At 41.2% G+C, this 67,859-nt stretch overlaps 3 protein-coding genes and 1 non-coding gene across 5 annotated transcripts; 3 read left to right on the forward strand and 1 right to left on the reverse strand.

The window, feature by feature from the left end:
* The first annotated feature begins 9,520 nt into the window (after positions 1 to 9,520).
* Positions 9,521 to 27,231, forward strand: saraf (store-operated calcium entry-associated regulatory factor). The gene is made up of 6 exons (XM_060916770.1): positions 9,521 to 9,791; positions 17,184 to 17,362; positions 21,073 to 21,508; positions 21,735 to 21,966; positions 23,660 to 23,766; positions 26,312 to 27,231. Exons 1-6 carry the CDS (start codon positions 9,731 to 9,733, stop codon positions 26,335 to 26,337), a joined length of 1,041 nt encoding a protein of 346 aa, XP_060772753.1. The 5' UTR covers positions 9,521 to 9,730; the 3' UTR covers positions 26,338 to 27,231.
* A 2,195-nt stretch (positions 27,232 to 29,426) lies between these two features.
* Positions 29,427 to 29,500, reverse strand: trnai-aau (transfer RNA isoleucine (anticodon AAU)). Its single transcript has one exon. It is a non-coding gene; the product is annotated as a tRNA-Ile (tRNA).
* A 402-nt stretch (positions 29,501 to 29,902) lies between these two features.
* On the forward strand, positions 29,903 to 40,463 carry xpa (xeroderma pigmentosum, complementation group A). The gene is made up of 7 exons (XM_060916773.1): positions 29,903 to 30,134; positions 30,412 to 30,588; positions 32,577 to 32,687; positions 35,880 to 35,985; positions 36,319 to 36,484; positions 39,136 to 39,253; positions 40,039 to 40,463. Exons 2-7 carry the CDS (start codon positions 30,432 to 30,434, stop codon positions 40,191 to 40,193), a joined length of 813 nt encoding a protein of 270 aa, XP_060772756.1. The 5' UTR covers positions 29,903 to 30,134; positions 30,412 to 30,431; the 3' UTR covers positions 40,194 to 40,463.
* Positions 40,464 to 54,049: 13,586 nt separating this feature from the next.
* On the forward strand, positions 54,050 to 60,243 carry LOC132883316 (uncharacterized protein C4orf54-like). Of its 2 annotated transcripts, none has more exons than XM_060916772.1 (2): positions 54,050 to 57,648; positions 60,080 to 60,243. In XM_060916772.1, the coding sequence occupies exon 1, from the start codon at positions 54,133 to 54,135 to the stop codon at positions 57,634 to 57,636; it is 3,504 nt and encodes a 1,167-aa protein (XP_060772755.1). In that variant the 5' UTR covers positions 54,050 to 54,132; the 3' UTR covers positions 57,637 to 57,648; positions 60,080 to 60,243. The 2 variants fall into 2 exon arrangements, with proteins under 2 accessions (XP_060772755.1, XP_060772754.1); XM_060916771.1 differs by having other exon boundaries at positions 54,050 to 57,644.
* Positions 60,244 to 67,859: the final 7,616 nt, after the last annotated feature.

Raw genomic sequence — 67,859 nt, forward strand, 5'->3', positions numbered from 1 at the left:
GTCGCTCCGAAGCGTGTCAAAGCTGCCATAATTCCCTGAAGGTTGGCCGGGTAGACAGTTGAAGCAGCCTCTGCTGAGTCGGTCATGACGGAGTCTTTCTGTTAGGGTTTTGCTGGGATTCAAACCTGGTTCGTTGGTGTGATAATCCAGCAAACCCCCACTAGGCCACCAGGGGGATGACTCAAATGCAGAGGCGTGAGGCGGAAGTAGAAAAAGAATCAAAAGGTTTATTTAAACTATATACACTATATACAGGGCAAAACAAAAGACAAAAAAAAACCCAAAGAGTATTATCCAAAAGAAAAGCAAAGTGCAAAAATTCAAAAGCTAAGAAGATCAAAAAACACAGTACAAAGGAAACTGGAGATAAACATAACAGCACAAAGACTCCGTGACAAGAGGACTGAACTCAGGGGTATAAATAGACAAACTAATTAAGGACACAGGTGAAGATAATTAGGCAATTAACACAAACACAAAACACAGGAACAGTGGCGGCCTCTAGAGGCCAAAATAAACACGACATGAAAAGGAAATAACAGCGGCCTCTAGAGGCCAAAACAGTCCTAGTCCTAACAAGCTGGAGCCTACCCCAGCTTACTATGGGTGAGAGGCGAGGTACACCCTGGATAAGTCACCAGGTTATCACAGGGCTGACACAGAGACTAACAACCATTCATACTCACAGTCAATTTAGGGTCACCAGTTAACCTAACCTGCATGTCTTTGGACTGTGGGGGAAACCGGAGCACCCGGAGGAAATTCACGCAGACACGGGGAGAACATGCAAACTCCACACAGAAAGACCCTCGCTGGCCGCTGGGCTTGAACCCAGGACCTTTTTGCTGTGAGGCGACAGTGCTAATCACTACACCACCCTGCCGCTGTAAAAAAATATCTTTTATATAAATACAATGTCAGTGCTTACATAAATAAGGAAGTAATTCTCATGTTTGTAAACAAATGAACTGATAATGTTTAACCTGTCAGAAAATCTTTTTGCTCCACTTTCTACCCACTTTCTAAATATTTTTGTAGATCATATTTTGTTAATCATTCGTTGTTGTTTGTATTATATTAATTTCTAATTTTGTAGTTTACCAATAAATATCAACAGGCTATTGACATTGTAACCACATGAAACTCCAGGTCAAAGGTCAATTTTTTTAATTGAGATTTTAAATTTACATCTAAAAATATTAAATGTCTACTGATATTGTAATATGTGGTAGATATTTACAACAAACTGCAAATTTTTTTTATATATATTCAGAATGGAATAGAAAAATCTGAATATTTCAAGCATGTAAAAACAAATGAGACAAAAATATTATACTTGGTAATTTATTTATTGAGGAAAATGATCCAATATTACATATCTGTGAGTGGCAAAAGTATGTGAACCTCTAGGATTAGCAGTTAATTTGAAGGTGAAATTAGAGTCAGGTGTTTTCAATCAATGGGATGACAATCAGGTGTGAGTGGGCACCCTGTTTTATTTAAAGAACAGGGATCTATCAAAGTCTGATCTTCACAACACATGTTTGTGGAAGTGTATCATGGCACGAACAAAGGAGATTTCTGAGGACCTCAGAAAAAGCGTTGTTGATGCTCATTAGGCTGGAAAAGGTTACAAAACCATCTCTAAAGAGTTTGGACTCCACCAATCCACAGTCAGACAGATTGTGTACAAATGGAGGAAATTCAAGACCATTGTGACCCTCGCCAGGAGTGGTCGACCAACAAAGATCACTCCAAGAGCAAGGCGTGTAATAGTCAGCGAGGTCACAAAGGACCCCAGAGTAACGTCTAAGCAATTGAAGGCCTCTCTCACATTGGTTAATGTTCATGAGTCCACCATCAGCAGAACACTGAACAACAATGGAAAATGTTTTGTGGACAGATGAGACCAAAATAGAACGTTTTGGTTTCAATGAGAAGCGTTATGTTTGGAGAAAGGAAAACACTGCTTTCCAGCATAAGAACCTCATCCCATCTGTGAAACATGGTGGTGGTAGTATCATGGTTTGGGACTGTTTTGCTGCATCTGGGCCAGGACAGCTTGCCATCATTGATGGAGCAATGAATTCTGAATTATACCAGTTAATTCTAAAGGAAAATGTCAGGACATATGTCCATGAACTGAATCTCAAGAGAAGGTGGGTCATGCAGCAAGACAACGACCCTAAACACACAAGTCATTCTACCAAAGAATGATTAAAGAAGAATAAAGTTCATGTTTTGGAATGGCCAAGTCAAAGTTCTGACCTTAATCCAATCGAAATGTTGTGGAAGGACCTGAAGCGAGCAGTTCATGAGAGGAAACCCACCAACATCCTGTTCTGCACGGAGGAATGGGCTAAAATTCCTCCAAGCCGGTGTGCAGGACTGATCAACAATTACTGGAAACGTTTAGTTGCAGTCATTGGTGGCTGGTGAAAAAAAATTCTTGGTGGGCCTGGTGTGCCAGTAGATTTCCCTGCCTAGTCCAGTATAAGCATTCAAATGAACAGTCGGAAAATGACAACAATTCCACAATAATAATTTAATTTCCTTCTCAAAATCAGCAGTTTCACAGATAAAGTAAATGAACAATTTACAGCTATATTAGGCTCCATTTATGCTTTGGAAAGGAACGGTATCAAATACAATACAATACTCAAGTTCTTGAGAGAAGTTTACAGCAAGGGTATGATTTCAGCTGAATCTATACAAATCAACAGTGTGTGTGTGTGTGTGTGTGTGTGTGTGTGTGTGTGAGTGGGGGGGTTTCTTAGGTGAGTGTGGGACTGAGTGTTTGAAAAGAAAGAAAGAGAGAGAGCGAGAGAGAGAGGTGTGTGTGTGTGTGTGTGTGTGTGTGTGTGTGTGTGTGTGTGATTCTAAGGTGAGTGGAAGATTTCTGTGTGAGAGAGTGACTATGAAATGAGGTGTGTGTATGTGTGTGTTCTGAGCTAGGTGTATTTCTCTGAAACAAGGGGGGGGGGGGAAGTGAAACACAGTGTTGACACTCTTGTTGTGAATACAAACTATGACAAGAAAGATGTGTGATTATTGTTCAGTATGAACCAAAAGTCTAGTTTTGAACATCACCTCTTACCAGAGAGAGAGAGAGAGAGAGAGAGATACATTTTCTGTAGCAGGGGCGAAATTTCCAGCGCCCCAAAACCATTAATTTCGGCGATGCTGACTGGCCAAATATTTATTATTTTTCCCTAGCAAGCATACACGATTGGCTATTTCGCTGCACTTCAGCGCCCAAGAAGAGAAATGGTCCGAGTCTGTTGGTGGAAATTCACTGTTGAATGAGAGTCAGTTGGTGGAAATGTTGTTTCAATAATTCAAATTGCATGTAGTCACACACTATTAAGTAAAACTGACATTGATAATAAAATCTCTCATCTCATCTCATTATCTTTAGCCGCTTTATCCTGTTCTACAGGGTCGCAGGCAAACTGGAGCCTATCCCAGCTGACTACGGGTGAAAGGCAGGGTACACCCTGGACAAGTCGCCAGATCATCGCAGGGCTGACACATAGACACAGACAACCATTCACACTCACATTCACACCTACGCTCAATTTAGAGTCACCAGTTAACCTAACCTGCATGTCTTTGGACTGTGGGGGAAACCGGAGCACCCGGAGGAAACCCACGCGGAGAACATGCAAACTCCGCACAGAAAGGCCCTCACCGGCCACGGGGCTCGAACCCAGGACCTTCTTGCTGTGAGGCGACAGCGCTAACCACTACACCACCGTGCCGCCTTGATAATAAAATATATAATATATACACTATATTGCGGCGGCACGGTGGTGTAGTGGTTAGCGCTGTCGCCTCACAGCAAGAAGGTCCTGGGTTCGAGCCCCGGGGCCGGCGAGGGCCTTTCTGTGTGGAGTTTGCATGTTCTCCCCGTGTCCGCGTGGGTTTCCTCCGGGTGCTCCGGTTTCCCCCACAGTCCAAAGACATGCAGGTTAGGTTAACTGGTGACTCTAAATTGACCGTAGGTGTGAATGTGAGTGTGAATGGTTGTCTGTGTCTATGTGTCAGCCCTGTGATGACCTGGCGACTTGTCCAGGGTGTACCCCGCCTTTCGCCTGTAGTCAGCTGGGATAGGCTCCAGCTTGCCTGCGACCCTGTAGAAGGATAAAGCGGCTAGAGATAATGAGACATGAGACACTATATTGCCAAAAGTATTTGCTCACCTGCCTTGACTCACATATGAGCTTAAGTGACATCCCATTCCTAATCCATAGGGTTCAATAAGACGTCGGTCCACCCTTTGCAGCTAGAACAGCTTCAACTCTTCTGGGAAGGCTGTCCACAAGGTTTAGGAGTGTGTTTATGGGAATTTTTGACCATTCTTCCAGAAGCGCATTTGTGAGGTCACACACTGATGTTGGACGAGAAGGCCTGGCTCTCAGTCTCCGCTCTAATTCATCCCAAAGGTGTTCTATCGGGTTGAGGTCAGGACTCTGTGCAGGCCAGTCAAGTTCATCCACACCAGACTCTGTCATCCATGTCTTTATGGACCTTGCTTTGTGCACTGGTACACAGTCATGTTGGAAGAGAAAGGGGCCAGCTCCAAACTGTAAAAACAGTCTGCTTGCCTAGGTGCTTGATTTTATACACCTGTGGCCATGGAAGTGATTGGAACACCTGTCTTTGGACTGTGGGGGAAACCAGAGCACCCGGAGGAAACCCATGCGGACACGGGGAGAACATGCAAACTCCACACAGAAAAGCCCTCGCCGGCCACAGGGCTCGAACCCGGGCCTTCTTGCTGTGAAGCGACAGCACTAACCACTACACCACCGTGCCGCCCACTATCTATTATAACAGGATAAATTAAATATTTGCAAAATTCATGGGTCTGGGTAAATAAATGTCATTTTTCTGAAAACAATCAAAATGGATTTATAGCATTTTGGCAGCACGGTGGTGTAGTGGTTAGCGCTGTCGCCTCACAGCAAGAAGGTCCAGGTTCGAGCATGTTCTCCCCGTGTCCGCGTGGGTTTCCTCCGGGTGCTCCGGTTTCCCCCACAGTCCAAAGACATGCAGGTTAGGTTAACTGGTGACTCTAAATTGAGCGTAGGTGTGAATGTGAGTGTGAATGGTTGTCTGTGTCTATGTGTCAGCCCTGTGATAACCTGGTGACTTGTCCAGGGTGTACCCCGCCTTTTGCCCGTAGTCAGCTGGGATAGGCTCCAGCTTGCCTGCAACCCTGTAGAACAGGATGAAGCGGCTAGAGATGATGAGATGAGATAAAATTATATTTTCCCCCTCCACATCTGGGAGGGCTGCGCCCGAGCGCCCCCTATGGGCCAGCCACCACTGGTTGTAGTTATTGCTGCACAAGCAAGGGGGTCACACCAGATACTGACAGCAAATATTGGATCGTTTTCCTCAATAAATAAATGACCAAGTGTAATATTTTTGTCCCATTTGTTTAACTGGGCTCTCTTTATCTACTTTTAGGACTTGTGATGATGTTTTAGGTCATATTTATGCAGAAATATAGAAAACTCTAAAGCAGGGGTTTTCAAAGTGTGGGAGAGTCAGCCCCACCCCCTCAGAGTGCAAATAAACAACAGCGCCCCCCCCCTTACAATTTTTGTTGTTGCTGCTATACTTAATGTTCCATTCTTATTTTAAAAAATGTTTGTTGTACACATTTTTATTTTTTTCTTTTACACATTTTAAACATCTGTGCTTTTTAAAAAACATCTTTTTTTACACACATTTTAAACATCTGTGCTTTTTAAACCATCTTTTTTTTACACATTTTAAACATCTGTGCTTTTTAAAAACATTTTTAGACACATTTTAAACATCTGTGCTTTTTAAAACATTTTTTACACATTTTAAAACATCTGTGCTTTTTTTAAAAAACATCGTTTTACATATTTTAAACATCTTTTTTTACACATTTTAAACATCTGTGCTTTTTAAAAACATCTTTTTTACACACATTTTAAACATCTGTGCTTTTTAAACCATCTTTTTTTTTACACATTTTAAACATCTGTGCTTTTTAAAAACATCTTTTTTACACACATTTTAAACATCTGTGCTTTTTAAACCATCTTTTTTTTTACACATTTTAAACATCTGTGCTTTTTAAAAACATATTTTTACACACATTTTAAACATCTGTGCTTTTTAAAAACATTTTTTACACATTTTAAAACATCTGTGCTTTTTTTAAAAAACATCGTTTTACATATTTTAAACATCTTTTTTTACACATTTTAAACATCTGTGCTTTTTAAAAACATCTTTTTTACACACATTTTAAACATCTTTTTTTTTTTACACATTTTAAACATCTGTGCTTTTTAAAAACATATTTTTACACACATTTTAAACATCTGTGCTTTTTAAAAACATATTTTTACACACATTTTAAACATCTGTGCTTTTTAAAACATCTTTTTTTACACATTTTAAACATCTGTGCTTTTTAAAACATCTTTTTTTTACACATTTTAAACATCTGTGCTTTTTAAAACATCTTTTTTTACACATTTTAAACATCTGTGCTTTTTAAAACATCTTTTTTTACACATTTTAAACATCTGTGCTTTTTAAAACATCTTTTTTTACACATTTTAAACATCTGTGCTTTTTAAAACATCTTTTTTTTACACATTTTAAACATCTGTGCTTTTTAAAACATCTTTTTTTACACATTTTAAACATCTGTGCTTTTTAAAACATCTTTTTTTTTACACATTTTAAACATCTGTGCTTTTTAAAAACATATTTTTACACACATTTTAAACATCTGTGCTTTTTAAAAACATATTTTTACACACATTTTAAACATCTGTGCTTTTTAAAACATCTTTTTTTTACACATTTTAAACATCTGTGCTTTTTAAAACATCTTTTTTACACATTTTAAAACATCTGTGCTTTTTAAAACATCTTTTTTTACACATTTTAAACATCTGTGCTTTTTAAAAACATATTTTTACACACATTTTAAACATCTGTGCTTTTTAAAAACATCTTTTTTTACACATTTTAAACATCTGTGCTTTTTAAAACATCTTTTTTTTACACATTTTAAACATCTGTGCTTTTTAAAACATCTTTTTTACACATTTTAAACATCTGTGCTTTTTAAAACATCTTTTTTTTACACATTTTAAACATCTGTGCTTTTTAAAACATCTTTTTTTTACACATTTTAAACATCTGTGCTTTTTAAAACATCTTTTTTTACACATTTTAAACATCTGTGCTTTTTAAAACATCTTTTTTTACACATTTTAAACATCTGTGCTTTTTAAAACATCTTTTTTTTACACATTTTAAACATCTGTGCTTTTTAAAACATCTTTTTTTACACATTTTAAACATCTGTGCTTTTTAAAACATCTTTTTTTACACATTTTAAACATCTGTGCTTTTTAAAACATCTTTTTTTTACACATTTTAAACATCTGTGCTTTTTAAAACATCTTTTTTTACACATTTTAAACATCTGTGCTTTTTAAAACATCTTTTTTTACACATTTTAAACATCTGTGCTTTTTAAAACATTTTTTTACACATTTTAAAACATCTGTGCTTTTTTTTAAAAAAAACATCATTTTACACATTTTAAACATCTTTTTTACACACATTTTAAACATCTGTGCTTTTTAAAACATCTTTTTTTTACACATTTTAAACATCTGTGCTTTTTAAAACATTTTTTTACACATTTTAAAACATCTGTGCTTTTTTTTAAAAAAAACATCATTTTACACATTTTAAACATCTTTTTTACACACATTTTAAACATCTGTGCTTTTTAAAACATCTTTTTTTACACATTTTAAACATCTGTGCTTTTTAAAACATCTTTTTTTTACACATTTTAAACATCTGTGCTTTTTAAAACATTTTTTTACACATTTTAAAACATCTGTGCTTTTTTTTTTAAAAAAAACATCGTTTTACACATTTTAAACATCTTTTTTACACACATTTTAAACATCTGTGCTTTTTAAAAACATTTTTACACACATTTTAAACATCTGTGCTTTTTAAAAACATTTTTTACACATTTTAAAACATCTGTGCTTTTTTTAAAAAACATCGTTTTACATATTTTAAACATCTTTTTTTACACATTTTAAACATCTGTGCTTTTTAAACCATCTTTTTTTTTTTTACACATTTTAAACATCTGTGCTTTTTAAAAACATTTTTACACATTTTAAACATCTGTGCTTTTTAAAAACATTTTTAGACACATTTTAAACATCTGTGCTTTTTAAAACATCTTTTTTTACACATTTTAAACATCTGTGCTTTTTAAAACATCTTTTTTTACACATTTTAAACATCTGTGCTTTTTAAAACATCTTTTTTTACACATTTTAAACATCTGTGCTTTTTAAAACATTTTTTTACACATTTTAAAACATCTGTGCTTTTTTTTAAAAAAACATCGTTTTACACATTTTAAACATCTTTTTTACACACATTTTAAACATCTGTGCTTTTTAAAACATCTTTTTTTTACACATTTTAAACATCTGTGCTTTTTAAAACATCTTTTTTTACACATTTTAAACATCTGTGCTTTTTAAAACATCTTTTTTTACACATTTTAAACATCTGTGCTTTTTAAAACATCTTTTTTTACACATTTTAAACATCTGTGCTTTTTAAAACATTTTTTACACATTTTAAAACATCTGTGCTTTTTTTAAAAAAAACATCGTTTTACACATTTTAAACATCTTTTTTACACACATTTTAAACATCTGTGCTTTTTAAAACATCTTTTTTTTTTACACATTTTAAACATCTGTGCTTTTTAAAACATCTTTTTTTACACATTTTAAACATCTGTGCTTTTTAAAACATCTTTTTATTTTACACATTTTAAACATCTGTGCTTTTTAAAACATCTTTTTTTTTACACATTTTAAACATCTGTGCTTTTTAAAACATCTTTTTTTTTTACACATTTTAAACATCTGTGCTTTTTAAAACATCTTTTTTTTACACATTTTAAACATCTGTGCTTTTTAAAACATCTTTTTTTACACATTTTAAACATCTGTGCTTTTTAAAACATTTTGTACACATTTTAAAACATCTGTGCTTTTTTTTTTTAAAACATCTTGTTTTACACATTTTAAACATCCCATAGCATCGTTAGCTAGCACCTCTTGGCAGACAACACACTGTGGCAGTGGAGCATCTTCAGATCCAGTCCATGAAAATCCAAACTTTAAATAATCGTGCTCATACGTCCTTCTTTTTTTGCTTGGCCCAGACTCTGTCTCCTCACTCACTGGAGCTTTAGGTATTAAAAATCGATCCATTTTGTCTCTGGCAAAGGCGAGCTGAAGTTCGCTAAATGTCCGCAATACTAACTTATTCTGGTTTACTTTTCCTCACGTTGCGCCCTCCCTGAAGAACTCTGGCGCCCCCTAGGGGAGGCGCGCCCCACACTTTGAAAAGCCCTGGACTAAAGGCTTCACAAACTTTCAACCGCCATTTTGAACCAACAATAATAACACTTCCCGGAAGCGGAAGTAGCGCGAATGTGTCCGGTTTGTTTTCACTAACGGGTGAGAGACACGTCGTGTTTTAAATCGATTTTATATCGGCGGATTTATTTCAGGAGCGGACAGAGAGAGTGCTTGAGTTTCAGCTATCTGGAATAGTTTGAGTTGGGCGGTTTGTTTTGTTAGCTTTGTGTGTTAGCCTGTGGGCTGTAAACATGGCGCTGGCGGCTCTGTTCCTGCTCATGGCGTCTCCTCTCATCTCCTGCTGGAACGACGGTAAACTCATCTGAAATATTAATGATGAGATGTAGAAGTACAGCCGAACCGTGTGGTCATGTTTGCATCATTTTTGTGTGTGTATTCATGAGTGAGTTGCTGTGCTGTGGTGAGATTAGATTAGATTAGATTAGAGGATGGAGTGAGGGCATGGAATCAATTTTGTGCCAAAATGTTCATACAATACTTTTGAAATATCAAACAAAAATGACAAATCAAAAGAAGAAAAGTCAATTTTTTTAGACTGGCAAACAAATTATTCGTGTAATCGTGCAAAATATCAGTCTATTACTCTTCAGAAACCTTTTATTTTTGTTCCGCGTCTTTCTCAGTTTTGTTTGACGTAATTTTTGGTTGCGATTCCAGCTTTCTCGTTTGCGCTCCCTGACTTTTTGCTTGCAGTTTTGGTTACAAACTTCATGTGTGGGCGGGCTGTGCAGGAATGCATTCCCATTGGCTAACTTGTGTTTGACTGACAGCTACGCTCAGCCATTCCTAGGGTGATCATTTCCATAACACCAAAAAGGAGGACGTTATTTGGACGGGGGGTCTGGGGGCCCTCCCCCGGAACATCTTGTATTTCTATTAGATGCAATTTCCTGCATTCTAATCAATTTTAGGGTGAATAATGGCAAATCCCATCTGATTCATAGCCCTCAAATTTTTATGTAAACCATAATGGCAAGATTGAGAATGGATTATTTTTATGCAAGTCACTCAAGTTTGGTGAAATCAACATGGCAGTTTTGTAGGGTTAAAGATTATGATTGTGGGGAAAAAAGAGTAAGGTCAAAGCATTCATAGTATTTATTATAATTCATGTATTAGCTCTTAATTGGGTAGAACACACAGTATTTGTATTTATTTAAAGCATTGTGGAGTAACAAACCACTGAAATTAAACTTAAGGTGCTGAGTACCAAAAAGCACAACATTTGTAGATTCTCAAAGAACAAATAGGCAACATAACCAGCAACATTATAAAACGTTTTAAAACAGTATATCATGCTTCAGTCTTTCAGTGTCTTCAGAATTCGTAGGCGTGTGAGTGAGTGAGTGAGAGAGAGAACAGTCAGACTCTTTGAAGTAGCCTGTGCCTTTGACATGTTCATGGAGGAATTTTACTCGGATTCTGGCGGACTGTTTGACGAGTGACCGATCCATTGACGGTAAACAAGGATGGAGTGGACTTCAGTGGCGACTATGATATTGAATTTACACTTTGTTGAATTAATTCAATATCATAGTCACCGGCGGCATGGTGGTGTAGTGGTTAGCGCTGTCGCCTCACAGCAAGAAGGTCCTGGGTTCGAGCCCCGGGGCCGGCGAGGGCCTTTCTGTGTGGAGTTTGCATGTTCTCCCCGTGTCCGCGTGGGTTTCCTCCGGGTGCTCCGGTTTCCCCCACAGTCCAAAGACATGCAGGTTAGGTTAACTGGTGACTCTAAATTGACCGTAGGTGTGAATGTGAGTGTGAATGGTTGTCTGTGTCTATGTGTCAGCCCTGTGATGACCTGGCGACTTGTCCAGGGTGTACCCCGCCTTTCGCCCGTAGTCAGCTGGGATAGGCTCCAGCTTGCCTGCGACCCTGTAGAAGGATAAAGCGGCTAGAGATAATGAGATGAGATGAGATCATAGTCGCCACTGAAGTCCACTCGATCCTTGTTTACCGTCAATGGATCGGTCACTCGTCAAACAGTCCGCCAGAATCCGAGTAGGGAATGGCCGCAACAGCCTCCGGGGGAATCGCTGAGCGTAGCTGTCAGTCAAACACAAGTTAGCCAATGGGAATGCGTTCCTGGACAGCCCACCCACACGTGAAGTTTGTGCCAAAACTGCAAGCAAAAAGTCAGGGAGCGCAAACGAGAGCTGGAATCGCAACCAAAATAAATTACGCCAAACAAAACCGAGAAAGACGCGGAACAAAAATAAAAGGTTTCTGAAGAGTAATAGACTAATATTTTGCACGATTACACGAATAATTTGTTTGCCAGTCTAAAAAAATTGACTTTTTTTTCTTTTTGTGTATTTTGATTTGTCGTTTTTGTTTGATATTTCAAAAGTATTGTATGAACATTTTGGCACAAAATTGATTCCATATTAGGGTTGCCACCGTTTAGAAATGAAAATAAGGGACGCCCACCACGGCTCCTTGGGGCCATGACCACCACGGGCACAACTCCCATGGGGTGGGGTGCCCACAGCCAGGGCCGCGTTAACCCTTGCCGAGGCCCTGGGCAGACACCCCCCCCGAGGCCCCACCCCCGCCTGTTGTCAACTGCGCTCAGCAAATTCAGCCCCTCAGACGTGCCTGTCTAACTAGACACAGAAACTTAAATAATGACAGTGGCACAATTAGAAATACTATTGAACGATAAAACTTTAATTCCATCAACACCTATTTAATCGAGAAAAAGCAATGGTGAAATAGGCAATTGCATGGTGAAAAAAATCCATCAGACATCACGGTTAACAAGTCTGGTTAACTAAAGTTTAGCCTCATGAAGCCTTGGAATGAGTGAGTCAATGAACAACATGTCAAGAACATAACCTAGGCCTACAACAGTTTCTTTAGTATTCAGAACAAGAACATTCATTTGGTATATAACCGTTTGTTTTCATTTTGGAATCCAGGCGACTTTTAACTTGTGAAAACAAAGAGCAATAAGAGAGAAAAATATCTTGCTTCTCAGAAATAAATTTCAAAATGTTAGGCTATGTGAAATATTTCATCCTTTCACACACGTAATGTCCCAAACAGCAGTGGTACACAGCTTTGCACATTCAGTTTGACAGCCATGGGTCAACTTACAAGGGCACTTTCCTACTTTTCTGGAAAGCGGTCATTAATTAAATCCTTGAACTCAAGCTGGCGTAGCGTGTGAAGACATGGTGGACAGTGATCATATTGACAGTGACGGGTGATTTATGCGACGGGACAAGGTGGGCTTCCTTACGGGTGGCGAAATGCATCAAAAATGTTATCAGTATGATAAATTTCTGAAAATATCATTTCATATTTTCCGATCTCGCTACCTCCGAGGCCCCGGGCAGCTGCCCATGAAGTAGGGTATTAGGCAGAAAAAGAAATTTACCAGTCAAAAATAATATTTTATATAATCCTGATAAGCGCCGCAGGTGCGAAGACGAGCGCCGCAGGCGCGAAGTCCCTCTAGGGGGGTCTGGGGGCATGCCCCCCCAGAAAATTTTTGAAATTTAGACTTCATTTCCTGCATTCTAGGACATTTTCAGGGTGAAATGGCGTGTAATTTTTGATCAGAAATATTGCATATTTTTACTTTGTATTTTTTTCAGTTTCACTCCTGAATGTATCAGATGTATGTATGGTGTTTGATTTGGTAACAAAAGTGAAAAGAAAATAAACAACAATGAATTGTATATAATCTTTTGATCTAGTTACAGTATTTAATAAAAAAAAAAAACCCAACAGTATTCTATTTTACCATACCCCAATGAAACCCCCTTGTTAATCAATGTATCACACATACCTTTTCTGTCTTTTTGTGGAAAAACGAATCAGTTTTTGTCACATTCAATTTGGGGCGTTTGTTGGGATTCATCTTGATCCAGAAGAGTGAGTCAGCAAAAAAAAATGCGGTTCTCCCGCCAAGAAAGAGGAAACTACAACGCAGGGTGTTTGGCAATTTTCGACCAATCAGAATTCGCGATTTATTCAGTCCGCATGTTACAAGATTCAGTGCGGGCCAAAATGGCGGAAACGATGAAATATTCTGATTTTTCATTTCAAGTTTTCAGTATTTTTCGTATTAAACTGTGTTTCTTACGATTTGTAAATGATGGCGGAACCACACACGGACTGGCCATCAGGAGTAGCGGGAGTTTTCCCAGTGGGCCGGTGGTTCAGGCCCTGTCCACACGGCAACGGATTCGGGTGACTCCGATACAATTGCTTATCGTTTAGGCCTGGCGTCCACACGGCACCGGCGTTTTGGGTGCCCAAAACGCAATCTTTTTGAGAACGGGTCCCAGAGTGGAAAGATCTGGCAACGTTGCCGTTGTGAAGTCGTCTGGACGAGTAAAACGGATTTGTTTACGATGACGTCACAACCACATGACTGTGAGTGCTTCACGCTGGGTAGAAGTGTAACGAATATCACCAGGAAAAAGCCTTACAGAGCACTAGTGAGAGTGAAACACGAGCTTGGATATTATTATTATTATTATTATTATTATTATTATTATGTTCAGTGTTAGTTCACAGTAGTAATGCAAGAAGCAGAATAGTGACAGTAATAGTGAAGCAAAAACATGCAATTGTACAAACACTGCAGCTCTACAGCAAAATATTCATTTATAAAATGGTCTGATTCTTAACACCAGTAGTGCCAATGATCTCATTGCGATGCGATGCGAGTTGTCAAGAAATCCTATAACTTGGTTCATGAAACGCGCTTACAAAATATTTTCACTGTGAATATTTATTGTGTAATGCCTGGTGCAAAGTGAGAGAGAGAGAATAGCCCTTAGGGCAGAGTCAATCCCGCCAGCAAAAATAAGGGGGAAAAAGGAGCGATCTCACCTCTTCAGATGATGGTTTAAGTCCTACAATACATTCCTCAAAAAAGGGCGTAGAAAAGCAAATTAATCCATCAACGTGTATCATTCAATTTATTCCGGACAATTAAAGACGCCGCCTTCCGCGTACGTCATCCTCGTCGCCATTTTGGAAAGGTCAAAGCGGTGAATAAAGATTAGCTGCGTTTAACTGTACCAACAGGTTTACCGTCCAAAGGAGATCACATGGGATTACCTTTCACAGGTGAGAAACAGCAAATTAATCCATCAACGTGTAGTATTCAATTTATTCCGGACAATTAAAGACGCCGCCTTCCGCGTACGTCATCCTCGCCGCCATATTGGAAAGGTCAAAGCGGAGAATAAAGATTAGCTGCGTTTAACTGTACCAACAGGTTTACCGTCCAAACGAGATCACATGGGATTACCTTTCACAGGTGAGACTGGAAAAATACTTTTCATTGTATTTGGTCATTATAATGTAATTTTACGAACAGATTTTCCTGACTTTGTGGCTAATATGAAGTCTCGCGCATAATAGTTTATGCGCATGCGTCCTTACTTCTATTCCCATACGAAAAAGAACAGTGAAGAACTTATAAGAGTTTACCACTGTCTTAGTAGTAAATCCTTATAAATATAAGGATAAATCCTTATAAGGATTTATAAATAAATATATATGCCATGTATGATTTACTCCTGAAAGTGGCCCATTTTGCATTTTCCTCATACAAATTTTTTATGAAAATCTAGTATGTATGAAGTGAACATTGTGCATGGTTTTTACAGATAATGTGTATGATGAATTACACCGTCTTTGTATGCTTCATGTAATGTTTGTAGTTTTAAATTATATTTTACAGTTTAAAATGTATATGCCTTTTATATGTAAATCCACATATGTTTGTGTTGGATTTACATATAAAAGGCATATACATTTTAAACTGTAAAATATAATTTAAAACTACAAACATTACATGAAGCATACAAAGACGGTGTAATTCATCATACACATTATCTGTAAAAACCATGCACAATGTTCACTTCATACATACTAGATTTTCATAAAAAATTTGTATGAGGAAAATGCAAAATGGGCCACTTTCAGGAGTAAATCATACATGGCATATATATTTATTTATATTTATAAGGATTTACTACTAAGACAGTGGTAAACTCTTATAAGTTCTTTACTGTTCTTTTTCGTATGGGTTGTTCTGGTGTGTCCGAAGGGACCGTCTTACAGCGCCCCTAGAGGTGTGGCATGTGTATTGCATCGTTTTCAGCAAGCGTTGCGTTGCCATATGGACCTGATTTCTACTGATCGTTGCCCATTTGGAGGCGATATTTTTTTTAAATAACATCACGTTGCCGTTGTCGTGTGGATGTGGCCTCAGTGTGGGCCAGCGGAGAAAAAAAAAAAACAGTTGCGCGCTGGCCTTTAATATGATAAGCAATGTTAACAGTTTCTTTAACAAACTGTTAACATTGCTTATCATATTAAAGGCCAGCGCGCAACTGTAATAAGCAATGTTAACAGTTTGTTAAAGAAACTGTTAACATTGCTTATCATATTAAAGGCCAGCGCGCAACTGTTTTTTTTTTTTTCTCCGCTGGCCCACACTGAACCACCGGCCCACTGGGAAAACTCCCGCTACTCCCGATGGCCAGTCCGTGTGTGGGCGGAACATAACTGGATTTATCGGATGACATGTGGGAGTATTCATGTGCGAAAATTTTCGGCATTATCGTCCGTTTCAGTATCCGTCTGTGTGTATACTTGCCCGTTGAAATCGGCAATTGCCCGTCAAATTTACGGGTGGACGGGTCTCTGCCTAATACCTTACCATGAAGCCCATTAGGATAACGCGTCCTTGCCCGGAGCAGTGGTATGTTTTATTTTGTAGGTGTTTTTAGTAAAGGGGTGATCAAGAAAGCAATTACTCATACTTAAAGCTTGAAATGCTTTATTGCCAATGCTGTAAAAAATGTATAATGTACAAGTGGGCAACAATGAACCTTTAAAATCTAATCTAAATATATTGAGAACTTATCACTGTAAATGTAAGTGCATAACTGTTCTTGGTGTAGGAACTCTTTGTGAACCTTGGGGACATTTTTACTTAGAGAGGAAAAAAGAGAACAAAAAACAAACATGTACCGTATGTCTGCTTATTCAAGAATGCAGAAAACAAGAAAGTGCAAAATATTACTCCTTCCCTCAACAGTCCTGAGTTCATGCAGCCAAGGACATGCCTCTTCCCACTCACGTCTGTATTTTTGTAAGCATTTATGCTTTTGAGGACATGGTGGAGTCCCGGGTGCAGCAGACATTTTTAAAAGGCCGGGTTTTTTGAGCAGCGCCGGTGTGTTGTCTGTTGCAGCCGTGACAGCGCCACATGCAGTGCCGCAGGCAGCCAGGCACAGACGCACAGAGCGGGACACAGAGTGGAGGGGTTTGTGTCCTGGGTAGATCCCGCAACGGAGTATTTCCTGTTTTATTTTGTTCATTATTGTTAGATTTAGTGTTGATATGTGTGAGACAGACATGTGTATTGGACATTTATGAAAATACGGAACAAATCGCGTCCCGTATCGGTTCAATACGGGACACAAGATTTAATTGCCAAATAAAGAACGATTCCGTATTTTACGGGACGGGTGGCAACCCTAGATGGAGTAGTGTGTAAAATAAAACTGATGCATTTCATGACTGTTTAAGTTTAAAATGTATGACAGGTTAAATGTTTGAATCAAAACCAGACTGATTTTAGTGTCACACTAACACTTTGGATACCCAAATTTATTTATTTATTTATTTCTGTCTGTCTGTGTAAAGGAGCCGTGTTACTCCATGATGTCCAGGTCCTGACTCTATACAAGGGTCGATACACGACGGCTCGCCGCTCCAGTCCTGTTCCTCAGCTCCAGTGTGTGGGAGGGTCAGCAGGCTGCTCCTCCTTCGTCCCTGAAGTGGTCCAGTGTCAGAATAAAGGCTGGGACGGTGTGGACGTCCAGGTGCGTGTCTGCGCTCGATGCAACAGGAAGAATGGTTCACCTGAACGCTGACCGCGCCAGTCCTGAGCCATGTCTCAAATCATATACCTCACATCCTTGCAGCAGTCAGGGCCGTAGCCAGCATTTTAAAACCACCGAGGTCCGTGATGTGCACGCAAAGCGCGCGATGAAAAATTTGACATATTTAAATGAGAGGGGTGAATTGCACATGACACGAGATCTCATCTCGTATCATCTCCAGCCGCTTTATCCTGTTCTACAGGGTCGCAGGCAAGCTGGAGCCTATCCCAGCTGACTACGGGTGAAAGGCGGGGTACACCCTGGACAAGTCGCCAGGTCATCACAGGGCTGACACATAGACACAGACAACCATTCACACTCACATTCACACCTACGGTCAATTTAGAGTCACCAGTTAACCTAACCTGCATGTCTTTGGACTGTGGGGGAAACCGGAGCACCCGGAGGAAACCCACGCGGACACGGGGAGAACATGCAAACTCCACACAGAAAGGCCCTCGCCGGCCCCGGGGCTCGAACCCGGACCTTCTTGCTGTGAGGCGACAGCGCTAACCACTACACCACCATGCCGCCTCCTTTAGATGAATTCATCTCATCTCATTATCTCTAGCCGCTTTATCCTGTTCTACAGGGTCGCAGGCAAGCTGGAGCCTATCCCAGCTGACTACGGGATAGTCTATGGACAAGTCGCCAGGTCATCACAGGGCTGACACATAGACACAGACAACCATTCACACTCATGTTTAGGGTTGCAAAATTCCCGGGAATTTTCAGAGTGGAAAATTTCCATGGAAATTTTGGGAATTAACGGGAATTTGGGGGAACTTTCGGGAATTTTCAAAACCAACTTTACTTAAAAAGTGATACAAAAAAATAAGGTCCTTTATTCAGATTCGGATATTTCTCTGGGTCTCTGTTCTGTTCAAAAGAACATACAAGCAAAAACTAATTAAACAACTGAGAAAATGAATAACCACCAAATGTTTTACAAAAACAATACGGGTTTCCCTGGTACATGTATAATGAATTAAACAATAACCTTAGACTTTGAGAACTTCTCTTCAAAAGCAACTTTAACTCTACTTATGATTTTGAAGACTGCTTCCTGTAACTTTTTTGTTTACTAATTATACTTCAACAACTTGAATTCCTTTTTCATTTTGCAACTGGTTTGTAAACCATATCCTGTCAAGTAATTTGCTTGCAAATTATCGGATTAGAAGTAACGATTAGGGTTAATAACAATGATTGTTTTAATAGCATTGTTATTAAACAATGACATTAAACAGCCTCGCTCCAGATTCAAATAAAAAAGTGTCACTAATATATTTTACAAGCAGCAAAACTTATTTCAAGACTACTAGTAATTAGAAATGTTAAATTTTACATTTTTTAAATATTCCTTGTTATTTTATGACGTGATACCTTTGTGATTAAATCTGTAGATAAATCTTCAAGTTTTGTAAAATTTTGTAATAAAAATGGTCAAAATTGAGTTTTTGCAAGATTTTTAGAAATCACGACTTGTCATGCAATGAGTTAGATTTCCAGTCAATTCTTACCAAAGGGTACTGTTATTATATTAAATGTTATATTTAGCATCTTGGAATTTCCCACAAAATGTAAGAGTGGCAAGATGCTTTATTTGAAGAAAAATCTGTAATTGAGATTGAGAATAGTAATTTTTCACTGAAAAATCTGAATATAATACTAATATTGAAAAACTAAAAGCCTTTTATTAATTGGCCTTTAGCAATATGTCCTATTCTTAATTAGCACAAAACAGTACATAATTGAAAGAAAGGCTTAACATGGGTTTTCATTTGTTTTTCTGGGTGATGAAATGTTTTAAAATGTTTAAAACTTAATAAATGCCAAAACTGAAAATTCCCGGGCCCTTCAAAATTCCTGGAAACTTTCCACCCCTTTGCAACCCTACTCACATTCACACCTACGGTCAATTTAGAGCCACCAGTTAACCTAACCTGCATGTCTTTGGACTGTGGGGGAAACCGGAGCACCCGGAGGAAACCCACGCGGACACAGGGAGAACATGCAAACTCCGCACAGAAAGGCCCTCGCCGGCCACGGGGCTCGAACCCGGACCTTCTTGCTGTGAGGTGACAGCGCTAACCACTACACCACCGTGCCGCCACACAAGAGATCTATTCCTGAAATTACTTTTAATGGTGTTTGAACTGAATATCATCAGTTTTGAAAAAAAAAAAAATCATGTATGTGGCAAGAGTAAGAATAATTTAAGCTTGTTTAATGGTTTGATCTGGCCCAAGCAATGAGGATAAAAGATACCCTAACCATGTAGCCTATGGAACTAAGATACATTAACAGGGTTTTTTCTAGGAAAATTTAGTATGAGGGCGCTCACCATGGCGAAGGAGCGAAGCGGGGGGGAGATGGTGCCGGTTGTCCCCCCCGCCTTGCAAAGCCTTTGAAAAATGCTCCAATGGGACATTCTGAGGCTATCTGAGAGGGAAATTGTAACAAATTGTCTGTCAACATTGAAAAAGAAAGAAGTAATCTTCTGCCCCGGACGGTCTTTGGCTTTCTTCCGCTTCGTGCCGTGGGATGACATCTTTAAATGCCCAAGTGTCAACAAAAACAACTCGCGAACTACTTCTGTCAAAAGCTCCCGCGCCGCTGGGTGAAAGGTCATTCAGTCTCGAGAAATCTCGCTCTGCAAGTCAGCTGACCTTGTGTGTAACCCATGTCAAATCTCACGAGAGCAGCCGCGACAAGTAAACAACTAAACAACATGGCGCCTCAGTCTGGAAAACGCCGATTTGGATTGCTTGTGCACCGTCTGGCGGTGTATCTACTATGATTGGAATATTTTTGGAGCGATTATAACGTATTTGATGATCAGATACATTGTCACGTAGTGTTGCTGGGATGTTTTCACAGAGTCGGTAAGGGGGCGCACGCCGAGAGTAAGAGGGCGCAGCGCCCCTGTTCCCCCGTTTAGACGAAAGCCTGCATTAACAATCTGGCATCTGTTACACCTACACAAAAAAAAAAATTCTGGGGGGAAAAAAAAAAATCAGTATACACCACCATGTTTGAATAAAGAGTAGGGGTAACAGCTTCATGAAAATGCGCTGATTGTTACCATGAAAAAAACCGTGTCTACTGCACTGTGTTCACTCCCCTGAGTCGCGCACTCATTTGTTTCTGTGTTCTTGGTCTCAGAGCCGCACGCACGAAACAGACACAACGTTTAACATAATTAACAATGCACTTTTTACAGAGAAGTTTTAATGTTATTCTTTTTTTTTTTTTTTTATCCAGTTGAATATTTAGTGTACAAATGTATTTTCAGCTCTTAAAAATAACCGAGGTCCGGACCTCGGTGGCCTCATAGCTGGCTACGGCGATGGTAGTAGTGAACGGGCCATGTCACATCAACGCATTGTTCATTTGTTTTCCTGTAACAGCATGCCTTGTTGTGTTTAATTTGGTTTTTCTTTCTTTAGATCTTATTTAACAGATGGTTACCTGTTTGTCTGGAACCAAAAAAAAAAAAGCTAAATGTAGCATCCCGGAAGGTTTTGTTTAAAACCTTTACAGTTTTGCAGGAAAATGAGTCAAGTTTTTATGAAACTGTCTCTGACCTTTCTCTCTCTCTCTGTGTGTGTGTGTGTGTGTGTGTGTGTGTGTGTGTGTGTGTGTAGTGGGAGTGTAAGGCTGATATGGATAACTGGTACCGTTTTGGAAAGGTGGAGGTGTCCTGTGAAGGCTACAACAGCCCTGATGACCCGTATATATTGAGGGGCTCATGTGGTCTTGAGTACACGTTGGAGCTCACAGCTGAGGGCCGGCAGAACCGGGGCTCATCCCGATTCTCTGACTTCACCTCCGGGTTCTTCCAGGGAAAGCAGCAGCACGGAAGCAGCCAGCATTTCCCGAGCGACCTTTTGGCCGAGGGTTCAGGCAGCATGGTGGTCATCGCGTTCTTCCTGCTGCTCGCCTTCGCTGTTTATAAGATGTTCCTTTGTGACTCTAGTCGTGGTTCCCGTGGAGATGGGTACAGAGGAAACCAAGGTCCTGATGGAAACGGCTACAGTAACATGGGTCCACCTCCTCCTGGGTTTAGGTCTGAATACACAGGTATGGACTGGGAACTGATCCAATTACCAAATGCAATTCCAACTTCAACCAATCAGATTTCAGCCCCACCCACAGTGCCACAGTAACCAATCACTGTAGTCTCCACCCACTGTCCCTGTAACGAATCAGACTGTAGTCCCTGCCCACAGTGTCTCTGGAACTAATTATATTACAGTCCTGCCCACTATACGGTTCCATTATAATGAAGATCATATCTGTGTTTCAGATTCTCCGCCGGGATACGGCTTTGCAGATTCATACAGCGGACCTCACACCAACAACTGTGGGGGAGATGGACTGGGAGGCGGACTCGGTGGACTGGGAGGCGGACTCGGTGGACTGGGAGGCGGACTTGGTGGACTGGGAGGCGGACTAGGGGGCAGAAACAGAGGCGGAGGTGGATTCTGGTCTGGAATGGGAACAGGAGGATTGCTGGGATATCTGTTCGGCTCTCATACGTTAGTGCAGCGCACTGATATGCTTATTATATACTGTACACTACTTGGGGCTAACTAGAATGAGTGCACTGTGTAGGGCTGATGGACTTCTGGTCCTTTTCTATTTCAGTGAGAACATCTGGAGTAGTGATAAGATTGTGGTGTGTTTATCATAAACATGGTTTTTCTAATAATCCAGGGATGAGAATTTTCCGCCGATTGGCCGATTTCCGACTCTTTCAGACCAAAATGATCGTTTTTGAGATCGATGTAAATCCGTTGAGAAATTTTTTTTTTTTTTTTTGGGGGGGGGGGTTATGATTAGCGATCTGTGGTCACCTTATAACGCAGACATCCCAAGTCTCCCGGAAGTTCTGGGAGTCTCCTGCATATTGATAGAAGCGAGCAAGAGCGTGCGCGCGTAACATTAAGGTCTGCATCACGCATCTTAGAATGTGCGCGCACGAGGGGGTGCGCGAGGGAGACTGTGTGCAGTGTTGCCAGATACTGCTGACGTTTTCCAGCCCAAAATATGTTCAAAACCCGCCAAAATGCACTTAAAACCACCCAATCTGGCAACACTGCCTGTGTGCCTGTTCTTGTAGCACATGCCAGGCAAAGAGCATCTTGATTGGGTTACTCAGCAAAATAAGCCAATCAGCTTTCAGTGTGGGCGGGCTTTTATCTCTTTTCTCGAGGACCAGAGTTTTCAGTTGTATTGAGTCAGTGCAGCCTACAGGATCGGCATGGCAGAGAGAGAGCGCGCGCCCCAAAAATATATATCGATTACATGTCATATATAAGTGTGTATCTTTTATAAATGGGGTTGGGGAGAATCATAGTATCATATCTATATTTCTGATAACATTTTAGGTATGATACCGTGTATAACTCTCCTACTTATTGCTCATTTCATGGGGGGGAATTGCTGGCGTGCGCTGCGCGGGAGCATCTGCCCAAATTTTTTTAGGCCGAGATGAACTTATAGTTTTTGATTTAAAAAAAAATTTCCAATTTGTAATGCCCATTGTACATGCCTGTTCTTTAATTCAAAATCACCATCTCAATCTTCAGATTGACCATATGGTATCTGTATTACATTACACAACATCCTGTCCAGATAAAACCTCATTAGTCCACACAGCAGTTGAAAGGGAAGTGATGAGTGATGTTGAATGTTGCCTGCTTAATATGCAAGACCTCCTGCTACCATGATAAGATCAGAAAAAAGCTTCAGAGAATTATATGACAGAACTTTTTTCTGGTTTGCACTTCATTGTAAAGGATTAGAGTATTCAAAGACATGAATAGCAAAAATGCAGAAATATAATACTGTAGAGCTCGTTTATATTAAAAGGTGCATTTATTTATTTTTTTTTAAATCATCAAATGTGAATTGATTTAAAAACAAGTCTCTTGTACCATATTAATCATTTTCACCTGGTAGTCCACCAAGAAGGGGAATTTATTTCCAAATACATTGCAAATTTTTGCTGATAAAATTAATGGTTTTGGGGTTAAAAAAAAAAAACAAGCCAAAAATCATTAGCCCCATGGGCCCCGCCCCGGTTTTTTCAGACTTTTAAAATATTTTTCATTCTCATCCCTGAATAGTCACAGTTCTAATGGAGAGATAAGGAGTGTCATGTACACACAAACTGTATTAAACACTGCTGTTTCTCTCTCTCTCTCTCCCTGTGTACGGTGGTGTTAGTGGTAGGCGTGGTCCTCCTGTGAGCCCTTATGGATCGCCACATTACAACACCAACAACCACACCAGCACCAACACCAACACCAGCTCAGGGACTCGCACTGCTTCAGGTAAACTCCACATCACCTGTTAACTGGACTCCTTCATGATGATTTATTGACATGTTTCAGCTGTTAATTATTAATAATGAGCAAATTAGTGATGTCAACTGCAGCAAAGCTGAAAAGCCATTACTGAGGTGAGGGTGGAGGAAAGTAGCCTGGGCCCGCCCATCCTAAGCGTGACGCAACACAAGGGCCTGTTGCGAGCTTAGTCTGGCCAGGCAAGCTATCTCCAGCTCTTCCAAGCTCCGGAAAAATCGGGAGCCAATCAACTTTGAGCATCTCCAACGGCCCTGGGTAGAGGCGTGTTCAAGGCACTGACGTAGTAGAACTGCGACCGGAAGCCATAGATTGTTTACAGAATCTATGCCGGAAGCGCTTCATTCACGCTTCCGCATCTACAGTGGTGCTTGAAAGTTTGTTAACCCTTTAGAATTTTCTATATTTCTGCATAAATATGACCTAAAACATCATCAGATTTTCACACAAGTCCTAAAAGGAGATAAAGAGAACCCAGTTAAACAAATGAGACAAAAATATTATACTTGGTCATTTATTTATTGAGGAAAATGATCCAATATTACATATCTGTGAGTGGCAAAAGTATGTGAACCTCTAGGATTAGCAGTTAATTTGAAGGTGAAATTAGAATCAGGTGTTTTCAATTAATGGGATGAAAATCAGGTGTGAGTGGGCACCCTGTTTTATTTAAAGAACTGGGAGCTATCAAAGTCTGATCTTCACAACACATGTTTGTGGAAGTGTATCATAGCACAAACAAAGGAGATTTCTGAGGACCTCAGAAAAAGCGTTGTTGATGCTCATCAGGCTGGAAAAGGTTACAAAACCATCTCTAAAGAGTTTGGACTCCACCAATCCACAGTCAGACAGATTGTGTACAAATGGAGGAAATTCAAGACCATTGTTACCCTCCCCAGGAGTGGTCGACCAACAAAGATCACTCCAAGAGCAAGGCGTGTAATAGTCGGCAAGGTCACAAAGGACCTCAGGATAACTTTTAAGCAACTGAAGGCCTCTCTCACATTGGCTAATGTTCATGAGTCCACCATCAGGAGAACACTGAACAACAATAGTGTGCATAGCAGAGCTGCAAGGAGAAAACCACTGCTCTCCAAAAAGATCATTGCTGCTCGTCTGCAGTTTGCGAAAGATCACGTGGACAAGCCAGAAGGCTATTGGAAAAATGTTTTGTGGATGGATGAGACCAAAATAGAACTTTTCGGTTTAAATGAGAAGCATTATGTTTGAAGAAAGGAAAACACTGCATTCCAGCATAAGAACCTTATCCCATCTGTGAAACGTGGTAGTAGTAGTATCAAGGTTTGGGTCTGTTTTGCTGCATCTGGGCCAGGACGGCTTGCCATCATTGATGGAACAATGAATTCTGACTTATATCGGTGAATTCTAAAGGAAAATGTCAGGACATCTGTCCATGAACTGAATCTGAAGAGAAGGTGGGTCATGCAGTAAGACAACAACCCTAAGCACACAAGTCGTTCTACCAAAGAATGGTTAAAGAAGAATAAAGTTAATGTGTTGGAATGGCCAAGTCAAAGTCCTGACCTTAATCCAATCGAAATGTTGTGGAAGGACCTGAAGCGAGCAGTTCATGTGAGGAAACCCACCAACATCCCAGAGTTGAAGCTGTTCTGTACGGAGGAATGGGCTAAAATTCCTCCAAGCCAGTGTGCAGGACTGATCAACAGTTACTGGAAATGTTTAGTTGCAGTTATTGCTGCACAAGGGGGTCACACCAGATATTGAAAGCCAAGGTTCACATACTTTTGCCACTCACAGATATGTAATATTGGATCATTTTCCTCAATAAATAAATGAGCAAGTATAATATTTTTGTCTCATTTGTTTAACTGGGTTCTCTTTATCTACTTTTAGGACTTGTGTGAAAATCTGATGATGTTTTAGGTCATATTTATGCAGAAATATGGAAAATTCTAAAGGGTTCACAAACTTTCAAGCACCACTGTATTACGCATAGATGCTGTATTGAAAGCATTCAACAGGAAGTTCTCATTGAAAACGGAGCAAAGAGCAGCCCTGGAGGTATTTATTGAAAGGAAGGACGTTTTCGCCTTGCTCCCGACTGGCTTCAGTAAGAGTTTAATCTACCAGTTAGCCCCGCTGGTAGCCAAATCAGTGGGGCTCAGCGAGAATCCTATCGTCGCGTCACATACATCAGAGGAAAGAGTGATGCGATTGGTTTAAGCTTCGTCACAGCCTTTTCTGGCTTCAACCAGTAGCAAACTGAGGCATTTCAGGGAGGCGGGTCAACCACGGGCTCTGGGAAACGGTTGGGCTTAATATCTTGGCCAGACCAAATGCTCGCAGAGCTTTGAAGTCGCGTTAGCCAGGCTAGGAGGAAAGCGCTTTCTGCCCTCTTCCACATACAGTACATGATGCCCGTAATCGGCTGGTGTCACTGTGATTGACAGGAGAGACAGTACGCCCCTCCCATCAAAAGAGCCTCTAATGCTCCGTTTAACCACAGATCAAAATACTTTTGTGATTGTTGCAGGTTTCGGCGGAACAAAGAGAAGATAAACAGCGCTGGATACGAGGTGACTGATGACCTCATAAAGCATTGCAAAAGACGTTCATGGAGTTTGCTGTGAATGAGTGTTGTCTAGAAAAACTATCTGTAACCACACTGGTGGGGGAAAAGCTTTTTTTTTTTTTAAATAAATTTAATCTGCTCTGTGCACCATGCTTGATGTGAGAGAGATTTTCAGGAAGTGTGTGTATAACCTGCTCCTCCTTTTGTATGAATTTTAATACTTTTTCAGAAAACCTCTGTAGATATTGAGCTGCACTGTTTCTTGTTTCGCACCTGGTCCATTTTCAGCACCGCATTTTAAAAGAAACAGAACCGGCCAGGTTCATTCTGTAACACTAGTTATTGCGATCTTGAGTATTTCAACATCCTTCACAACTTCTAGTGAATCTCTTCATCCAGTTGTGTCTATAATTAATGCTGCCGTCATGCGCTAGTCGGATGTCAGAATTACGAGTATGTAATGTTCAAGTGCTTTGTTTTTGGAGTGAAATGAAAAACGGCGGACGCAAGAGTCCGTCTTGACTTTTTTTTTATTTTTGGAAATCCTTTTTTTTTTTATTGCATTGAATATTATTGTTCTAGATCAAGTAAAGTGCATGCAGATTACAGATCAAATTATTTACACAAGCTAACGATAATTATATTGCTAAAAATAATCAATTGTGTACCATCTACAAATGAAGCTCTCCTCTTTTTCATCCTGTTGGACGTTTAAAGGTTGAAGGTCATCCCAACTCGGGTATCAAAATTGTTTCCAAAGTTCCTACGTGAATTTATGAGTTGAGGGTGATTTCATGTGACTGTATGTGAAAGCAGCATGAATACTAGCTCTTTGCTCTGGACAGTTAATACATAAATAAAGATTATTTTTGTAGAAATTACTTTTTGTATTGTTGCTTTTTTTTAAGTATTCACACCAGCTGCTTGTAACAGGACAGCATAATCATTTCTTGTTCATCAGTGAACCTTTTCATATCAGAACACAGCACGTGATATTTAACAACTGTGTGTTAGCTTGGAAATAAATTGTGTGGGTTTTTTTTTTTTGAGTATGTAATGTGGGTGGCACGGTGGTGTAGTGGTTAGCGCTGTCACCTCACAGCAAGAAGGTTCGGGTTCGAGCCCCGTGGCCGGCGAGGGCCTTTCTGTGCGGAGTTTGCATGTTCTCCCCGTGTCCGTGTGGGTTTCCTCCGGGTGCTCCGGTTTCCCCCACAGTCCAAAGACATGCAGGTTAGGTTAACTGGTGACTCTAAATTGACCGTAGGTGTGAATGTGGGTGTGAATGGTTGTCTGTGTCTATGTGTCAGCCCTGTGATGACCTGGCGACTTGTCCAGGGTGTACCCCGCCTTTCGCCCATAGTCAGCTGGGATAGGCTCCAGCTTGCCTGTGACCCTGTAGAAGGATAAAGCGGCTAGAGATAATGTGATGAGATATTGATAATTTGAATTATAGTAATGAAGTTAAAGTGCCATTCCACCATTGGCTGTATTCTTTGGCATAAAATACAATATATTTTATGACAACATGACTAGACAGAGAAATCTTTTAGCTTCAAAATGATATATCAAACATATTTTTTTTGACGACAAGTATATTAATTTTGCGACCAAAGTCACCTACCCTTTTAATTTCCGCGCGGTAGTGAAACGTGATGTCATCGGCAGGTTCCCCTTCTTGTGTACCACGTGTCGGTCTATTTTTAGACCAGGAAACCCCCAAAGTGAGAGAGCCATTTCTCCTCGTATATGGGGGCCAAAAAAATTGCGAAAAATTTTGAGTTAATCTTTCAGTTAGCTAGATTTATTGGTATTAGCTAGATTTATTGGAATTATTTTTATCGCGTTCTATCCGCCATTGCTGATATGTGCCACGTCACATGGTACACAAGAAGGGGAACCTGCCAATGGCGTCACGCGCGGAAATTAAAAGGGTAGGTGACTTTGGTCGCAAAATTAATATACTTGTCGTTGTCAAATTATGTTTGATATATCATTTTGAAGCTAAAAGATTTCTCTACCTAGTGATACCATTTATATATGTTGTCAAAATATATTGTATTTTATGCCAAAGAATACATCCAATGGTGGAATGGCACTTTAAAGGAACAGTCCACCGTATTTCCATAATGAAATATGCTCTGACCTGAATTGAGACGAGCTGCTCCGTACCTCTCCGAGCTTTGCGCAACCTCCCAGTCAGTCAGACGCAGTCAGACGTGCTGTCACTCCTGTTAGCAATGTAGCTAGGCTCAGTATGGCCAATGGTATTTTTTGGGGCTGTAGTTAGATGTGACCAAACTCTTCCGCGTTTTTCCTGTTTACATAGGTTTATATGACCAGTGATATGAAACAAGTTCAGTTAAATTTAAACGTAGTGATTTTCTATGCTATGGAAAGTGCGCACTGTAATGACAGGCGTACTAACACCTTCTGCGTGCTTCGGCAGCGCATTGATATCTGAGCTCTGTATCAATGCGCTGCCGAAGTGCGCAGAAGGTGTTAGTACGCCTGTCATTATAGTGCAGACTTTCCATAGCATAGAAAATCGCTACGTTTAAATTTGTGTAACTGAACTTGTTTCATATCACTGGTCATATAAACCTATGTAAACAGGAGAAACGTGGAAGAGTTTGGTCACATCTAACTACAGCCCCAAAAAATACCGCTGGCCATACTGAGCCTAGCTACATTGCTAACAGGAGTGACAGCGCGTCTGACTAACTGGGAGGTCGCGCAAAGCTCGGAGAGGTACGGAGCAGCTCGTCTCAATTCAGATAAGAGCATATTTCATTATGGAAATACGGTGGACTGTTCCTTTAATATAGAAATGCTTGAGTGAAAGACTGATTTTCATATTTGGGAGCGTTCTCTATTTTTATATTGCAGTTCCATCACGAACCACTAGATGGACACATAATAGAAATCACACAGTTGTTAAACGTACAGCAAATAACAGTGGTTTTATATCACATAACTCGTAAAAGTGATAAGTGGATCTGTTTTATATGATTTCTTGCTTGAACGCATTACAGATGTAAAACCTAATAATTCAAAGGAAAAAAAAATGATACTCATGTGGCCCGTACGGGGATCGAACCCGCGACCTTGGCGTTATTAGCACCACGCTCTAACCAACTGAGCTAACCGGCCTCTGTGCGAACGTGAAGATTCATTATGAAATTATTCATTATAAAATTCAGTGCCATGAATTTGAATGACTGTAATTTTAATCATTGATAAAGATTTAGAAATCTCAGTTATAGGATTTTACTAACAGTGATACACTTCTATATTGTCAGGAACCTTTTTTTTTTTCTCAAAATGGACGCCAAAATCTTCAGCGACACCTGACTGAAGAAACCACACAAAACATGACATTTCTACATCAAAGATTTGAATAAATTTACTTCCATGATTCATTTATCTTTTTTTTTTTGGTGGTATAATGTTTGACAATAGTTTGAATGCTGTATTTTCTATTAAACTGAACTGCACTATCATATGGCGGTCGGTAGGTGGCGGAAATGTGCATCACGTGACTCAAACCGTTCTTACTCCAACCACAGAAGAAGACGAAGACCTACACAACCAAAAGCATTAGCAGTAGCATTAACATCAAGCTGTCCTGTTTTAAATGAACTGTTTCATTAATATATAAATATATATATATATATATATATATATATATATATATATATATATAAAATTTACAGCTCGCGTGATTTCTCCGGAAGTGTAATGTAACATCCTTCAGTGTTCTGTGGGGATTATTTACACACCGCTGGTAAGTTTATCACAGAAAACAGAAATAAATATAATAAACTAATGAGTGCTACTGTATGTTTTATAGATATTGTATAGAGTGTTAAAAGTTATTCTTACAGTATTGGCATATTATAATTATAATGCTAAGCCCTGGTATGAATATGAATTATATTATAACATTACGTAATTTATGAAGATCTTACATCATAATACAGTATTTCCGCATCAAGGGCATCACGTGATCACTCTCACATCTTCATTTATTCATGGTGATCTGTGTCTATCTCTCTCTGCAGGTGTGTGTGTGGTGATCAAGATGGAGTGTGTGAAGTCCAGTACTGTGAGTGAAGTGGAGGAAAGATCTCAGAGTGTGAAGTTAACTCCGTTCATGCTGGCTAAGATCGAGAGGAACCGACAGAGAGCGCTGATGCTGAGGCAGGCCAGACTCGCCAACCGACCCTCACCTGGGGAAGGTGTGTCTCATCTCATCTCATTATCTCTAGCCGCTTTATCCTGTTCTACAGGGTCGCAGGCAAGCTGGAGCCTATCCCAGCTGACTACGGGCAAAAGGCGGGGTACACCCTGGACAAGTCGCCAGGTCATCACAGGGCTGACACATAGACACAGACAACCATTCACACTCACATTCACACCTATGGTCAATTTAGGCTACGTTCACACTGCAGGCTGAAGTGACTCAAATCCGATCTTTTCGCCCATATGTGACCTGTATCCGATCTTTTATTGACAATATGAACGACACAGATCCGATTTTTTCAAATCCGACCCAGGCCGTTTGGATATGTGGTCCTAATTCCGATCCCTATCCGCTCTTTTCATATGCGACTTCAGTCTGAACCGCCAGGTCGCATTCATCCGACTTACACGTCATCAACAAGCCACAAACGTCACTATTCTGCGCTGAAGTAGGCGGCGGGTCTCTCAAAAAAAGTTACAACAACATGGCGCATAATCACGGGCGCAGGTAGAGGGTGGGAGTCGTCCCACCCAGATTTAAATTCACCTCGTTCGGTCCCTCCCCACTTATAGGGAGGAAAAAACGTCTATGCTGTCTTTCTTTGCATAAGGCAAACCTCACGGAAAAATCAAAAGACTAATTACCATTCGGTTTATTGAGGTGCACAGCAGTGTATACATAGTTGCAACAACTCACATAAAACAAAGACTGATATTCGGTTGGTTGAGCTGCGCAGACTGCACAGGTTGCGAGCTCGAGCTTGGTTGCTATGGTTACTAACAACAAGTTTGACAGGCATATCGGGGTTGGGGTTGGTTTGCTGGCAGCTTTGTCCCCCCCTCCCCAGTTTTTTGTCCCCCCCAGTTCAAAAAACGTATCTGCGCCCCTGCGCATGACATCAATGCGAGGGACGCTTCGGGCTGTGAAGGTTCTGAATCTTCTCAATGGAAGGACGCAGAGGTTAGGGAGCAGATTTCCATTTGGGGGGATGCAGCTATTCAAGCTAGATTGGATGGGTCATACCGCAACCGGGCGGTTTTACTTCCGTAAACACTGGCCATGCTCACTGCGTGTGACGTCGTCGTATCCTGCAATGCACATGCGGAACACTTTTAGGTCGCTTTTCGTTCATACTGAGGATCACATACAAGTCGCATATATTTGTTAATGTGAACGACCTCACAAAAAAATCGGATTTCACAAAAAAATCGGAATTGAGCATTAAGCCTTGCAGTGTGAACGTAGCGTTAGAGTCACCAGTTAACCTAACCTGCATGTCTTTGGACTGGGGGAAACCGGAGCACCCGGAGGAAACCCACGCGGACACGGGGAGAACATGTAAACTCTGCACAGAAAGGCCCTCGCCGGCCACGGGGCTCGAACCCAGACCTTCTTGCTGTGAGGCGACAGCGCTAACCACTGCACCACTGTGCTGCCCGGGAAGGGGTGTGTGTGTGTGTTAAAATAAAAAAACAAGCATAAAATTAGGGTAGTATCTCACTGGGCTGCGACAGCCCGTGACTAGTTGGAGACACAACAATTGTGATAAAATATGCGAATTAGCCACAATTTTCACTTGGAATCACACTGAATTGATATTCGCATATTTTATCGTAATTGTTGTGTATCCAACTAGTCGCAGGCTGTCGCAGCCCAGCTTTCCCTCGGCAGGCAGGGAAGTAGAGGAAGCCTCACGGAAACTGACTCGAGAAGGGTTCGCGACGGCTTTGCGACACCAGCGACGCATTTGCGGCTATTTTGAGAGAAATTTTGTCGCATGAATTTTTTGAACATGTTCAAAATTTCAGCGACAAAGGAGCGACTCATGCGAGGAAATTGAGAAGTCGCAAATGTTTCAAGACACTTTTGAATGACGTTCGCAAGCTGTCGCAGCCCAGTGAGATACTAGCTTAAGATATACTAAAAGCTATGATATTGAGAAATTGATTTTATCATACGATTGTGCGCATGTGTGTGTTAAAGGTGCCACAGCAACCAAAATAGCAAAAACCATCGACTCTGGCGCAGGATTCTTCATTGAAGAGGAGGAGGAGGAGGACAAGCAGCAAGTGACGAGAGTGGTGAATAAACCTGGTAACTATGATCATCACAAACCTCATGATTCTCTTATACCATGTTTAACATTCCGATTCAACAATGTCGGGAAGCATCGAAAGTATTGACACCCCTAGAGCTCCAGTTGTGGTCAGAAGTTTACATAAAGTCATCATGGACATGAATGTGATGGTGTTTGCGGGCTGTCAGTGATTTCTTTGAACCGTTCTTTTTCTGTGTCAGAATGATTACGACATGCATCTTTTAATAGGAAAAAAAAATTTGGTGCAATTTATTTTGGGTTTTCAGAAATCGACACAGGGTCAAATTATACAATACACGCACCTACACTACCGTTCAAAAGTTTGGGGTCACCACTGTGCTGCCTGCCTTTTTTCATTTTATTTAAAAATTTTTTTTAATAATAATACAATAAGTTCATGCTGTAGATCCGTGGTTATGAGTTAGAGTTGAGCAACGTGACCTGAGTATTGTGCTAAATTCAGTCAGAGGACATGATATCACAGGTATCGTCAACACATCAGTAAACATGTTTATCTTATTTTGACAACTTCTTTAAAGTTAAACTGTGTATAAAAATTAGGGGTGTGCAAAAATATCGATACGGCGATATATCGCGATACTTTGTCTTCCGATTCAATATCGATACTCAAAATTTGAATATCGATATTTTTTCAAATAATAAAATCATGTTTCAGACGGGTTGTAAATCCAGTACGACTTCCGCACCTCCGCTCCGCGAGGTGTCTCTGTGCCGCTACCTCACTTCGTCTTCTCTTTTTTCCCCGGCGGTTGCAGTGAGGAAAAAAAAAAACAAGCAAGCATGGCTGTTAACATAAACCTAGAGACGCCGCCGAACTTTAAGGCAGATGTTTGGAGGCACTTTGGATTCCAAAGGAAAGGAGAAAAAAAAAACAGTGAGCCGGACAAAGAGAATGCACTTTGCAAAACCTGTTTCGCTCCAATTAAATTAAGATGCCCACTGCACTTTTCAATGTGTTTCAGACAGTGTGTTGTTCCTGCAAAATAAGCACAAGTTAAATGTTCTCCGGTATATGTTCTCAAGTTTACAAAGAACAAATTGATATTAGTGTTAGCACTGAAATGTATGTGCAGTCTGCAGTGCAAGTTTTAAGTTTTCATAAAACAATTTGATTCTGCTTGTTAAGCAGCACTGATGTGTCCATGCTTACAGAAAAGTTGAGAATACTAGCACAGAAATGGGAATTTTCTGTATGTTGTAGTGAAGCAACTCTTGGTTTTGCCAGCAGTAGAATAGAGACAAATATATGTCTGGCAAGAGTGTGTAGTTATGTATGTGAAATGTAATTTTACAGTGGTCAATAAATTCTGATTTTCTTCAGTGACACAGATATCGTGATGTGGTTGAAATTTCTTGCAATATATCGATTATCGCAGAATCGCTGTACCGTGATAATATCGTTATCGTGGGCAAAATATCGCCATAGTATCGTATCGTGAGGTATCTGGTGATACCCAGCCCTAATAAAAATGTTCATTTTATACACTTTTGAATGCGTTCGATAAGTTCCAGATAAAAAAAAAAGTTTAAATTATGAAAGAAATGACACGTCTATAAAAACAAACAAAACGAGAACAAATAACGGTGAATCAATCTGGGGGAAAAGAAGTTACGTAGATATAGTATGTGTCTTCTTTCTTCTTGTTCTTTTGGCTGCTCCCGATTAGGGGTCGCCACAGCGGATCTTTCGTCTCCATCGCTCCCTGTCTTCCGCATCCTTCTCTCCCACACCTGCCACTTTCATGTCCTCTCTCACCACATCCATGTAGGCTATCTCCTCATTTTCATTTGCCTGGCAGCTCCATCCTCAACATTCTCCTTCCCACATGCTCTGCATCTCTTCTCAGGATGTGCCCGTACCACATATATATACTAAGTAACTTTAAAAACGCACAATGGAATTCAACACGATATCACTTTAGATCCATGCATATATTTGAAATGTATGATATTGTATGTAATGCACACACATCTTGAAACATTGATAAAGGACATTTATTGTCAAACTCAAGAATTAATTCACAATAAAAAAATTCAAAGTGACAGTTGGTCCATGTTCGGACCGTCATGCTGGAGATTCTGGGTCTGTGTCGTCCAGGGGTCTCAGCAGCAGTGACTGAGGGTGTCAGGAATCTGTCACGGAGGTGAGCTAGCCTGATGTGCTGATCCTGAACTGGCGTCGTGACTCGAGGCTGACCAGGGCGTGGACGATCCCTGGTGCTCCCTGTCTGTCTGTAACGCTGACTCAAACGGGAAACGGTCGAATGATGAACACCGAAGTGCCGGGCGACCTCTGTCTGTGTACTTCCGGCACGCAACATCCCGATGGCCTGTTCACGTTGATTTTGGCTTAGGCGTGGCATCTTCAATAATGACAATTTTCCCATCATTTCCCCCGGGTATTTATAGGCAAGATTGTGTGTGTACAGCAAAATTTGTTTGAAAATTAAAGCCTGTCCATGTCATTGACTACCCGAGTCATATTGTACGTTATTGAGTACAACTCCCTTAAATTCTGATTTGAGCACAGATTTGGAACTTATTCGGGCGGAACGAAGTTATTTTTCCATTGTGATCTATTTCTTTTCTTCTTGAGATAAACTCAGCACGAATTCAGCAAGTTTTATCAATGTGCGTTTTTAAAGTTACTTAGTGTAGTATGTGTAATGATGATAAAATTAAAATAGAATTATTTTTTAAAACATTAAGCTTAAGTGTCATCTTATCTCATTATCTCAAGCCGCTTTATCCTTCTACAGGGTCGCAGGCAAGCTGGAGCCTATCCCAGCTGACTACGGGCGGAAGGCGGGGTACACCCTGGACAAGTCGCCAGGTCATCACAGGGCTGACACATAGACACAGACAACCATTCACACTCACATTCACACCTACGGTCAATTTAGAGTCACCAGTTAACCTAACCTGCATGTCTTTGGACTGTGGGGGAAACCGGAGCACCCGGAGGAAACCCACGCGGACACGGGGAGAACATGCAAACTCCACACAGAAAGGCCCTCGCCGACCCCGGGGGCTTAAGTGTCAATACAATAAAAATAAATGTAAAAAAAGCCATTTCCAGATAAATGACATCCAGCCAGCGTTGCTTTCCCACTTTTAGTAGACGTGAAATATCATTAAAAATGTGTGTGTGTGTTTTAAATGTTCAGCCCCAGTGATGAAGCCAGATTATCTGATATGTGAGGAGTGCGCAAAGCCGTTCATGGACTCATTCCTCAGCAACAGTTTCGATCTCTCAGTGTGTGACAAATGCAGGTCAGACTCACACACACACACACACACACTGTTTCCTGTATGCTGTACTGGAGTATTGAATTTGTAGTTACATAGAATTTTGCAGCTGCGTGTGTGTGTGTGTGGGGGGGTGTATGCTGTTTGTGTGGGAGAGGAGGTGTTGTGTATGTTCCACTACACTTGTTCCTTCACAGCTGCGTGTGATGTTTCTGTGGTCGAGTGTATGAGTGTGTGTCGGTTTTTGGCTGTTGATAAATACATGCGCGTGCACAGACAGGAAAATCCATACAGTTTGTAAGTCAGTTGAAGACAGCGTCTGAGGTTTTGTATCATAACCTGTGTGTGTGTGTGTAGAGACAGTGAGGTGAAACACAAGCTGATTTCTCGTACCGAGGTGAAGCAGCTCTTCCTGTTGAAAGACTGCGATCTGGACCAGCGCGAGCCGCCGTTGCGCTTCATCCTGAAGAAAAACCCCCACAATCCTTGCTGGGGAGACATGAAGCTGTACCTGAAATCACAGGTAACACCCCTGGCCGCTGGCCTTTAACCACCTGAAAACTCCCCCATACTCCACAGTGCACTGACGTGACCCCTGACCTCAGAACCTGCACTCCCTTTTATTACAGTTTCCGATCAACATTATTCACGTGTTCACATAAATTCACTTTACACTATACAGAACAGGCTCGCTAGGCCCTACGCCCTACACCCTACACAGTGCACTGTCAGACATGATCGTAACGAGCAAAGCTCCATAATTAGTGCACTACATAGTGAACAAGGTGTGGATTTGGACATGCAGCGGATTTTTACATAATGGTATATTTACACGCAGTGGGTAAGTGTGTGTGTGTGTTAGGGTGACCAGATTTCTCGAGTCTAAAACCGGGACACTTTGCGCGTGACCGTGATACTCGTGCACGCACACGCATTTTGATGTAAACGTGCGCCGGCTCAAACCATGGCTCAGACAGGTGCTTTTATCATTTTGTAGAAGCTCACTTTCATCAACATTTCAGAGAATAATCAAGTATTTTCTTGTTATCTGCATGTACTTCTATCACAATTCAGTTAAAGTAAGAAAATCAGACAACAGATGTGATGACAGGGAATAGGCCAATAGAGATCTTGCAGTCACGTGACCGGAAAGTACACAACCGCCATCTTGTCGGTCAAAAACACCGCTGAATACTGCTGCACTCGTGTACAGAATGGATCAATTTCAACCGACGGACTACACGGCTCATTTTTCTAATGAACAGATAACTAGATATATGTCTAAAATAAACGATCTACAGATTTATGACCCTTATGGCTTACCGGACGGAGTTTTCACGACCGGATTTTGAACTGCCAGAGGTGGAATATACAGACGTGTATAATTACCTCATTAACTTTCCCTCGCTGTTCAGTGGTGAAGCACTGCGTGCTTATAAATCTCTGGACAGTTATCTTTACAGAAATTCAGGATTTGTCAGCGACTCAGATGTGGCATCTTGTAAACAAGAATCCTCATTGGATGGGTAAGTCACTTAGGTATTGAGTATAGCACTGACCAGCCGATTATAGAATAGAATAAGGTAATTCCAGCTGTAATTCCAAATCGTCCGTCTTGTTTACATGGATCTGGCGTTGGAGAGGTAGAGGCTTGGCAGTGGAGGTTTGAGTGGCTGTTTTCTGAGCTTAGTCAACAGGCCGGCTCTGCCTGCAGCCTCGCTTTTGCTTCCGCTCCCGGCACCGCCTCCTTCGCTTTGCTTCCGATAACAATCCACGGAGACCCCGCTGGTCTCACTATCTCGTCCGGAATGTTTTTTTTTTTTTTTTCTTGTCCGGAATGTTGTGCATGCAATGGAAATCGCTACAAACCGTCATTTTCTGCTGGAAACCAATGTCCAGTAAGTCCATACGGTTGTAGTGGATATTGAAGTCCGGTACAGACAAACAACACGCAAAAATACACACAGAAAACATAAAAAACGTGCACAGGTAGGGACAGCTTGTAGCCGCAGCCGTTGTAGTAGAATTGTATATAGTAGGGTTTTCCAGAAGAAAAGGTAGAAGTAAAAGCAGAAGTAGAACCAGAAGTAGAAGTAGAAGGCGGAATATGCCGTTTGACCGACAAGATGGCGTCTGTCACAATCTGGATCGGCTGTGACGTCACATGCAAGTGCTCCATAGCCTACGTTTCAACTGATTTATTTCACCTTTGTGAAAACGCCAAGAAAATGCACTGCTTGCATATTAACATCAACATTTTATGCGACAAACTTTTTTTTTAAACAATAGGCTGTGCATTGTAACAGGAACAAGCGCATGAGCCTAATCGTTGTCACCTCCGAACCTTTACCCAAAATGCCTCTGTTTAATCTTAACCAGTGTCGGCTATTAACTAGTTTGAAAATGTGAACCCTGAGTTGACAACAGCATCAAACAAGTCAAGACAATCTGTGATACAGATTAAAGACAGATGAAACAGATGAAAGACAACAAAAAATGTTTCAGAAACACAGCCACCCACCCTAAAGAAGATGCCATTTTATTGCATATATTTACATGATGAGTGAATTTGCTCCACTAGCGCTTTATTGCCGGAGAGCCTGCTGTGAAACTGCGAGCAAGTATCGTCGAAATTGGCCCGGGTAATGAGCAAGGCTTCGAGAGTAGGCGCAGTCATGCGGTTCCTCTCGTCAGTCCAGGTGTTGTTCATGAGTGAAAATATTCGCTCAGCTGGAGCATTGGTGCCAGGTAGGCACATGGCAAACTGGCAAAGCTGGCTGACATTGCTGTAAGGAATCTCCCTACTCTTGAAGTGCGCGAACATCTCCGCCCAGTGCTCATCCGTGCGGCATTGTCGCGTAGTAGTTGACAGCCGCTAGCGAAAAAAAACATTATAACGTGGCCTCTATATTGCAAGATTGTACAAATAGATACACTGTAAGGTTGACTGCGCACACACGCTCATTGATGCTGAATTGCTAGCAGCTTTATTGACATCTCGTTGGCTATATATGATCGCTGTAACCGGGACAGTTTGTTAGTGTTTGGTGTAAACCGGGACATTTCAGCGTCCCGACGGACCTTTGTCAGGACTGGGGACACGCGACTCAAAATCGGGACTGTCCCGGTCAAACCGGGATGTCTGGTCACGTTAGTGTGTGTGTGTGTGTGTAGGTGGTGTGTCGGTCTTTGGAGGTTTGGGGCAGTGAGGAGGCTCTGCAGGAGGCGCGAGAGACTCGAGAGGAGAACAGAGAGATACAGAAACAGAAACGCTTCAACAAGAAAGTCAAAGGTACACACACAGAGTTACAGTTTATAAACCTGTATAAAGGTCATTATTGCCCCTTTTCCACCAAAGCAGTTCCAGGGCTGGTTCGGGGCCAGTGCTTAGTTTGGAACCGGGTTTTCTGTTTCCACTGACAAAGAACTGGCTCTGGGGCCAGAAAAACCGGTTCCAGGCTAGCACCAACTCTCTGCTGGGCCAGAGGAAAGAACCGCTTACGTCAGCGGGGGGGCGGAGTTGTTAAGACCAACAACAATAACAAGACCGCAAAAGATCACCATTTTTAAGCGATAAGAAGCCACAGCTGTACAAACGTGAAGTCATCCATTATTATTATTATTATTATTGTTGTTGTTGCTGCTGCTTCTTCTGCGTTTTTGCTTGGATATTCGCGCCAAGGTTTATGCAAACGTAGCGACGTAACTGACGTATACAGCGACGTAATGACGTATACAACGACGTAACTGACGTATACAGCGACGTAATGACGTGTCTTCTCTTAGCACCGCGAGCTATGGAAAACCAAACTGGTTCTCAGCTGGCTCGCAAGTTGAACGAGTTGTGAACCAGCACCAGCACCGGCCCCGAACCAGCCCTGGAACTGATTTGGTGGAAAAGGGGTATATGTGATGTTTTATGTTTCCATGTTTATTGCTCATTTAAACTTCTGTATTTAATATTTTAAATATTTCATTTCAAATCAAGGTCGAAATGCAGTGTTTATTTTAATCAACAGGTTTCATTACTAAACCTCTCTCTCTCTCTCTCTCTCTGTCTCTCTCTCTCGCTCTCAGAGTTGAGGCGTGCAGTGAGGAGCAGTGTGTTCAGGAAGGACGTCGGCGTCCACCAGCACGATTACGGTGAGGAGGAGCTGCTTGACGAGGATGAGGATCAGTACAGGAAAGTGTGTAAGACTTGTGGACACCAGCTCACCTATGAGAAGATGTAGAGCCGGCTGTGTCCCAAATCCATCCTGGGCACACACACACACTTGGCGGTGTGAGGACGGTGCGCTAGCGGAAATGTTCATGGATGTCTGAATGATGGGATCAAAAATGCTCACAGTGCTGCTGTTACATTGCACCATAACAGGAAGAGTATTCATGTGGAATGATGCCTACCTCAGGAACGACTTTCTGACTGGAACACACTTACAGCAAACATCCATTCCAGCCGAACGAAATATACACTGATTTTGTAATAAAGAAGCAAAAACTCAGGGGTTTTGACCTTGATTTTGTTTAAGTGTGTGTGTTACATTACAGGCATTTAGCAGACGCTCTTATCTAGAACGACGTACAGCAAATACACACACACACACACAAAAACAAAACAAAACTGGGGAGCAGTTGGGGGCTAGGTGCTTTGCTCAAGGGCACTTCAGCTGTGGATTTTCCTGGTGGTCCAGGGAATTGAACCGGCAACCCTTTGGGGCCAAGGCTGCTTCTGAGAGAGAGAGAGAGAAAGAGGAAAAAAAAAACTTACCTCAGAGTGCACTTCTGTATCCTTCAACCACCACTTCCTCACAGGATAAGCACTGGATCTGTTCTAAGTGAGTGGCTCTGATCGATGGATCTATTTGGTGTTAAAGTGCACATCACGGGTAAATTCAGGAGCAAGATCAATGCAATTCTCCTATTTTATATTAAACGTTGGTCAAATATCTGTAACATTCTGCATTCTCTGCAATTTTTTTTTTACCTTGTGCAATACCAGAAAAATTCAGTTGAAATCAAGCCATTTGAGGCGAATTGGTCCGCCTCGGAAAAAACTTTGCATTTGGATTTCCCGGGAAACATTGATTTTCGTGACGTCACGTGCGGGACGCCTCCCTCTGAATCCTACGTCAGCGCTGGTTTGTTTATGAGAAAACGACCTGGTGGTTTTCTGCAAATTTCTTCAACGCTATCGCGTAATTATTAAAATGGTTAACAGATGTATCGTAGGAGGGTGTAGCAACACCAATCTTGATGGGATTAGTGCTCATCGTTTTCCAAAAGACCGGACAATGAGAGAGAAATGGGAGCGCTTGGTCTACACAGGCTGTGCACTGAAACCGTGCAAAGCTCGCGCAGCCTGCTGGCGCTTCCGCAGGTGACGTCACGAATCTGGCTCCAGACTCCCTTGGGATTTTTCCAGACGTGTTTTGTTATTTTATTTTTTTCTGCTGTAGACAGACGGCCTTGTGCAAAATTACCCTTCTGGATGAGTGTGTAAAGGGACGTACTTTCATATAAAAAAACCATGAACTTGGTCCAGAATATACACTCTAAAGTCCCTTTTTTTTTTCTGTATAAAACTGATTTGTGGGGTGGAGCTACATCTGCTCAGTTTGTGATGTCATAAAATAAAATTTCATGGATTTGAAACAATCACATCTGATATGCAAATTATTAAAGGATAAACATTACACCCTGACACGCCAACTTCAAATCCAGCAGGATAAAAAAATATTTATGTTCTCGCTCTCTCTCTCACACACACATGCACACACACATTATTTTGCCAGGTCTGGAATGCCATGCCCTTTGGTTTGTCGGACAGTACGGTGGCCCAGAGGTGTCAGCTGCTAAAAACAGCAAAGTGAGATATAATCGGTCAGTAGTATGTTAGCAATGCCAGGCTTGTACAGCATGAGCATATTGGCGTTAACCACTAACGAAAGCACTCGCACTCGGAGGAACGCGGAGCCTGCCTTTCTGTCTTATAAACTTTTGCAGAAGTGTATAGCGTTTAAAAAAAACCCACACAGAAACATGATAAACTCAACACTAATGAGACTGAGAGTCCCCTTGTGGGTGTGGCCTATTATTCTAATAAGCATGTGTGACTGAGACTCCGCCTTCAAAATCAATCAAATAGCTAAGCTTTAGCCTTTACTTGTAATGCCAGTTTTTAATGGTTTAGCTGTTGGTTTCTAGGTTAGCTTTCACTCGCTAGTTTGTCCTTGCCCGCTAGCTACCGTTGGTGTGCTAGTTTCCCTGGTTAGTTAACTTTTCCTCACCAGGTTAAAGTTTGCTTTTTTAGATTTTATTAGCAACATAGCGAGCTTTTGCACGCTGAGAGAGCCTTTCTTGCTCCAGTAGCAATTTTTTTGCTTGTTTAACTCCTGTTTTTCTAGCTTTCACTCGATAGTCTTTATTTGCCTGCTAGCAAGTTTTGTTTTTTTGCTAAGTTAGATTTCACTTGGGGTGGCACGGTGGTGTAGTGGTTAGCGCTGTCGCCTCACAGCAAGAAGGTCCGGGTTCGAGCCCCGTGGCCGGCGAGGGCCTTTCTGTGCGGAGTTTGCATGTTCTCCCCGTGTCCGCGTGGGTTTCCTCCGGGTGCTCCGGTTTCCCCCACAGTCCAAAGACATGCAGGTTAGGTTAACTGGTGACTCTAAATTGGCCGTAGGTGTGAATGTGAGTGTGAATGGTTGTCTGTGTCTATGTGTCAGCCCTGTGATGACCTGGCGACTTGTCCAGGGTGTACCCCGCCTTTCGCCCGTAGTCAGCTGGGATAGGCTCCAGCTTGCCTGCGACCCTGTAGAAGGATAAAGCGGCTAGAGATGATGAGATGAGATTTCACTTGCTAGTCAGTGTTGCTTGCTCACTAAGTTTGATTCATTGGCAAGTTGTGTTAGCTTTCACTTCCTACACTTGTTTTTGTTTGCTCATTTAGTTTTTGCTGCTATATTATATCGTATACTTAGCATGGAGCAAACACACACCCACACTGATTGGTTCCATAAGTTCACCTGATGGATGAATGTTTGGGGTTAAAGGTCAGATGCTAATGCCGCAATGAAAGTGTAAAGTCAGTGATCTGTAGAGTCACACGTCCCCTCTGACTTTGGTGCTTGTTGTTGTTGCGAAGTTCTAAGAATTAAGTTTGGCTCTGGTTCCCTCTGGTTGTGTGTATTTTCTATAGACGTGTGGTGTTGCATATCCTGAGCATCTGCTTTGATAAACGACCCTCCTGATTTGGCAGCTGCTATTTTATAAGGTGTTCTGCTCGTAACCGATCCGCCGGTCGCATTCGCGGTTTAAATAGCGGCCTAAATTTAACTGCTTTGTGGAGGTCATTGAAAATCCAGCCGAGAGAGAGAGAGATGGACAACTTGTGTCCTGTATTCGTATCTCATTTTAGCACTGTTTATATGTGTCCTGTGCAACATGAACAACTTGTGCATTTGCAAGTTTTCTGACAACTCTTGAGTTCTCAAGTCGTTCATGTTTTGCGTGCTAGGTTAGCTTTCACTTGCTATTATGTGCTGACTCACTAGCTAGATTTTCTGTGCTAAATTTCCCTTTTTATAATAGCATTTGCTTGATAGGTTAGCTTTCACTTTACTTGTAGCGTCTGTATGCTAGTTTAGGTTTCAGGTTCTAGTTTGTGTTTGCCCGTTAGCTACAACCCCGATTCCAAAAAAGCTGGGACAAAGTACAAATTGTAAATAAAAACGGAATGCAATGATGTGGAAGTTTCAAAATTCCATATTTTATTCAGAATAGAACATAGATGACATATCAAATGTTTAAACAGAGAAAATGTATCATTTAAAGAGAAAAATTAGGTGATTTTAAATTTCACGACAACAACACATCTCAAAAAAGTTGGGACAAGGCCATGTTTACCACTGTGAGACATCCCCTTTTCTCTTTACAACAGTCTGTAAACGTCTGGGGCCTGAGGAGACAAGTTGCTCAAGTTTAGGGATAGGAATGTTAACCCATTCTTGTCTAATGTAGGATTCTAGTTGCTCAACTGTCTTAGGTCTTTTTTGTCGTATCTTCCGTTTTATGATGCGCCAAATGTTTTCTGTGGGTGAAAGATCTGGACTGCAGGCTGGCCAGTTCAGTACCCAGACCCTTCTTCTACGCAGCCATGATGCTGTAATTGATGCAGTATGTGGTTTGGCATTGTCATGTTGGAAAATGCAAGGTCTTCCCTGAAAGAGACGTCGTCTGGATGGGAGCATATGTTGCTCTAGAACCTGGATATACCTTTCAGCATTGATGGTGTCTTTCCAGATGTGTAAGCTGCCCATGCCACACGCACTAATGCAACCCCATACCATCAGAGATGCAGGCTTCTGAACTGAGCACTGATAACAACTTGGGTCATCCTTCTCCTCTTTAGTCCGAATGACACGGCGTCCCTGATTTCCATGAAGAACTTCAAATTTTGATTCGTCTGACCACAGAACAGTTTTCCACTTTGCCACAGTCCATTTTAAATGAGCCTTGGCCCAGAGAAGACGTCTGCACTTCTGGATCGTGTTTAGATACGGCTTCTTCTTTGAACTATAGAGTTTTAGCTGGCAACGGCGGATGGCACGGTGAATTGTGTTCACAGATAATGTTCTCTGGAAATATTCCTGAGCCCATTTTGTGATTTCCAATCCAGAAGCATGCCTGTATGTGATGCAGTGCCGTCTAAGGGCCCGAAGATCACGAGCACCCAGTATGGTTTTCTGGCCTTGACCCTTGCGCACAGAGATTCTTCCAGATTCTCTGAATCTTTTGATGATATTATGCACTGTAGATGATGATATGTTCAAACTCTTTGCAATTTTACACTGTCGAACTCCTTTCTGATATTGCTCCACTATTTGTCGGCGCAGAATTAGGGGGATTGGTGATCCTCTTCCCATCTTTACTTCTGAGAGCCGCTGCCACTCCAAGATGCTCTTTTTATACCCAGTCATGTTAATGACCTATTGCCAATTGACCTAATGAGTTGCAATTTGGTCCTCCAGCTGTTCCTTTTTTGTACCTTTAACTTTTCCAGCCTCTTATTGCCCCTGTCCCAACTTTTTTGAGATGTGTTGCTGTCATGAAATTTCAAATGAGCCAATATTTGGCATGAAATTTCAAAATGTCTCACTTTCGACATTTGATATGTTGTCTATGTTCTACTGTGAATACAATATCAGTTTTTAAGATTTGTAAATTATTGCATTCTGTTTTTATTTACAATTTGTACTTTGTCCCAAATTTTTTGGAATCGGAGTTGTAGATTTTGCATGTTCACTCGTCTAGATTTCATTTCCTAGTTTAATTTTTGCTTTCTAATTGGTATTCACACGCTAGCTAGCTTTGTTTTGCTAGGTTAGTTGCTCAAGAAATTTAGTTTTCACTTGCTATATTACCATTTATTTGCTAGTTTAGCTCTCACTTGTTAAATTGTATTTGCTTAATACGCTAGCTTTCCTTTGCTCGGTTGCTCAGTCTTCAAACACAGTCACAGTTTGTTAACTGACTTGACGAGAATGTTCCGCATGTTAGCGATAAATGCTAAGTGTAATTCTAGTGTGTTTTTAGTCATACGGAATCTTTTCTTGGTAATTTAGCAACACATCTGAGGTAAATCTCATTGTTCTTGATACATTTCCATTGTCACTGAGTGCTAGCAAGCTAAAGTGTTAGCCTTAGTTATTTGCTAGTTTTGTGCTCGGCTTCTCGTCTCAGTTTCCTGAGACGAGCTGTACCTTCTGAAGGTGAAATATGGTCAATTCAGAAGTTTTATATAAATGTCATAAATATTACAGTTAATACATGTATTGGTTCTTTGTGCCAAAGTTTTACCAGCCATAAATCAAATGCATACAGCATCTACAACTAGCATCACTTTTGCCAGCTGACAGAGCATAGCTAAATGATGATAATGTTAACGTACAGCTCGATCATCTTACCTCCTTCCACTTTATCCTCATCTCTCCTTACTGCTTCCCTGTCTCTGTTTTGGACGGAGAATTTCCTGATGTCCATCTGTAGAGGTAATTCAGGAATGTTTAGTGGTACAGGACATACATCTCATCTCATTATCTGTAGCTGCTTTATCCTGTTCTACAGGGTCGCAGGCAAGCTGGAGCCTATCCCAGCTGACTACGGGCGAAAGGCGGGGTACACCCTGGACAAGTCGCCAGGTCATCGCAGGGCTGACACATAGACAACCATTCACACTCACACCTACGGTCAATTTAGAGTCACCAGTTAACCTAACTTGCATGTCTTTGGACTGTGGGGGAAACCGGAGCACCCGGAGGAAACCCACGCGGACACGGGGAGAACATGCAAACTCTGCACAGCAAGGCCCTCGCCGGCCACGGGGCTCGAACCCGGACCTTCTTGCTGGGAGGCGACAGCGCTAACCACTACACCATCGTGCCGCCACACAGGACATACAGCTTCACTTAAAATGTATATAATTTTGCTGCGTGAACTTGCGTGGCGTCACTGTACCTTCCAATTTCGCGTGCTTAGCTGCATGCGCGTTCCCTACTGTACATTCATGTCGACATGCACAGAAGCACAGAATGCGCGTCTTCTACTTAGGGACAGAAAGTTACCTACGCTGATGCATCTTGAAGTAGAAAAACATCCACTCTATTCCTGATATTATCGATCTAAATTAACCATAGGCTATTTTCAGGGTATACAGCTCATGGTCATTATAAGGGCCATCCATCTACATGCTATGATGATATCTATGTTTTTTTTTTGTTGTTGTTGTTGTTGTTTTTTTCAGGACAGTCTAGGTTATGATAATATTTGCATATCAGGCTTTTCTATCAAGGAAAAGCATTTTGCTTTAATGAATTTTCCATGCTCTTGAATGTATGCCACTATAGGAAGCATGGCAACCGAAATATCTTTTCATACTTGTGTGGATTGTCTGGAATCTGGCAACATAAATATCATGATAGTAGGATAACCTACTGTATGTCTTAGCAATAATTTATAAAAATATATCATGTACCGACATAACCACATAATGTAGCTACATTAGAATATCAGTCCGAAGTTGGAGGTAAGTTGTTGCTGTGATTTGCTGTTGCTGTAATTTCAAAACCGGATTACTTGAGAAAGGCAAAAGGCACAGATGAATACTTTATACCATTCAAAACGGTAGGGACTGCTGTTCATTTTGATGTATGGTTTGTCATGTCGACTCAGGAGTTAGTGAGGTATTGCGCCGACAAGAACGGGTGTGGAGATGGACGCAGAGCTGTATGCAGAATATGATTAAATTTGATGTGAATTAATTGATGTTAATTTTATCGCAAACCGTTTATCACAGCAACTAGTGGGTAGCACCCTTGGGAAGCTCAAGTCATGTGGTTTCACGTGAGGTTAATTGTGTGATGAGTATTCCGCCAGCAATTTAATGGAGACAAATGGGTGTGATTTGGACGCATCGGTCAGATACGGTTATTCCACAGTGCCAAGTGTTTCTGAAATGTGATCAGGAACTTTTACTGGGGCACAGCAGATATATACTGGGGCACGTGCCTCAGTAAAATGGGTCTGGTGATGCCGATGTACTGTATATATTTATCTTGTTAATCACGTAAAGCTGCATTTTAATACTTCTTGTGATGCACTGCTGACGTTTTTCAACATGGAACTCAGAGCACGTGGAGGTTCAGTTAGTGGTTGATGCTACAGTTGTGGTCAGAAGTTTACATACACTGGCATGAATGTCATCTTGGATATGAAGGTCATGGCAATATTTCAATGAGTACTCTGACCTGCTCGTTTTCTGTGGCGAAATGATTGTACGATGTATTTCTTTAATAGAAACCCTCCCCCCATGTATTTGGTGCAGAAGTTTTATTTATTTTGGGTATTCTGAAATCAACACAGGGTCAAAATTATGCATACAAGGTCAAAAATTTACATACGCTCACTTAGATTATTAATTCAGAGGTACTGAAACTTCCAAAACGTCTCCTATCTTGCCAAGGCCGAGGCCTCTGAACTTCCTGTTAGTGATCATGATTGACTACAGCTGGTAGCTTCTCTGTGCCTTCATAAAAAGGGTTTGTTTACAGCACTCGTTGGATTGACCAACATGCAGTAAAATGGGAAAGTCCAAGGAGCTCAGTGCAGATCTGAGAAAGAGGATCGCAGATGTACACAATGCAGGAATGTCTCTTAAAGCCATTTCTAAACAACTGCAGATCCCAAGATCAAGTCAAACGACTGTATGGAAGTTACTGGGAGGTGTAGTCACTTTGCCAAGCCACTTTGCTTCAAGAAAACCCAAACTGTCACCTTCAGCTGAAAGGAAATTGGTTTGGATGGTCAGGAACAACTCAGGAACCACCGTGGCACAGCCCTGCCATGAACTGGAAGCTGATGGATCACTGTCTACAGTTCAGTGAGTTTTATATCACCATGGGCTAAGAGGCTGCTATCCAAGAAATAACCCCCTGCTCCAAAATTGACACCTTAAAGCAGACCTGGGCATTTTACAGCCCGCGGGCCGCATCCGGCCCTTTGGTTCATTCTGACCAGCCCTCGTAAGGTTAATCAGAAATTACAAAATAAACGTATTTTCTAATTTTACCTCATGCATGGACTGAATGTGGACTGCTTTTATTTTGAAGTTGTGTTCAACAAAAATGCAATGCGCGCGACATGAACATGACATGAAATCCCACGAAACCTAATCCCGCGATAACTACTTCCGTAATTTGTCCAGACCAACCACAAACTTGTACGTCATCCTTCAAACGGTCCAGCCAATCACATAGCGTGACGTCACCAGCAGGCGCCGGAGCCCGAGCCGATCTGTAGATCTGATACCTACACCGAATCGACTGATGATCATCTATCAGCTGTGCTTCGCATCTCCACCTCAGACATTCAACCTGACTCTGACGCACTCGATAAAGACCAACAGAGACTAGATTTCTCTCACTGAACAAATAAAGAACACCAAACGAGGTGATTAGACTACAAATGTGGGCATCATTATTATAATATGATGTATCTTGCTTGATATTTGGAGTAGAAAGACAATATTGTGATGTCTTTATTGTGTTTTGGGGTGAATGTGACTGAAAAAAAATGGTACAAACGTTCACATTTTGTTAACCATTGTTTTGGGAAATTTGATTGAATAAATGACGACAGTTTTTGTAAGGCAACCTCATTTTTTCCATACTCTTACCAGTCTTATCAGCTTGTAAAAACAATGTTATTTATTGCTTTATATAAAGAAATACAATTAATATTATGCAGAATTTAGTTCAGCCTTTTGGTCCGGCCCTCCACAAAATTTTCTGTTTCTCATGTGGCCCCATGGAAAAAATAATTGCCCACCCCTGCCTTAAAGCTTAACTAAAGTTTGCAACTGACCACATGGACAAAGAAAAAACCTTCTGGAGGAAAGCTGTATGGTCACATGAGACAAAAATTGAGTTGTTTGGTCACAATGACCACCATGTACAGAGGGACACTGTACCAGCTGGTGGTGGTGGTAGGGTCATCATGCTCTGGGGCTGTTTTGCTGCCAGTGGAACTGGTTCATTGCACAAAGTGGATGGAATAATGAAGAAGGAGGACTACCTCAGAATTCTTCAGCATAACCTCAAACCATTGGAAACTTGAACATGATTGGGAGTCACAACAGGACAATGAACCCAAACACGCATCAGAGCTGGTTGTGAAGGATAAAGCAGGCTAACATTAAGCTTAAAACAAGTCCTGACTTCAACCCGATTGAAAATATATGGACCGTGCTTATAAGTCGAGTCCATGCCAAGGGAAAAAAAAAAAAAACTAATTTAATTGAACTCTACCAGTTCTACCATGAAAAGTCATGAAATATCCTACCAGAATTCTGGCAGAAGCTTGTTCATGGTAAACAAAAAATGTTTGGTCAAGGTGAATCTTGCGAAGAGACATTTTACCCAAATATTAGGTGTGATGTATATATTTGACCCTGTATGTATACTTTTGACCCTGTGTTAATTTCAGAAAACCCAAAGAAAATTGTGCACCGAATTCTAGTTTTTTTTTTTTTTTTAAGATGTATGCTGTACAATAGGGCTACGTACCTGAACGTAACATCAGGTACAGGTCTGTACCTGTACCTGAACAATTTGACAAATTCTTCTGAACTTCTTTAATAATGACAGAAACATTAATAAACTGTTGACAACTTGTCAGTATCTTTATTCAAAGAAAACTGAACATAACTAGGTTTCCTACCTCACTTCTCAGTCACCCTCTCAGTCTCACACTATAGTTAACTTGGGACAAAAAGTCATAAGTTGTCTCACAGCAAGAAGTGACTACACTAGAGTACTACAGACTACGCGCAGTCCGCGACCTTTAACTTATGCGGCAAAATTACACGAAGCAGCAAAGACCGCCAATGCCAGCAAAGGAAAAATGGCTGACCTGCTTTTGAGTCTTTTTGACCAATCAGAATGCTGGATCAGCCAAGCTCTCGCAATGTCTCGTGAGACTGTGGCGAGAGGATCTCAAATCAAAGATGGCTCTGATTTCAAGTTTCAGCGCGGCATTTTACGTCTTTTCCAGTGCTAAATTTTCATCTTTGTGGTAGGATTTACGCATCTTCAGTCACAAAATAAGCAGATACTTGGTGTAAATTTATATCGGTACAGTACCGGTACTTCATAATCCGGTATTTTGGACCTGTACCGAATCGATTTTCATGGTACAGTACCGGTACACAGTACCGGTACGCAGCCCTACTGTACAATCATTCTGCCACAGAAAAAGAACAGTTCAGAGAAATAATTGAAAGCCCAAATATTTCCATGACATTCATATCCAAGATGACATTCATGTCACTGTATGTAAACTTCTGACCACACTGTAAGTGTATGTACTGTGTAATATGAGTCTTTTCTTAGCAATCGACCAACAAAACCGAGGTAAATGTTGACGTTGTGGACAGTCCTGACTCATTTTCACTATCACGGTGTCTTTACTTTGCCCACATACTGCACACAGTAGGATTTAACAGGTATGTGCTAGTTACAGTGGTGCTTGAAAGTTTGTGAACCCTTTAGAATTTTCTATATTTCTGCATAAATATGACCTAAAACATCATCAGATTTTTACACAAGTCCTAAAAGTAGATAAAGAGAACCCAGTTAAACAAATGAGACAAACATATTATACTTGGTCATTTATTTATTGAGGAAAATGATCCAATATTACATATCTGTGGGTGGCAAAAGTATGTGAACCTTTGCTTTCAGTATCTGGTGTGACCCCCTTGTGCAGCAATAACTGCAACTAAACGTTTGCAGTAACTGTTGATCAGTCCTGCACACCGGCTTGGAGGAATTTTAGCCTGTTCCTCCGTACAGAACAGCTTCAACTCTGGGATGTTGGTGGGTTTCCTCACATGAACTGCTTGCTTCAGGTCCTTCCACAACATTTCCATTGGATTAAGGTCAGGATTTTGACTTGGCCATTCCAAAACATTAACTTTATTCTTCTTTAACCATTCTTTGGTAGAACGACTTGTGTGCTTAGGGTCGTTGTCCTGCTGCATGACCCACCTTCTCCTGAGATTCAGTTCATGGACAGATGTCCTGACATTTTCCTTTAGAATTTGCTGGTATAATTAAGAATTCATTGTTCCATCAATGATGGCAAGCCGTCCTGGCCCAGATGCAGCAAAACAGGCCCAAACCATGATACTACCACCACCATGTTTCACAGATGGGATGAGGTTCTTATGCTGGAATGCAGTGTTTTCCTTTCTCCAAACATAATGCTTCTCATTTAAACCAAAAAGTTCTATTTCGGTCTCATTCGTCCACAAAACATTTTTCCAATAGCCTTCTGGCTTGTCCACATGAGCTTTACCAAACTGCAGACGAGCAGTAATGTTATTTTTGGAGAGCAGTGGCTTTCTTCTTGCAACCCTGCCATGCACACCATTGTTGTTCAGTGTTCTCCTGATGGTGGACTCATGAACATTAACATTAGCCAATGTGAGAGAGGCCTTCAGTTGCTTAGAAGTTACCCTGGGGTCCTTTGTGACCTCGCCGACTATTACACTCCTTGCTCTTGGAGTGATCTTTGTTGGTCGACCACTCCTGGGGAGGGTAACAATGGTCTTGAATCTCCTCCATTTGTACACAATCTGTCTGACTGTGGATTGGTGGAGTCCAAACTCTTTAGAGATGGTTTTGTAACCTTTTCCAGCCTGATGAGCATCAACAACGCTTTTTCTGAGCTCCTCCGAAATCTCCTTTGTTCGTGCCATGATACATTTCCACAAACATGTGTTGTGAAGATCAGACTTTGATAGATCCCTGTTCTTTAAATAAAACAGGGTGCCCACTCACACCTGAATGTCATCCCATTGATTGAAAACACCTGACTCTAATTTCACCTTCAAATTAACTACTAATCCTAGAGGTTCACATACTTTTGCCACTCACAGATATGTAATATCAGATCATTTTCCTCAATAAATAAATGACCAAGTATAATATTTTTGTCTCATTTGTTTAACTGGGTTCTCTTTATCTACTTTTAGGACTTGTGTGAAAATCTGATGATGTTTTAGGTCATATTTATGCAGAAATATAGAAAATTCTAAAGGGTTCACAAACTTTCAAGCACCACTGTAGCTAAATTATTAACCTCATGCTAGTTGTTTATATTTCACAGTTTACACCTGCTTCAGTTCTGCAGCTGTAAATATTCTGTTTTATTAAGGACTGAGCTTTATAACAATGATTAGCTCCTCTGAATGTTGCTGTAAAAGCCTTTTTTTTTAGCTTCAGAGAGCTGCAGGTGTGTTTAGTGGTGTGTGTGTGTGTGTGTTTAGTGGTGTGTGTATTTTTCTTGTACAGTGCCAACTGGCTCTTCACCGTAATACCACAGGGCAGCTGCCGCGTGCCACAACCACACATTCACTCAACAGCAAATGTCCAAAGTCTCACAGACATACGAAGCAGTTCTCTGTATTTTTGCTATTAGGGTGAGTGAATGATGTAAGCTACCCCTGTGTGCGTGTGCGTGTGTGTGTGTGTGTGTGAGAAGTGACATGTCTTCAGTGGCTATAAATACAGGCCTAATGTTTCCATCATTCAGTCATCTGTTAGTCCATAAATACACCGAACAGTGTTAAATTGATGGATCCAAATTATCCATGGTGCAGACGGCGCTGATTATTATTCAGTTATAATACACATGATCATATTATTATACAGTAATAAGATGATTTTGTAATGATTTTCTAAGGCATTCATGCAGATCGAAGCTGTACTGCACTAACTCTGTTTTCCATATTTATACTGATGTCCGTTAACGAAAAAGAAACGTGCGCGTGTTCAAAATGGAGTCAGTCGAGGTAAGGTACAAGACAAATTAAACCCTATATAAGGTTCCTACTTTTTTTTCTGTAATTGTTGTGAATTATAAGATGATAATTATAATAATTACATTATGCTATGTATAAAGTAATTATAATATTATAATATTCTACAGTATATCCCTATAATTTAAAGGCCTCCAAACGTAGCTAACGTTTGTCTATTAAGAGTTGCGTAAAATAATCTGTATTTCAAAAATGACAATTTTAATATGCATAAATATTATATGATATGATTCCACTCTTAATTATCTTTTTGTCACATAAAGGTGAAAAAAAGAAAAAAATATTGTTGAGAACTGCAGTACTAATAATAAATAGCTTCCAAAACATGAAAAGTCTCAGTACATGTGGAATATTCGTAATAATATTTTATTTTTAATATATTTTCTGATTCACTTGGTTTCAAAAGCCATATGGAATCTAACACTGACCCTGATTATATGCTCATAGACAGATGTGCATTGACACACACACTGCTGTTTCTTTGTCTTCTATTGGTGTAACTTGGCCCTGGTGAGAGGGTTCGTGCCCTCACCCCGTCAGTTTGCGAGAGCTTTGTCATCTGAGATGGAAAGAGTGAGGGGGGAGGGGGGGTTGGCTCGTGCGTAAGTCTCCGTTAAACCAGAGGCTTGAGAGAGACACGCGCTCCAGTAACACCGAGCAACAAGGCGAGGCAGCTCTTTCTCTTTCTTCTTTCTCTCTCTCTCTCTCTCTCTCTCTCTCTGTCTCTCTCTCTCTGTAAAATGGAGACCCTCCACACAGCCATCATGGTTACCGGAGTGCCTAAGAAAGAACACTGTGGCACTGAAACCAACTATGTAGATCTGGGGAGCACCAGCACGGTGAAAGTCACATTCACTGGTGAGGGAAACCAGCGAGCTATATTCAAGCGTAAAGGGAACCGTGAAGAACATGAAGAAGATTGCATGAATCAAAGGAAGGACAGAAAGGACAGTTCTCCCGATATGTCCGATATGGATTTAAAAATCGATAGTTTCCTTGAGAAGGAGACTGCTGTGACATGCCACGAACCAGAGGAAATGGACTACACAGACATGTATTTGAACAGCAGGTGCGAATCCGAGTCGGAGTCCGAAGACGGTGATCCTGATGAAAGTGAACATGATGTGCCTGTGGTCGAGGAGACGGAATCACACTACATAACGACACATGAGATTCAGCTCACTGAGCTGGACCATGACATGGACCACGAGCTAGGTCGTGCTGCCAGCTCATGTTGGGATTACGAAGATGACAATCTCGTGTATTCGTTTGTGGACTATGCATCTTTCGAAAGCGGTGAGCAGCCTACTGTGGAGAGGAGTCAAAGGAGAGCAACGAGCAGCCGTCCACCAAAACTGGGTGCCACCAAAGCGCTGGTCAGCACTGAGAGCGAATGTGCGAGCTCAGACGACGGTGTGCGGAACACTGCGGGACGCATTCATGTATCCGTAAAAGCCTCATCCCAGGCCGTGAACAAGTCTGTTCGCCCACCCCTGGATGAGAACGAACTTTTGCATCGTGAAACACAAGCAAAGATAGAGGTGCCATATGATAGTCGCGCGCACTGTTTCATTCCTGCGCCTGGACGCCCTCATCTGGCTAGTAAACTGATGAAAGGCAAAGATGTCACTGAGTACTCGAGCGGTGCATCGAGTTCTGTGAGTGAGCTTGACGATGCCGATAAGGAAGTCCGCAACCTGACAGCGAAGTCTTTCCGCAGCCTCGCATGTCCCTATTTTGATACCATCGACCTCAGGCCATCAAGTGAGTCCTCTTTTTCAGAGCACAGCTTCAACATGAACCAGTGGTCCACTTTTGTCGATTTCAATTACAGGAATTACATGACTCAGGGTGGGGACACAAGCGAGCGCAAAAATTCCACATGCTCTGTGGAAATGAGAACGTGTACGGAAAGTGGAACTGTTAACACGAACACCATCACTGAAGGGACAGCCCACCAGACAAACACCCTGTCATCAAAATATAAACTGAGCCAGCTGAGCTGTGATACCGAGAGGCACACAAAATGCATACAGAACAGTTGTGAGGCAACAGCAAGCCAGCCGCACGATCAGAAGGATGTCAGTGTGGAGGGAGTTCACAAGAAAGCCGTGTTTGCCTCGAGCCTCCTGCAAAACGTCATCTCAAAGAAGATGCGGTTCGAGCGAGAGTGCAAATTGGAGCGTGGTAAAATAAGTGGTGTGCAACATGCACATTCACAACCCAAAGACAGCAGAAACTGCACTGTTTTACAAAGACAGATGTCAGAATCAGGATCTGTACACTCTGTTGTTTCCGTAGAAGATGTTCTGGATGGTTCGAATGCCACTTTCAACAAAGAAGAGGAAGGACAGGGGGACGAGACGTGCAAAACGTCATGTACACCTACAATAGAGAACATCGATGAGCCACCAAAAGCCCCACTGCTGGAGGACCACGAAATTTGCAAAGAAATAAGCGAGGCCATAGTGCCCAAAGTGCACACTGAAAGCATGACAGTAGAGACACCAAAAGAAAACAAGAAAGCAAGCACTGAAGTGACAAATAGTAAAACAACAAAAATGTCACACTTGTACGTTCCTGGGTCACATTTTCTTTCAAAAGAAAGGGAAGTAGTGGAACCATCCACACCAATAAAACAAACAATTGGTCCCATGCAATCAGAAGGAAAGAGAACAAGCACTGTGGACGCTTCAAACAACAGCAAAGCACCAGAGATCACAATCCACCTGCGCAGTGTCAAGGAAAACAAAAACAACCCTGAACGTCCTTTTAACATCGCCAGCCTCCTGACACCAAACTTCACCAAGCATAGTGGCGACACCAAGAGTGAAAAAGTTCCGCACTTTACAGTGAGGGATGTCCGGGACAGCAGGTGTAAACTCCAAACGCCGATCCATCAGGTGCGAGACGTGCGCAAACTGGTCAAGAGCTCGTACCGGTTAGTGTCTCTGGAAAGTGGTGAGAATAAAGCCACATCACGTGAAGTAAGCGATGCCGTCAAAAAAGAACCAGATAAAAATGACAAGAAAGAAAAGACGCCCATGGTGATCAAATGCCATTCAGTGAACACAAATACAAATATGAATGCAAATTCAAACAGATGGAATGACCTGGAAAGTGAGAGGTCACCGATGCAGCCAATCTCCGAGCAGCAGGAAATTCAGATGAAGTCGGCCAGATGGAAAGAAAGCTGTGATAAAAGGGTTGAGTGCAAAATGGCGAACCAGGTGGCACTAGAAAAGCTGAAGGCAGCTGTAAAGTCCATGGAGCAGCTTTACGTTTTTGACCGGAACGAATGGCGGCGCAAGAAGGAGGCACCGCAGCCGCTGACGGACAGCCATGTCCTCTCACTAATTACTAGCGAGGAGCAAGGAGTCAATGGTGAGAGGCTAGCGAAAGCAGAACCTTCAAAATGTTCAACTCCTAGTGCAGGCAGAAGCTTCACCAGAACAATCACTCATCATCTACAACAGGATGTTTCCAAGATCCAGTGCTCCAATGTCCATAGCAACATCACTAGCTCCACAAGAAGCCCCTTGTCCCTCAAAATCTGCCCTTCAAAAAGCGCAATGAAGAAAAGAAGCAGGGTTGAGGGTGAAGCTGGAGTCAAAGTCATGAGCTCCACATCGGATCCGGTACCTAAACCTCAACCTCCACCTGTACTGGATCCGGAAAATTATCTAACCATCCCGATTCAGCCACACCCCTTAGAAACAAAACCCCATGCCTCGGAACAAATCCTCAACCCCACCACTCAGCCTCAGGCCCGCCCACCTCTTCAGCGCTCACCAGTCGTCACAGATTCGTGGTCTCCTGAGAGCCCAACGCTGACTTTCTGTCAGCCTGCACAAATCCTTTGCATCACGCCCCCCACAGACCCGCTCATGTCAAACACACAACGCAAGCTCCTACTAGATCCTATAACAGGCCAGTACTACCTGGTGGACACACCCATCGCCCTTCAGCCAGTCACACAGAGACTCTGTTGCCCTGAGAGTGCTCAGTATCTGGACATACCGGTGGCCCTGAGCCCAGCGGCGTACCTCATCTGTCCACCGACATTTGTACAGCCGCACTCGCTCCCTGTTTGCACGCAGGGTGAGAGCATGAGCACTGGGTCAGGCATGACTATGGGCGGGGCTAAACCAGTCATCAGTATTACATCACAGCAAGGACCACGCATCGTGGCTCCGCCTTCTTTTGACGGCACGACCATGAGCTTCGTCGTGGAGCACAGATGAGCACAGATGTGAGTGAGTTCTACTTCTGTATATGATGTGTGTGGTGCGTGTGTTTTGGGTGAGTGTGTGTGTGTGTGTGTGGGGGGGGGGGGGGGGGGGGGGGGTCAGAACCTGTCTTTTCTACTTTCAGTTAGGATCCAGAACTGGAGCTTAAAAACCTGTAAAAGATAAATGTAGTGTGTGTGTGTGTGTGTGTGTGTGTAAAGGTCAAGGGATGTTGTGCATTTGTTGTGCTGAGGCAGGGCAAAGACAGCTGCTGAGACCGATCACTCTCTCTCTCTCTCACACACACACACACACACTCTCTCTCTCTCTCTCTCTCTCTCTCTCTCACACACACAGAGCTTTATATAGAGTGATAGAGAGCATGAAAGAGAAAATGAGTAAATGGTGGCAAGACAGGTCACAGAGAGAGAGAGAGAATTCAGTAGTAAGAGAGATAGAACGATGAGTGAGTGGAAGAAAAAGAATGAGAGAACAAGAGGAAAGATAGAGGACAGTGAAATGGAGAAGAAATGGGAACGTGAAAGAGGAAAAGCAAAATACTGAGGGAGATAAAAAAAAATGAATGACAGTGTGAAAACAAAAGTGAGATAAAGTGAAAGAGAGAGAGAGACAGACAGAGAGAGACTTAACATGCGCTTGTCTCACAGTTACCGCAGGCCAACAGTATTGTCTCTCTATCTCTTCACCATCAACCAATCAGATTTCGTTAAAACTCACTGACTCCAGTGATGAGTGATTCACAAATGATTCATTACTTTTGAACAACTCTTTTAGGCCAATAAAGCAAATTGACTCACACAATAAATAGATCGGTACATGATAAAATTAATCTCTCTCTCTCTCTAACACAAACTCAGACACACAACCACTTACAAAAACACGCAGATACACACTTACTCACTACTGATAAGAGGTCCACAAACAATTCATTCTATTTAAATGGCTCTTGAAAGTGAATTGTGTAAACTGGATCACAGATATGAACGAATCTTTTGTCTAATCACTAAACACACACACACACACACACACACACACACACACACACACACAGAAACTCTGTAAAGGGCACCAGATTCATCATAAGAACAAGTATGTTAACAGCACACACACACACACACACACACACACACACACACACACACACACCTTGAGCACAGACCATACACGGAAACTCTGTAAAGGGCACCAGATTCATCATAAGAACAAGTATGTTAACAGTACACACACACACACACAGAATATTTCATAAACCACACAACCACATACTCTCTTTTCTGTCTCTCTCATACAAAAAATCTGATTTGATCAGTCAGACAGAGTCACACGTACAGATCCCATGCACTTTAAGTTCAGAAAGCAGAAAATCTTGAGATCAAATATAAGAAAATGTAAGAATTTACGCTGCATGTCATCTAGTCTTAACACACGTAATATTTTAACAAGGAAGTGAGAATTAGTGCTTATGTCAGTCTCCATAAAATCTCTGCCAAACTGGAAACCCTGAGCCTGCACTTTACACAAATAGCTAATCATCAGAAAACAGGTTTATAATAACATTCAGCAAAGGATTCTGGGAGAACCCTGCTTCCAAGATAAAGTATTGACAGGTGTTTTTCAAATGCCTACTAGACAGGTGTGGTTTAAAAAAAATCATGATATTAGATTAGACAGATTTCACCTCATATAACAGTGTGAAATCATAAATGATTTCATCTTTAGTGAACGATTCTTTTAAGTGAATCAGGTGAATTGATTTGCATGCAAAAAAAAAAGAAAGAAAAAAATGCTTTTTGTCATCTAGACAGTAAATTCCTCCCCAAACATTTCTATAACTTGAAATTTTTAGATAATAAATGTGCTGTTTCCATTAAACAAATCAAAACTTAGATGGGCAGTTCAAAAGAGTCGAATCACTAAAGTGAATCAAAATGTAATGCATACACACATGCAGGTACAGTAGCGTGTGTGTGTGGGGGTGTGTGTGGGTGTGTGTGTGTATATACGTACTGCCTGTCATGTGAGTGAGCAAACACACACACACACACACACACACACCATTTATCTTTTACAGGTTTTTAAGCTCTAATTCTGGATCCTAACTGAAAGTAGAAAAGACAGGTTCTGAACCTCTCTCTCTCTCTCTCTCTCTCTCACACACACACACACACACACACACACACACACACACACACACACACTTGTGGACACACATCTTACCAGTGAAATTGAAACAGAAACACGTTATGTTTTTTTCCCCACTATTTTTGTTATAATGTGTTAGATACATATTAAGTTAATTATTGATAAATAATTAAAAAATCTACGTCATGCATTAAAAGAAAGGAAAAAGAATGAATGAATGAATGAATGAATGAATGAATGACTCAGTGTATTGAGAATATTTTATCATCTCTGTCTTCCTTTTCTTTCCTTACAGGTCTGTGTGTGTGTGTGTTCAGGAGGGAACGCTGTTTCTCACATCAGAATGTAACCTAACGGTTCCCACAGAAACTGTCACTTCCTGTGCCATTTCAGCTTCCTGTCTGCAGTGTGGTTTCAAACTGAGCTGTTTTGTCCCAGGTGTGTGTGGGGTGTGTGTGTGTGTGTGTGTGTGGGTGGGTGGGTGTGGTGCGTTGGCAGTGTTCTTGTTTGGACAGTTTTACAGCTGCTCGCCTTCATTCTGTAAACACACATTGTGCATTCTGGGTAAATTAGTTAACGTTTCACTGAGCTGTTTTTTTTTTTGTGTCATCTGTTAAAGTGTCTGCTGGCCATTTTTACCTCTGTGGAAATGTGGCTGTGTTTCAATACTGTTTTTAATGCACCCTTGTTGACCTCCCCTTGGTTAAGTCCCCTCAGTCGTCCTAAGGGTTGTTCCTTTACTTCTCCGCCTTGTGTGAAGGTGTACATTTGTGATTTTTGAGTTTTATAACCTCAAACTTTACATCTACATCTGTCCATGACAGCTTCCAGCACTACTAGTGAGTTAGCAAACTGCTAATCCGATAATCTGATGCAAATGCAGCAATATTAGCATCATGCTAACCACAATCTGAGCTCGTATGTCTTTTATGAACTCCGATACAGAGCTGATCGCAGACTGTAAACAACAACTGACGGAACTTCATTACTTTGTTTTACTAGCTAGTTAGCATAGGGTGACCAGACATTTTCCCGAGCTGGAGTTGTCCCTGGAAATGTCCCCATTTTTAACCATGACCGACAGACCTGAAAAAAAAAAAAACCCTGACTGAAACATCTACCAGATTTCAGCAGATGCCTCGCGTATTGTTTTGTGAATCACTTTAAGACGGGCTCAGACTGGTAGCAGAGATGTTCTAGAACACCTCTGGCAATAGCCTTTCCAGTGGTGGAGCTGAGGAACAACTTTTTAGCGGCGCGCGACTGGTACAGATTTGGGGGGGCACACCCGGTGTGTGCCTCCCCATCCAAAAAAAAAAAAAGTTTTTGTACATGGTTACTTGTAATTGTGACTTGATTGTATTGCAGATACCGAGATATGTCTACCATTTTTTAATTAATAAGGTTTAAAAAAAATAAACAATAAATCATTATGTGGGATGGAGCTGAAGAGTTTATGGTATAAATTTATATTTAATAGGAGGTCATAGCTTAGGTTTTTTCACTTATGACACAAATGCAGTGAAAAGCAAGCTGGGCGAGTCCTGTTGGATTTTAACAGGGCGCAGGAACTTCGTGCATCGACATAACAACATACTGTATTCCTGGACTGCGCTGTAGACTACATGTAAAGGGTGTGTGACATCCGTTTTATGTTTATGGTCTCGTTAACACGCATGTTCACAAGTCAGAATGATAAGATGCTGCAGCAGGCTTACTGCATAGACACGTGTAGGCTATCCGGCTACTGCTTGTATTCATTAATAGGTTTCCCTGTACTCACTATACCCTGTGTATGTACATGGTACACGTGCCATTTTGGGGGTGAGGCTCAGGAGCTCAGATTGCAGTTACTGGCTTTGTATTATAGACATGCAACTCTTGCAGTCTTTGTTTATAGTTATCTCGGTATTAAGCTCTGTCTTAAGTGGCCACTTACATTACCTGGGTATATTCACCGTCTTATATGTACATTGAATGTTCTGAGCAGGAGCTCAGATTGCAGTTGCTAAAATGGTAATAATTTATTGATATGAGGTGTTTTGTGGTCAGTGTACTACACTGTAAAAAATGATTTGTTGTTTTAACTTAAAAAAGTTAGTGCAAGGGTTGCCTTAAGGGCTGCCTTAAAATTTTGAGTTCACTGAAATTAATATAGTAAGTTCACAACAATTTAACTTACTATGTGAATTCCAGTGAACTCAAAATTTTAAGGCAGCCCTTGCACTAACTTTTTTAAATTAAAACAACAAATATTTTTTTTACAGTGTACACTGTAGTGTGTCATGTGGTAATGCATTATATGACAATGCAACTTTCATAAATATTACCATATATCAGATGTAATTATGTTCTATGCACATACCTGCAACTCTGACAATTTCATTTTCAGTGACTAATAAAATGGTTTTGAAATTTCCTACTTTTAAAACATATTTTTGACATGGTAATTTTCTTTAAGACATTTCATTTACAACATGTCTCTGACAGCTCAAAGTGCATCTCCAGGCATTTAAAAACTGCAGAGCTTCCGGGGGCCCCGGAACCCCAACCTTACTGGATTGACACCCCCCTTCCCATTTTCCTGGATCCGCCCCCGTGCTAGAATCTTTGCCTAAACTAAAGTCATTCATTTAGCTTTGACAAATCGCTTCATTTGCTCCTGGACAGGTAAACCATAGTCTTTTCTTGTAAGCCTAAGTGACGTTGTTTGTCATCTATGTTATTTAGCCTTTAAATGTGTAAGCTACATTTTGCGATGTTGTATATGACATAACATTGCTTGTATTGAGATGTAGCAGTTGACCTAACAAACCGTGGCCTACTGCGGTCGATGCTGTCAGTGCAGCGCTAATCAGTCAGCTGAAGTTGTTGCTAGATGCAGCGTTGCTGTAACAGAAGTCCCGCTGAGGTAAAATTGTAACAGTTCAACGGCATAAACTAATTTACACATAAATTGGTGTGTTATCCCACAGAGTAGCTGGCTATGTAAAGCTGTAGGTAATCAAAGTGTCAGTAATTTGTATAATTTGTTGTGATGTGTAGCGAACTACACATTTTGAGTAAGGCTACTCATTTAGGCTAGGTCGTCAATTCAGCCATGGGAGATTGGGAATCATTTGTATCCTCAATAATAATAATAAAAATAATAATAATAATATGTTACCATAGCTTGAAATTGCGTGGATTGAATTAAACTGTTTATTTAAATTGTGTTGTGCATTTTGTATATTTTTAAATATATTGTGGCATATATGGTAATTAATTTAATATATTTACTTTTATGGGTTTAAAACATCTGTTTCAGTTAGCCTACAATTTAAGAGTCTATAAATCTAAACTATGTACCCATACCAGAGATTTCCACATTGATTTTCACAATGTTAACCAAAACCAGCTGCAGAATCGGCCTACAGTGCACTCAGTGAGGAAAATCCCACTTTTTATACAATGCACGATCAAAATACACGAAAACCAGAAATGTCCCCCTTTTTGTTACAAAGGTGAAAACATTAGATGTTTTAATGATATTTTCACCGCTGAAACGATAATGTTCTCAGAAATCTGGTCACCTTAAATTGCATATCACGGGTAAATTCAGGAGCATGATCAATGTAATTCTCCTATTTTATATTAAACGTTGGTCAAATATCTGTCACATTCTGCATTCTCTGCAATTTTTTTTTACTTTGCGCAATACCAAAAAAATTCAGTTGAAATCAAGCCATTTGAGGCGACTTGGTCCACCTCTGAAAAAACTTTGCATTTGGATTTCCCGGGAAACATTGATTTTCGTGACGTCGCGTGCGGGACGCCTCCCTCTGAATCCTACGTCAGCGCTGGTTTGTTTATGAGAAAACGACCTGGTGGTTTTCTGCAAATTTCTTCAACGTTATCGCGTAATTATTAAAATGGTTAACAGATGTATCGTAGGAGGGTGTAGCAACACCAATCTTGATGGGATTAGTACTCATCGTTTCCCAAAAGACCGGACAATGAGAGAGAAATGGGAGCGCTTGGTCTACACAGGCTGTGCACTGAAACCGTGCAAAGCTCTCGCAGCCTGCTGGCGCTTCCGCAGGTGACGTCACGAATCTGGCTCCAGGCTCCCTTGGGATTTTTCCAGATGTGTTTTGTTATTTTATTTTTTTCTGCTGTAGACAGATGGCCTTGTGCAAAATTACCCTTCTGGATGAGTGTGTAAAGGGACATACTTTCATATAAAAAAAAAGAAATTGGTCCAGAATATGCACTTTAAGTTAGCAAGAATCTTGGCACTCTGTCCATGCGAACAAAACTGTGACTTAGATTTCATTTCCAATTTGAACTACTTTTTAATTCTTTTGACTTGACATAGGATAGTACCTAGTACAAAATATCGGCTTTAATTAAACAATATGCTGGTTTAGCAACATAAATTATGCATGCTGGCTACTAAAATACAGGATTGTGCTAACATTAAACTGTGTAAATAATTTGCTAGTACCGTAACTTAGCTTACATTAGAGAAATTATTACATGCTGTAACTGATACATTCTGACCAGAATTGTATGAAATCACTTTGTCAAGCTGAAGAAATGAAAAGAAACAATAATGGTGGTGTCATATGATGATGTTAGCTTAAACAGTCATGAGTCAAAATCAGAGGAAATTCAATCAATTAAAAAAAAATAGTATTGGAACAAAACCTTCTGTGAAGCCAAACATGTTAATAATTTAAATGTTAAAGCTAACATTATGACTTTTTTCTTTAAGGTACACTGTGTATGATCACATTTCCGTTGTTAACGCAGTTTGGCTGTGTATCAGCGTTCCATTTGCGCTTTGCTTTCTGTTTCTGCTTTGTTTATATGAATGTACATTAAAGGTTTATGGATCTGCAGGACAGCCTGTTTACATCCTCTGTAAAAAAATATATATATATATCTTTGTCAGATTTCACACAAACAAAAAAAAGTAGTTGATCAGTGCTGAATGGTTTAATTTCTTCCTGAACCTGAATGTATTTTACTGGCAAGTAATATCTAATCTTTTTCTTTTGAATCATCTGAGTACTATTTAAACCTTGTTAATGCATTTCTGTATGATATGGTTAGAGCTTGAGCTTAACTTCATCAGCCAACCTCAGTAGTTTACACTGTAATAGTTAACCTTAGCTAGTTTTAGCTGCACAAACAAAGCTACCTACCACTTTAAAGGTGCAAATTATTATTATTTTTTATTATTGTGAAACAAACAATAATGGGGCGGCACGGTGGTGTAGTGGTTAGCGCTGTCGCCTCACAGCAAGAAGGTCCAGGTTCGAGCATGTTCTCCCTGTGTCCACGTGGGTTTCCTCCGGGTGCTCCGGTTTCCCCCACAGTCCAAAGACATGCAGGTTAGGTTAACTGGTGACTCTAAATTGACCGTAGGTGTGAATGTGAGTGTGAATGGTTGTCTGTGTCTCTGTGTCAGCCCTGTGATGACCTGGCGACTTGTCCAGGGTGTACCCCGCCTTTCGCCCGTAGTCAGCTGGGATAGGCTCCAGCTTGCCTGCGACCCTGTAGAACAGGATAAAGCGGCTAGAGATAATGGGATGAGATGAGACAAACAATAATTAAGATGAAAAAAACAGATATTTGGAGTGTGCATAGGTATTCCCCCCCCCCCCAAGTCAATACTTTGTAGAGCCACCTTTTGCTGCAATTACAGCTGCAAGTCTCTTGGGGTATGTCTCTATTAGCTTAGCACACCTAGCCACTGTGATTGTTGCCCATTCCTCAAGGCAAAACTGCTCCAACTCCTTCAAGTTAAATGGATTGCTTTGGTATACAGCAATTTTCAAGTTATGCCACAGATTCTTAATTGGATTGAGGTCTGGGCTTTAACTAGGCCATTCCAAGACTTTTAAACATTTCCTTTTAAACCACTCCGGTGTTGCTTTAGCAGTATGTTTAGGGTCATTGTCCTGCTGGAATGTGAACCTTCGTCCCAGTCTCAAACCTCTGGCTGACTCAAACAGGTTTTCCTCCAGAACTGCCCTGTATTTAGTGCCATCCATCTTTCCTTCAGTCCTGACCAGCTTTCCTGTCCCTGCAGATGAAAAACATCCCCACAGCATGATGCTGCCACCACCATGCTTCACTGTAGGGATGGTGTTCTCAGGGTGATGGGAAATGTTGGGTTTGTGCCACACATGGCATTTCTCATGATGGCCAAAAAGCTCAATTTTATTCCCATTTGATGAGAGAATCTTCTTCCATGTGTTTGGGGAGTCTGCCACATGCTGTTGGGCAAACTCCAAATGTGTTTTCTTATTTTTTTCCTTCAAGCAATGACTTTTTATTTCTGGCCACTCTTCCATAAAGCCCTGCTCTGTGGAGTGTATGGTTTAAAGTGGTCCTGTGGACAAATATTCCCATCTCCGCTGTGGATCTCTGCAGCTCCTTCAGTGTTATCTTTGGTGTCTTTGCTGCATCTCTGATTAATGCCCTCCTTGTCTGTGAGTTTTGGTGGGCGGCCTTCTCTTGTCAGGTTTGCAGTGGTGCCATATTCTTTCCATTTTGCTATAATGGATTTAATGTAGGGTGACCAGATTTCCCTAGTCTGAAACCGGGACACTTTTGCGCGCGACCATGCTCGTGCATGCACACCTTTTTTTTACGTAAACGTGACACTCAGAGAGGTGCTCTTATCATTTTGTTGAAGCTCACATTTATCAACATCTCACATGAAATAAAACAATCAGGCATTTTGTTATCTAGTAGCATAGTGGTATACAGATCAGTTAAATTATGGTCAGACAACAGATTTTGTAATGGCTGAGAATAGGCCAGGCTATGTCCATAGGCCACATTTAAACTGATTTATTTCACCTGTTTGTGAGAACAGCAAGAAGAATGCATATGCACATGTAGGCTATATCTCTAAAATTGTATGCACTATAGCATGAACTTAAAAAGTAGATATGTGACCTCAACATAGCCTAGGTCAGAATCAACCTTACTAACCATTCCCCACAACTGAATGAATAAAGCAAGAAGATGTGTACAAAAGTGAACACTTTAATGGAAGGTGCAACAAGCTGTTCAACACAGCAATACGGCCAAACTGTCAGAATGGTATGTTAAACAGAAACAAAAAAGAGACAAGTGATCTGAGAATATATACTACGGAAGCCGAGAGAGGCCCTTCATATAATCCTTTTTTTTTATTCACCTAGTTATCCCGAGATAACGACATAATTAATTCAGGATCTCGAGAAAACAACACAACTAATTCGAGATCTCGAGAAAACAAAACCATTATTCCGTGATCTCTAGAAAACAAAACAATTATTTCATGATCTCGAGTAAACAGCTGAGAAATGGTTCATTCAGGTGCACCAAGAGCTGGGATGTAGTGGTGCGTAAACGCACATAAACGCCGTTTACCCACCTCCAGATTTTAGGAAATAGCGTTTATGAACCTCTAAATATAGTTTACGCACATCCAAGCATAGTTTACCCACCTCTAAATACAGTTTACGCACGTATGTCTCTTGTTTTATACAGATATTAAAACAGCTTTTCCGTTATTTTTCAATTGCCTACACCTAGTAGATCCTGCACAAGTTCTTGTGGGTTTTATCAACACTGCGTAGCCTACGCGTAGTAATTGTCTGTCTACCGCTCGCCCTCTTGCGGGAGCCAGCAGACTGCGACATTCATTAGTCACTGATTACGTGTGTGAAGAAATGGATATTAGGCGATTTCTGAAGCGTCAGAGCATCACCCTTCCAGCTGATACCAGCAAAACGTCTCGACACAGTGAGTCCAAAAAGAATCCTGAACTTCACGTTTTTAGGATAAACTCCCCATCGTTTTGGTTTGTGAACCATGCCACTAACTAACGTGAGGTTGTTAACTTGTGCCAACAAATTAGCCTACCTTTCTGGCAGACAAATGACGTTGTTAGTGCAGTCTAAAGTTTTTGGTAATTATTATATCAACATAAATTCAGTATTTGTAGCGCATTGTAAGACAAATAGTTGTCATTTCATGTTAATCTCGAAGTCATGATGACAGCATGCTAGCTTCATGTCACGGACATAATA

This window comes from Neoarius graeffei, chromosome 3 (assembly GCF_027579695.1).
Source record: "Neoarius graeffei isolate fNeoGra1 chromosome 3, fNeoGra1.pri, whole genome shotgun sequence".
In the NCBI taxonomy this organism is placed as follows: domain Eukaryota; kingdom Metazoa; phylum Chordata; class Actinopteri; order Siluriformes; family Ariidae; genus Neoarius; species Neoarius graeffei.

What these genes read in the sequence shown, in the direction of transcription:
- xpa (XM_060916773.1), top strand. Translation starts at nt 30,432, where the DNA reads ATGGAGTGTGTGAAGTCCAGTACTGTGAGTGAAGTGGAGGAAAGATCT. An exon ending in CCGACCCTCACCTGGGGAAG is followed by an intron (nt 30,589 to 32,576) that starts GTGTGTCTCATC and finishes TGTGTGTTAAAG; the next exon opens with GTGCCACAGCAACCAAAATA. An exon ending in GAGAGTGGTGAATAAACCTG is followed by an intron (nt 32,688 to 35,879) that starts GTAACTATGATC and finishes TTAAATGTTCAG; the next exon opens with CCCCAGTGATGAAGCCAGAT.
- LOC132883316 (XM_060916772.1), top strand. Translation starts at nt 54,133, where the DNA reads ATGGAGACCCTCCACACAGCCATCATGGTTACCGGAGTGCCTAAGAAA.
- saraf (XM_060916770.1), top strand. Translation starts at nt 9,731, where the DNA reads ATGGCGCTGGCGGCTCTGTTCCTGCTCATGGCGTCTCCTCTCATCTCC. An exon ending in CATCTCCTGCTGGAACGACG is followed by an intron (nt 9,792 to 17,183) that starts GTAAACTCATCT and finishes GTCTGTGTAAAG; the next exon opens with GAGCCGTGTTACTCCATGAT. An exon ending in AGGGACTCGCACTGCTTCAG is followed by an intron (nt 23,767 to 26,311) that starts GTAAACTCCACA and finishes TGATTGTTGCAG; the next exon opens with GTTTCGGCGGAACAAAGAGA.